The following is a 72,089-nucleotide window of genomic DNA, read 5'->3' as shown; positions in this document are numbered from 1 at the left end:
GGTGATCAGTCTATCGATCAGCTCAGCCGCAAGTCAGATCTCTTTTAGAAGCACTCTGCAGCGTGCTCAAAGTTCTCCGACTTGGGCGGAAGTCACACGAAATTTTAAACGGCTAGCAAGCCAATTACTAGCCGCCACATAGGAATAATTTAGAACTGGCCAATAGCGGGACACAAATTTGCATTCGAATGGCAGGAACTCTCTTGCACCGGGGTTTTTCTGTTGTAACAGAAAACCTTTGGTGTGCAAGAGGCTCTCATGTGGCGGGAAAATTCCATCGTGCCGAGGCACCAAAATCACTGGGTTGTGACATGCCCCCTTGCCGACGGCACAACTGGAATTTTAGACACATGAGCACATCATAAGGCATCTTTGTTTCGGGATTTACTGACCTGGCAAAGCTTTGCAATAGTACCCGTAGCCTCCGCCATGTTGGGAGGTTCCATCTGAGGCCATCCACGCCGGGGCAGAAGTTCCATACAGTGTAGGGACCTTCTCCTCATCTTCTGGGCTTGGATCAGGTGCCGTGTCCTCCAACCTCCAACAATGCCAGTTGTAATGGTGAGTAAGCACTAGCGTATTCCAGGTCTTAGACTCCCCCTGAAAATGTGGGTCGACTCTTTCTGCATCCAGCAAGGGTAACAATGTGGCACCGGGAGCGTGTAACGTCCCATGCCCCCTTGCTAACGGCTCCACCAGTTGTTTGGCTAGGAGGATTTTTCCTACAGCTCCATATCAATGTTGTGCCGCTTGAAGCGTCTTATGGGCTGTGTATACTAGCTCATCGTGAGGGTTATGTACAACAGCCCACACGTGGTTTGTGGTGAACCCAAGGGTCACGGTTAGTGACTCACCTAGATTGATGGCATGGAGCTGTGTATCTTTAACCATGGCTAGCAGGCGAAGCAGGTTCCGCTGGTCTCCTTTCATCCAGGGCGTGGACTTTTGGGATGTGTTACGGATCTGTCGCTGCAATTTGGTGAGGAGTGCCAAATCACTGGGTCCAACATAATGCCGATACCAATTCAAATGACCCAAAAGCTGTTGAAAGTGCCTCTTAGTGACAGGGAGGAATGTTTTTAATGGATTGATGCTAGGATCATCATGCGAGATTCCGTGGCGGATGGAACCGATGTATCGAGTACCAAGGAACGTGATATCATCTACAGGATGTAGACATGACTTTTCCTCGTTGATCGTACATCCCTCACTTTGAAGGTGAGCAACTAGTTGGTTGACTATACTAGCAACTACAGAACTATCGCGACCCATGATGGCAATATCATCGACATAACTCCAAATTCTCAATTCCTCCTCTGGGGGAAGAGAGTATGAGGCTTGAAAATTCTTTAGGGTATTATTCATGGCACTAGTAGCTAGTGACGAAGCGTTGTGATATCCTTGTGAACAAACCGTCCACCTGTACATAATGCCATCAATGCACATGTTTAGTATTCCTTCTGGGTCAGTTATCGGGATGGAAAAGAACATGTTTTTTAGATCCAATGTGACTCTGACCCACTTACTTTGTTGGAACTGTGCCATCTCAAACATACATTGTGGCAGAGTAGAAGGATTAGGTTGTTGAAGTACGTGACATCTTTTATTAACCTCTCTATAGTCTACGACTAGTCGGGCTTCGTTAGGCTTTCCAGGTTTCGCAACTCCCCATCCTGATGACAGGTAGGTGCTGGCAGTTACGGTCTTAATACAGCCTCATCGCTCGAGTCACTGCAGGAGGTCAGTAAGGGACTCTTTTAGAGAACCCTTAGTTGGGATTGGTCGATATCGCCAGGTGGAGGTGTTACGAAGCGTTGGTTGATGCCAATCCTGTTCTGGGATAATAATGGGTAATGCCTGTAGCACTTGTTCTTTAAGGTCAAGCGCTCTTATCCCTGGGATCCCTAAAATGTTGATGCCCCCTAGGACAGCCTCTAGGGGGTATCGGTGGCCCTGGACCCAAAATTTGACCTTTGTTGTGACAGCGATAGTGTTAAGCCCTTGTACCTTGATCGTTTTGGTAGTCTTTTGGTGAGGTATCATTGAGGTAATCATATCGGTTTGAGCTCCAGTATCGAGAAGGAAGAATACTTGTTGTTGGTCATCTGGATCAGTAGGGTTGTAAACAGCGAGTTCGGCGTATGGACAAGGATCAGTGGGGTCAGGTTTGAGTTGGAGAAGGCCGCCGGCAGAGCTGACGGCCATTATTCATTTTTTGGTGGGTCTTCGAATTTGAATCCTAATGTCTCGGCCAGATGACACTGGGCCCTTTCTCCCAAAATTCGCAAATGAGTCTTTGTAAGTCCAGAGCGGGCGAGAAGAAAACCAAACATATTCCTTTCCTTTGTAGTTCTTTCCTTTGGGGTTCTTGGAGGTGACCACCATGGCTCTCGCGGGGGGGGTAAACTCTTGACGTCTGGGTCTCAGTGTTTCGGCTGGGTATGCTGAAGGTCGTTCCCTTATATCATCAGAAGCTTCTTCACCTTGCTTCATGAGTGCCTGTAGTCGTGGGAGATGGCCTAAGAGATTTCCCACTGGTTGACCTGCCATTGGGTTCAAAAAGAGTCAGAGTGTAACGGCATTTGCTCCTCTGTATACCTCCACGCAGGCATCTATAGCTTCCAGGGGCGTTGGAATTGCCCCAGGGTTCGATAGGTGGTGATGAGCCCATCTTTCTTTGCGTTGGACTGCTGTTAGTCCCATTGGATTCGTTCTCAGGCTCCATGACAGGTATGACACCCCGACTATGGCCAGGAGGAGTTGCTCTGCAGTAGCCTTCTGCGGGCAGCCTGCATGCCAGGTGTGAAATTTGTGGGTTCCCTGTCCCACCACGAGCGCCGGGAGTGGGATGGGCCAGTGGGCACTGTCCGTGACCACATTCAAGTCGGTAGCACGCCCTCTGCTCCATGCCGCTTGTCGGGTCAGGGCACTCGCTTCTTCCTTGTCTAAAGTGTCAGATCCAAATTCCACTATTAATCGTCCTAACCACATGGCCAAGGTTTCTTCTGGTTTTATTTTAGATTCTCTACAAAGTTCCTGAATTTCTGGTCGAGTGCGTGTGCGAGAAATAACAGTGGTACGCTTAGTACCTTCTTCATCCGCAATATGCTTCATCACAGCTATCGGGTGAGCTGTGGCAGAGAAAGAGTTAAATTCTTCATCTGGGAGTGCTGGGTACATCCCTCCTCCCATTGCCCCCTCCCCATGGCAAGGAGGCGGGGCTGTTGGGAACGACGTCACCTCAGGGGGCGGAGTCGCTAGGCGGATCCCCGCCGGGTCTTCTGAAACTCCGCCCCTCCTTTCTGGGTTCCCCGGATGGCTCATGCTTCTTATGGCGCCATTTTCTGCTAGCGGCATCATACGGCCGGTACTTTTGATAAGCGTCGCTCCGGAGCTCTTTGCTGTCCGCTCCAGCGACTCCTTACCCGCCCTATGCAGCTGTGCCTCTAAATTTGCGTATTCCCTTAGTAGACCCGCTATTGTACGGAACAGCACATTCATCATCTTTCCCTTCTTCCATTTAGTTAGACCCCATCTCGGCACATGACGGCCCTTAGGTTCCACATCCTCCCGGAGCTGAACAAGGAGCTCATGGCCCCGCGACTCAGGCACCAAATCCGGACAGTTGAACCAGTCCGTGGGGGTGGGTTCCCCTCCTTCCCTTAAGTATCGAGTGCATTGAGCGAACTCCTGAGCGGGGTCAGCTTTTCTGCCTTCCGCGCTTTCACCCCGGCTAAGGATATGGTTGATGTTTCCTCCGGGGGTCGATAATAGACCCGGTTGCTCCGCATTATGCATCCGAACTCCCCAAGGGATAGCTTAGTTCTCCATTCTTTCACAACTGCTTCTTCTCTCTTTACGGAGAAATAGCCATCAATATTTCTTTCATCCCCTTCTACTGCCTGGTGGTAAGCGATATGCGCCCATAGATCATTTGCATTCTCTACGCGGCGGGTCCTGGTGCACCAGGGGCAGCACCTGATTAGGTTCATCTCTATCACCGTGCCCTTAGATCCCATCCTCGTCGCCATGTCTCGGACGGCCAGAGCCAACTCGAGGTGTTTAAGTAATTATTCATTCATTGGGCGGGCTGATGAATAGAGAGGCGGACAAAGCTTAATGGTTCCAAACTTTACTTACGCTGCTTGTAGCTGCGTCGCAGACGGTCCGGTCACTTGAACAACTATGTTAGTTGTTCAAGCTGGCAGGGCTCAGGCCAGCTCATCCGTCCACAAATCAAGCCGGCGGGGAAAGGGTACGTTGGGGATTGCGCTCGGCGACAGGGAGAAGAATCGATAGGTGATCAGTCTATCGATCAGCTCAGCCGCAAGTCAGATCTCTTTTAGAAGCACTCTGCAGCGTGCTCAAAGTTCTCCGACTTGAGTGGAAGTTGCACGAAGTTTTAAACGGCTAGCAAGCCAATTTCTAGCCGCCACATAGGAATAATTTAGAACTGGCCAATAGCGGGACACAAATTTGCATTCGAATGGTGGGAACTCTCTTGCACCGGGGTTTTTCTGTTGCAACAGAAAACCTTTGCTGTGCAAGAGGCTCTCACGTGGCAGGAAAATTCCATCGTGCCGAGGCACCAAAATCACTGGGTTGTGACGGAATGCAGCCTCTAAATTAGGACTGTGTAGGCCTCTAACTGCTGGAACCCAGAAGGTAGGAAGGGCAAGGACCTACCAGTAAGATCTGCAAAATACTCCCCGTTTTAACATGAACTCTGCCACTATGAGTTACAAGACACTGCCTGTAGTCTAGACAGACCTATGATCTGGCCCAGCATGAATGAACTGGTTATGTTTTTTTGCTGCCTAAATCCCATTTTCTTGTGTGCCATAGTGGGAGTTATCAATGAAAGCCTTTAGTGTGGAAGGAGGGTCTCATGGGCCAAAGCCAGACGCAGACTTTCCTGAGTGTCCTGGGTTTGGCAAAACAGGGTCTTAAAACCACTTGACAAGGCAGTCAAACAAGGGCCACAACAGGGTGAGGCAAAACCAAAATTACCATCAATTTTGTCTGCTGCTATTTCAAATAAAGGTAGATCAAAACAGGTCCTAGAGATAGTTGGCATACTGTGAAATTATGACTTTTGCCCAGTTTGTGAATTTCTGTAATCAGGCTGTCATGTTTATGAATTTATTTATCTTCAGCATTGTTTGCTTAGTGTTTGTTTAAGTAAATGTCAGCCTGTGTATTGCTCACATCATTGTTGCTGGGAATGTTCTTTTGAGTATGATATGTTAAGTTTTCTGTTCCCTGATGGCTGTTAAATGTAAACTACTTTTTTTCTGAAATGAATTTTCTTGTCAGATGAAATTAATTTAGTCCAGGGCTTAACATTTCTTTTCTTTGAAAACTGTAACATAAATGCAATATGGTTGTCAAAAACAAATAAAAAGAGTATGAACACCATATCTTTCTAAGATAACTGATTTTTTTAGATGCAGGTAATAGCACAGATTTACTTATCTGGACTAAGTTTAGTGCCAAGTCCCTGCACATGTAGACACCTGCCAAAAATCACTTACTGTGCATTAAACTTAGTCCCACTTAAATGCACATTTAGACATGCCCTTTGAAGAGTAAATTTTTGGAACTGCCTTCCAATAGGAGTAGTGGGAGGAAACATTATAACTAGTTTTGTGATGGAACTTGATACATTTATCAATGTGATTATATTATACACACTACTTCTGTGGCTGCCAGTGTTATCAAATATAAAATATCACTTCCTCTACAGTGAGAAGGGATTCACCTGTACTTTGAGAGTATGAAAAGATTATGGCTGATCCTGAACTCCTGTTGTATGAAGATATTGCCCACCCACCAAGATGTAGGCTTAAGTCAACCAGAAATGGTTATATGCACTCCAACTTCCATTGAACAGTCTGGATACTGAGAACCACTGGCACAATGTCTGGTTTGCAGCAACAATATGCAATACAAATTTGGTCACAGATCTGACCACTGAGCTTCCAGGTTTCCTCCTACAATGTAAATATTTGACTGCAATGAACCATATTTTTCCAAGACATGGAAGGTGTGCCTATTTATTGAACAAATGGGGCATCAAGGAGTTGCCAAATAGTGTACGTGGTGAGGTGCAATCAATGAGCCACATTGCAAACACCTATCCTGAACTTGCATATCATGGAGGGATTGAAGCAACCAACTTAGCTGGTGTGGACATCACCAGCTGGCTATCAAACCTCAACATACAACTTTAATTAACCTGCATCTTCTCTGTTGTTGCTTGCCCTAGCCATGTGAAAACAGTAGTAGTATGATACACTTGCCTGCATTAGCAGGGGACTAGACTAACAATGCTTTCCAGTCCAATTTACTGAGGTGAAATTCTAATTGTAAACTATCAAAATGTTCATTAAAAAAATTCTTAGTGTTTGTCCAGCTCTAATGAGAACTATTTATCAACTCAAATTCTGTCCCAAAATTTGGAGTGAGCTGAGTCAAAAAGATATTTTCTTAGCTTTGCAAAACTATGAGCATACCCTACAAAGTTTTATAAAGCAAAAGGAACCTCTGATGTGAGTCTCTCTCATGCAGCAAGTAAAAATAGATGTGTCAGTAGCTGATTTCAAAGTTGGTTTCTTTTTTCAGGGCTGCCCGACAACAAGATTCTTGTGGATTCTTGTTAACATTGGGCTCATTTACATCAGTACAGAGTATAAGGGAGCCTGTACACATCACAGGGTTTAAAACTCATTAAATTAAATAGGGTTATAAAATTTGAACTTGTTTATTTTAAGCATCGCATCAGTGTTTGCACGCACTAAGTTTTTGAATGAATTAAGCCTGGTCCCCGGACCGCAAGAGAGCAGGACAGTCCCGTGCTGCCACCTCCAGCTGAGGGCCCCCCACCCTGTGCCCTACTGTACAGCTGTGGGAACAGGGAGCTGGCACACGGTATAAGGAAAAAAAAAGTGAAAGCAATTTGAAAGGGGCAACAATTTGAAGGGGTGAACTACAAAAAAGTCACAGCACTATCTGGTGGACAAAGAGGCTCATTACACATCTTTGAGTGCCTTTGTGTTTGCATGCAATGAATCCATGAACATGGTGCTTTAAACATGGTGAGCCAATCTAAACCAGGTTTGAGGAGTTCTAGTGTAATGCACCACAAAGACATTTAAAGCATCTGAAAAACCCGCTCATGCAAACAGTCATGCCATTGCAGTGCAAGAAAGGGCAAAAAATGTGGCATGTACAAACACCCTAACTTTCTTACTGTCTAGGGACACAAATTACACATAAACTGGTATAAGTGATTAGAAACCAGTTCAAATCTGTAACACAATAGAAGTTCAGTGTACATAAACCTCTTTCAAAATGGCTGAAATTCGTTTAAGATAAACCTGGATGGATGTAGTATCAGACTTAACTGATTTAGGTTAAATCAGTTTATTGAGCTTCTGTTTCAGATCCCCGCCAGTTTCAAATTAACTCATAGTCCCCAAGTATCCGAGAATGCTTTGCAAGCTTGGCAGGCTAGCTGTGGCCCAAGCTCTCTACTTAAGCCAAGCAGTGCCCCCTGGCTTCCAGCCTAGGCCACTGCAGGCATTTCCAGAATAAAAAATGAATGTCTGTTTACTTGCTTATTTGTTCAATCTACGCAGCCTATACTAACCTGTGAAGGTTGAATCAAGTTAGCCTTGGACTTTTTGACTCTCTGTACTTAGCCACTAGCACTGAATATAACACTTCCTTCCTCTACAAGGAGATTATGGGCCCATTTCATCTTCAGTATTTAGGACTGAAGGGCTGGTGTACAGAACACACTTTACAGAAGTCTCCTTAACCCTACACAAGAGAATGTGTTTTTGCTAGGAAGCCTCAAAAATTGTTGGGGCCATGTCAATCAGGTTTTCCAGAGTATAATGCACCTTCAGTGTACACTCTTTTCCAACAGTGTCTGAGGTATTGTAACAGTTCATAGGGTGCTCTGTTACTAGCAGGGGCCTGAGTGGTAGCTAGGCAGCCTGCAGCTGCCTGCAATGCCAATTAGGCAGAGTGGCCTGATTGGGAGCAGTGCCCAGCTGTGCTGCATAAGACCTGAGCCCTGGACTACAAAGAGGTGGCAGTTTGCTTCCAGCACCCGGGGAGAGCACCACCTGGCTGGGATGCCACAGAGAGCAACATCTTAGAGATAAGGGCTGGAGGTATGGGGAAGGAGGAGTCCCCGTGGTCCTGGGCATGACATAAAACTGAACCCTGCTAGAGATGGGTGGCCTGGTAGGACTGTCTGTGGTGGAAAAGTCCCCCCAAAATGCCAGGCCAGTTACCACCCCAGTGAAAGGCAAGTATGGGGCACCTCTTAACCCCAGCCCCACATCCCTGGTGGATGAGATCAAGCAGGAGGAACCCAAGCTCACTGAGAGTACTGAGGCAGGGCCCAAGTCACTGAATAGACCTGTGGCAGTGCCCAGACTCTGCAGTGGAGGTCTGAGGCTGCATATAGGAGCCAGCATGAAGCTCCAGGGGGGTGGGGCCCTGAGCCTTGAGATGCTATTAAGGAAGCTCCCAGGGCCAAGGATAAGGGTATAGCCCAGGGAGGGCTTGGGGACAGGGCTCAGAGCCCTGATCCCATGAATGTGGGGTTGGAGCCCTGAGAATGTGAAGCTGATGCCCCAAGAGTGTGTGCATGAGGTTGGAGCCCCGAGACCATGTGTGGGCTTGGAGCTGAGTGTGTTGGGCCTGGGGCCCTGTGTGTTTGTGCGTGCGTGTGTGTGTGTGTGTGTGTGTGTGTGTGTGTGTGTGTGTGTGTGTAAAGAGAAAACCCAGGGGGTGGGCCCTGGGACTGTGAGCTCCGGTGGAGAGTGAGAGTCCCATGTGAGACTCCAGAGCTCAGATCCCAGTGCTAGCTAGCTGGAGGAAACATCTGCAAGGCATGGGATATGATAAGGGAGGCTGGAGTCATATACATAGGACTGTGGCAAGGTAGGGCTCCCTGCCTAGCCACAGTGCTAGATTCCCCACTTGCCTTTGGGCATGCCTCCCACCTGACTTTCCTGCCATGCCTTATTCTTATTAATTGGGATGTTCATTAAGTGGGAGGCTGCCCATTTTTATGCCCCAATGCCAGGGAGCACTATCTGCAACTCCGTACTTCCCCTACACCACAGCCCATGCCTGGCAGATGGCATCCAGATGTTATAGGGCTCGCAGCCTACAGCTGGACCAAGCTTAGGCTGTGCCATCAGGCCTCAGTCACACACACATTCATACTGCCTTCCTCTCACTAGGGCCTCTTACATTCCACCCTCTCTCACAGGGTCTCTTTCATACTTCAACGACTCATCCTGCCTTGCTCCCTCTTGGAGCAGGCCCCTTAGGCCATAGGCTTAGCTAGTCCATCCCTTGGGTGGCAGACGTACCGTCTTTTGGGCCTCTTCCATGACCCTCACTGTGGTAGTGGCCAGCCAATTACCCGACCAGGTCTAAGCTTACCCTGGCCCCTTCTGGGGGCAACTCTATATATACATACATAAACATACTGGGCTCTCTTCTTCCGGTTGACTGATCTCATATGGTGAGCTTTAAACTAGCCTCACTGGGGGAGGGGGCCACAAGAAGATGAGGAGACACCACCCGAGCAAGACAGGTGACACATGCAAGGAGTGCCCAGGTAAGAAACAGGGATCCAGATAGTCTTCCTAATCGGGGGGTGGCAAGCACAGCTATACAAGGCCTTAAATGCCTGTATACCAATGCTCGTAGTATGGGGAACACACAGGAGGAACTCGCCCTTAGAATAGCCAGTTCAAACTCAGACATAGTAGGGCTTACAGAAACATGGTGGGATTCATCCCACAACTGGGCAGTTAGCATTAGGGGCTATAGGCTCTACAGGCGGGATAGAGAAGGAAGGAAGGGAGGAGCTGTGGTGCTCTATGTCAAAGAGCAATACACATCCTCTGCCAGCAAAATGGGGTTGGAGGAGGGGCAAGCTGAAGTGCTCTGGGTTAAGATACAAGGGGGTCATGGGGAGAGAGATTTAACGGTGGGGGTCTACTACAGACCCCCCAACCAAGGGGAGGAGCTGGACCAGGAATTTTCGGGCCAGCTTGCAGAGGCACTTAAAGCAAGGGAAGTAGTTGTCATGGGTGATCTAAATTACCCAGACATCTGCTGGGAGGAGCAGTCAGCCAGGTCGGACCATTCCAGGAGGTTCCTGGCCAAGATACACGACCTCCACTTAACCCAGGAGGTGCACAGTCCCACCAGAGGAAATGCCCTTTTGGACCTGGTCCTGGCCACAGGCAATGATCTGGTAAGGGGGCTTCAGGTCCTTGACCACCTGGGTGATAGTGATCATCGCTTGCTGGAATTCATCATCCAGCGCAGGGTGTCAAGGGCCTGCAGCAAGGCAGTAGCCCTAGACTTCAAGAGGGCCAACCTCAACGAGTTAAGGAGATTGGTGGGAGAGGTGCTGGGGTTCTCGAGGGCAGGGGAACTCAGTGCCCAAGATGAGTGGTTGTTCCTTAAGGAGACGATACTCAGGGCCCAAGGGGTGAGAATCCCAACAAGAAGCAAGGGGGGCAAGAGTGCCCAAAAGCCTTCCTGGCTCACCAAGGACATCCGGGAATGCCTGGTTGCCAAAAAGGCGGAGTATACCCGGTGGAAGGCGGGGGGCTATCTCCAAAGAAGAGTATACCTCCACTGCTTGGGCCTGTAGGGAGGCTGTTAGGAAAGCTAAGGCGAACATAGAGCTAGGACTAGCGTCCAAGATCAAAGATAATAAAAAGTCCTTTTCAAATATATAGGGAGGATGAAGAAGGCACCGGGAAATGTGGGGCCCCTGCAAGATGCTCTGGGCAATCTGGTGGTTGCGCCAGAGGAGAAGGCAGACCTCTTTAACAAATTCTTCACCTCCGTTTTCTTGTGCAGGGACCAGGACTTCCCCACCGTGTTTCAAGACGGACTTGAGGGAAATGCCTCAAGACCTAAGGTTGAGGAGGACCAGGTTAGAGTGTTTCTGGAGAGGCTGGACGTGTTCAAGTCAGCAGGTCTAGATGCTCTCCACCCCAGGGTGTTGAGGGAGCTAGCAGGGGTTATTGCTGGGCCCTTGGCACGGCTTTACGAGCACTCGTGGTGCTCGGGCCAGGTTCCAGATGATTGGAAGATGGCCAATGTGGTCCCCATCTTTAAAAAAGGAAGGAGGGAGGACCTGGGCAACTATAGGCCCATCAGTCTTATCTCAATCCTGGGGAAACTCTTTGAGAAGATCATCAAGGAGCACATCTGTGATGGGCCAGCATCGGGGATGATGCTCAAGGGCAACCAGCACGGTTTCATTAGGGGCAGGTCATGTCAGACCAACCTGATTGCCTTTTATGATCAGGTCACAAAAGCATTGGATGCAAGTGTCGCCGTGGATGTAGTCTTTCTGGACTTCAGCAAGGCCTTTGACACTGTCGACCACCCCATCCTCATTAAAAAACTAGGTGACTGTGGCATCGATGCCTACACAGTCTTATGGATTGCAAATTGGCTGAAGGGTCATACTCAGAGGGTGGTGGTGGATGGGTCATATTCGACCTGGGGGGAAGTGGGCAGCGGAGTCCCCCAGGGCTCGGTCCTTGGGCCCGCACTGTTCAATTTCTTTATCAGCGATTTGGATGACGGGGTGAAAAGCAACCTGTTCAAATTTGCTGATGATACCGAAATTTGGGGTGAGGTGGGCACGCTAGTAAGGAGGGAAAGACTGCAGAAAGACCTGGATAGGTTGCAAGGGTGGGCTAGCAAAAACAGGATGCGTTTCAATACTGACAAGAGCAGGGTGCTGCACTTGGGCAGTAGTAACCAGCAGCACACTTATAAGATGGGAAACTCCCTTCTTGAGAGCACGGAGGCAGAAAGGGATCTTGGAGTCATCATTGACTCCAAGATGAACATGGGCCGACAATGCGAGGTCATGGTCGGCAGGGCTAACCGGACCCTATCGGGCATCCACAGGTGCATCTCAAGTAGGGCCAAAGAGGTGATCCTCCCCCTCTATGTGACACTGGTCAGGCCACAGCTGGAGTAGTGTGTCCAGTTCTGGGCACCCCACTTCAAGAGGGATGTGGACAACATTGAGAGGCTCCAGAGGAGGGCCACCTGCGTGATCCGGGGACAGCAGGGCAGACCCTACAATGAGAGGCTACGGGACCTGAACCTGTTCAGCCTTCACAAGAGAAGGCTGAGGGGGGACCTTGTGACCGTCTATAAACTCACTAGGGGGGACCAGAAGGGGTTGGGGGAAACCTTGTTTCCCCTAGCGCCCCTCGGGATAACAAGGAATAACGGCCACAAGTTGTTGGAGAGTAGGTTTAGATTAGACATCCGTAGGAACTACTTCACAGTCAGTGCGGCTAGGATCTGGAACCAACTTCCAAGGGAAGTGGTGCTGGCTCCTATCCTGGGGATCTTTAAGAAGCGGCTCGATGCCTACCTGGCTGGGGTCACTTGAGCCCACTTTCCCTCCTGCCCAGGCAGGGGGTCGGACTTGAAGATCTACAAGGTCCCTTCCAACCCTACTTCTATGATTCTATGATTCTATGTAAGAAAGAACAAACACCAATCTGACATCAGTTTTAGGAAGATACACAAGCTTGTGGCAGAACACTTAAACTTTCCTGAAAATCCCATTGATGACCTTAGAGTAGATGTTCTTAGACAAGAAAACTTTAAAAATGAACGTGAATAGGAAATTGCAGAAGAAGAAATTACCCACACACTGGATTGTGTTAAGCATGGTGTACAGGGATTATGAATTATCTGAACCAGCTTTTGTGACCTTTTGTAATAGTTTATTCCGCCTTCTGCCATCATTGCAGTCAGTCATCATTTGGGTACACTGTCTCATGAAAAATTTAGTATTGAACCTCTAGAGGAATTGAAAAAAAAATTACATAGCTGCTTGAAATACTTTTAATCCCTTTCAATTGGGATTTCTGGAATCGGTTAGGCTTTTTTCTAACTGTGGGACTTACAATCTAAACCCCTGCCTAGGCTTAATCACCCTATGGGTGCATCTATACATTCATTAATGCACAGTATTTACTGTGTATTTAGTTTAGTACTTGCTTAATGAAGTACTAACAAAATGTGCAGTAACTACAGTTACTGAGCAGTAGGGCTGGATGCCTTAATACCAGAAAGAAGGCAAACAGAAGGAGGTTTACTCTAGAACCCAAGAGCAGGGAGTGCTCCCATGGAAGAAAGTTGACCATCTCTTAGTGCTGCTCATACTTTTTTTCCCCAAGAACTATTTAATACAAAATACATAATCAGTACTGGGGAGGTGCCTGTGCAGAAATCCTAACTACTAGGCTGTTGGACACAATTTGGTACGTTCTCCTCTTCTGTGTGGCATATTCAGAATACACCTAAAATATCAGGATCTCAGGGAGGTCAGGTTCATGGATGACAAGTGTATGAATCCAGAACAACTTCAGGCTGGATTCAGATAATTGCAATAACATCTCATTAAAAAGGGCAGACATACTGAGAATGTTTTCAAATGCCTGAGAGAGAATGATTTTTTATTATAGCTTTTATTGAAGTAAATGTACAGTTGACGAGAGGTTAGGCAAGCTTTCAAGCACTGAGTGCCCTTCCTCAGGTCTCATTTTTCAAATGCCTTGGAGCATTTTTGTCTCAGTTTTTGAACACATAGATGTGTGCTTTAAATATACATAAGTGCTTAGGAAACACTTTATTGAATAACATCTTAGAAGACAGATTCACAAATTGTAGCTAAAGCAACTAGCTCACAGAAATCCCCAGTTTTAATTCAGGCTCAGGTGCCTAAATGGGCACACGAGTGATAAAAAAGAATTCAAAATGTTCTGCTCCAGAGGCAATAAAACTCATTAAGAACCGAAGTTTATTTGGAAGCCATAATTTGCTTAGAAACATCCCTAGACACCTAAATTTAGGCTTTCGGGCATATGCAAAAGCACCTTAATCTGAGCAGTTAGGCACTTAAATTCTATTAAATTCTCAGAGAGGGCTGATCAAGAAGGTATGCTCAGAGGATATCTAACTTACATTGATAGCACTCAATTCAATACTAAGTACAATGCACATAGTCACTGAAACTCAGAGACACTGCCAGAAGAGGAGCTGGTGTCTACCTTTTGCATAATAGGCTAGTGGTCAGAGCACTCATCAAGCAAGTGGGAACCATGGGTTATAGACCTTCTTGTGGAGTGGGCCTATTGGCCAGCCAAGAGTGCAAGAATCAAAGGGCCAGAAGCAAAAGTATCATGGCTCAGCAGCCTTAGTCACATCAGTGGCGGGGGGAGTCCTGGATTCTATTCTTGATGTCACTGTTATTTCTGTGCTTTATTCAATGTCTTGTGTAAAATGCATAAACAACCTTATAGAATCATAGAAAATTAGGGTTGGAAGAGACTTCAGGAGGTCATCTAGTGTAACCCCCTGCTCAAAGCAGGACTATCCCCAACTATATCATCCCAGCCAAGGCTTTGTCTAGCCAGGTCTTAAAAACCTCTAAGGATGGAGATACCACAACCTCTCCAGGTAGCTTTTTCCAGTGCTTTACTACTCTCCTAGGGAGAAAGTTTTGCCTAATGTCTAACCTAAAACTTAAATGCTGCAATTTGAGACCATTGCTCCTTGTTCCGTTATCTGCCACCACTGAAAGCAGTCTAGCTTCATCCTTTTTGTAACAACTCTTCAGGTACTTTAAAGCTGTTACTAAATCTCACGTCAGTCTTCTCTCCTTCATACTCAATAAGCCCAGTTCCCTCATATTCTCCAGCCCTTTAAACATTAGCATTTTTCTTGCCCTCCACTGGACTTTCCCTAATTGGTCTACATCCTTTCTGTAGTGTGGGCCAAAACTCGACATAGTACCCGAGATGTGGCCTCACCCACCAGTGCCAAATAGAGGGAAAGAATCACTTCCCTTGCTCTGCTGGCACCACTCCTACTAAGGCAACCCAGTGTGCTGTTAGCCTTCTTTGCAACAAGAGCATACTGTTGGCTCATATTCAGCTTATTGTTCACTGTAAGCCCCAGGTCCTTTTCTGTAAATCTGCTGCCTTTACTAGTGCATGGGATTGTTCCATCTTAAGTGCAGGACTTTGCACTTGTCCTTACTGAACTTCATAACATGTCTTTTAGTCCGGTCTCCCAATTTGTCTAAGTCTCTCTAAATTCTAGCTCTACCCTCCAGCATATCTGCTACTCCCCCCAGCTTGGTGTCTGGCCACCACAAACTTGCTGATGGTGCAGTCCATTCCATTTTCCAGATCACTGATAAAGATATTGAACAAAGTGGCTGCAGGACCGACCCCTGGGGCACTCCACTTGATAGTGGCTGCCAACTAGATATTGAGCCATTGATTACTACCCTTTGAGCCCAATGATCCAGCCAGTTTTCTATCCACCTTACAGTCCATTCATCCAACGCATACTTCTTTAGCTTGCTTGCAAGACTGTTGTGGGAGACAATATCAAAAGCCTTGTTAAAATCAGGGTATATCACATTCACTCATCTCCCCACATCCACAGAGCCAGTCATCTCATCATAGAAGGCAATCAGTTTGGTCAGGGATGTTTTGGGCTTAATCACTCTGACTGTTCTTAATCACCTTCTTTTCTTTCAAGTGCTTAGAAATGGATTCCTTGAGGATCTGCTCTGCTCCATGATTTTTCCAGGGACTGTGATTAAGTGACTGGTTTGTAGTTTTCTGGATCCTACTTCTTCCCTTTTTTAAAGATGGGCACTATATTTGCCATTTTCCAATCATCCAGAACCTCTTCTGATCATCACAAGTTTGCAAAGATATTGGCCAGCTGCTCTGCAATCATTTTGGCCAACCCCCTCAGCACTCTTGGGTGCATCATATCCAGCCCCATGGACTTGTACATGTCTAGCTTTTCTAAATAGTCCCTAACCTGTTCTTTCACCACTGTCAGTTCTCACCTCCTCCCCAAACTGCACTGCCCAGCGCAGTAGTCTGGAAGCAGACCTTTCCTGTGAACACTGAGGTAAAAAAAGCATTGAATACCTCAGCTTTTTACTCATCATCTGTTACTAGGTTGCCTCCCCCATTTAGTAAGGGACCCCACCCTATCCCTGATCTTCCTCTTGTTGCTGACATACTTGTAGACCTTCCAATTACTCTTAGGGTGACAATATTTGAATCTTGGGGAGCACTGGATTTGCAGCTGAATAAAAGCTTTACTTTGCATCTCAGCAAAGCTGCTGACCACAAGGCAGAATGATATATTAAAAGTAACATTGCAAGGCACTTAGGCAAGCATTTTTCTAACAATGTCATAGTGTTGTAAGGATACATAATTTACTGTGTAAAAAGGAACAAGATGCAGCCCGCCAGCTATTGTTAGGAGATAAAGCAGAGGCAAGACCTTGGAGATGGTGCTGACATCAGCAAGAAACCAAAATTGACTGGGAGGAGCCAAGTTCACCACTGTGAGCATGCACACTTAGAAGGTATATAAATGAATTAAATGCATAGGCAGTTCCATGCTAATGAAGTAAATGTAAACAGAGGCGGAGCTTGAGATAGGAGGGAATATGGGTGGAACAAAGGAGGATCAAAGGTGGAGTAAATGTTAATGAGCATGAACCAAGGTGTATAAATGTTAAAAGAACTAATGTTCACTGCTGCTCCCTAGTTTTTCTTTTTTTGAGAGCTCACCCGAAGCTGTCTCCATTCTGAATAAAGCTGTTGTGAGCAATGTGTGCTGGTGTTTGCTCCCTGCTTGCTCTTTGAGTAACTGGATCCATGGGCAATTGGATCATCCTCTCCCTCGTTGTTGGGCACCGCATGGAGTCGGGGTCTAACAATTACCTTTTACATTCCTTGCTAGCTGCAACTCCGTTGTGCTTTGGTATTCCTGATTTTGTCCCTGCATGCCTGAGCAATACTCTTATACTCATCCCTAGTTGTTTGTCCAAGTTTCCACTTCTTGTAAGCTTCCTTTTTTTTGTTTTAGCTCATTGAAAACTTCCCTGTTAAGCCAAGCTGGTCTTTTGCCATACTTGCTAGTCTTTCTGAACATTGAGATGGTTCACTCCTGTACCCTCAGTAAGGTTTCTTATAAGTACAACCAGCTCTCTGGTACTCTCCCACCCCCCTCAGATTAGCCTCCCAGGCGATCCTGCCCATCATTCCCTGAGTAAGTCAAAGACTGCTTTTCTGAAGTCCAGGGTCCTTACTCTGCTGCTCTCTTTTATTTCTTTTCTCAGGATCCTGAATTCAATAATCTCATTGTCACTGCTGCCCACATTGCCATCCATTTCTATGTCCCCCACCAATTCTTCCCTGTTTGTGACCAGCAGATCAAGAAGAGCACAGCTGTTAGTTGGCCTCTCTAACATTTGCATCAGGAAGTTGTCCCCAACACTCTCCAAAGGCTTCTTGGATTTGCACGGTTCTATTGCCCTTCCAGGAGATGTCAGGGTGATTGAACTCCCCCAGGAAAACCAGGGTCTGTGATTGCAAAGCTTCTGCTAGCTGTTTCAAGAAACCCTCATCCAGCTCATCCTACTGGTCTAGTGGTCTGTAGCAGAAACCCACCACAACATCACATTTGTTGCTTTCCCCTCTGATCCTAACCCTGAGACTTTCCAGTTTCATACTGGACCTCTTAGCAATCATACAGATCTTTGACATAAAAATCAATTCCTCCTCTTCTCCCCTGCTTGTCCCTCCTGAACACTTTGTACCTATCCATGCCAGTGCTCCAGTCATGTGAGCTATCCCACCATGTCTTTGTTATTCTAATCACATCATAGTTCCCTGACTGTGTAAGGACTTCAAATTCTTCATGTTTGTTTCCCAGGCTCTGTGCCTTCATGGATTCATCTGAGGTAACTAGCCAATTGCCATACTTTCTCAGGAAGAATGAGAAAGCCTCCCCTGTTGCCCCATTCTGCTTGTGCATCCTTCAGGTCACCTGCTTCCACACTTACCTCACGGCTTTGATCTCCATCCCCCAACAAACCTATTTTATAGCCCTTCTCACTGGGTTAGCGAGCTCTTTGGGAAGATGCTCTTTGTTCTCTTTGTCAGGTGGATCCTGTCTCTTTCTAGCAATCCAACCAGAGAAAGAGCTGGCAGTGGCTCTGGCATTGCAACAGCCTCCAGCCAACTACTTGGGTCTCTTAAATCTGCTGCCTACCTCTTCCTGCTCCTCTCTCCAAGCAGAACTTCTCAAGCAAACTCCCTGGTAAGCTGACCTGTTCACTGCTCCTTGGTCCTGAAAAGGTTCTCTTTTCCCTGCTAACCTGCTTCCACTCACCGAGTTTATAGTGAAGGTAGATGAGAAAGAATTTCACAGCAAACTCCCTACTCGCTCTTGTCTCTAGTTAAATAAGGGCTTTAAACATTGACCTAACTGCTGAACGCTAAATATTTGTGTTAGTTACTCTAAAAAACATATGATAAAGGCTCCCCATCAAAAAAGGAAGGGGCGGGGGAAGGGTGGCGAACAGACCTATTTGCTTTCTCTGTTTGCTCATTCCCTTGTTGCTTGAGGAGTCCCATTTTATACTCTCCTGGTCTGGGACTGGCCCCTGTTACGGCTTTCATCAGACACAGGCAGCAATCACTCAGCTAGTGGCACTCACCAGCTGCTCAGAGCACATGCCCAAACATACAGCCAAACAAACAAATACTCAGCAAGCCAAACACATAGCCAGCCTTAGCTTACTTTCCTTCCAAGAGTAGGATCTGGTGCCTCTTTCTCCTTCTCCTCTTGCTTTCAGAAAACTGCTTGCAAACTACCCTGTTTCCTGTCCCTATTCATTTGCCCTAAGGACTTCCCTTTTCCTAGGGGATTTATCTCAGTGCTTGTCCACACAATCCTAATCCCTTAACTGTTTTGCATTGTTCCAACAACTCTTGCATTTTGACTGCTTAGCAGATATTGGGCCACTCTTAAAACCACTCTCCTACGTCCTAAAATGGCTGAAATTTTCTCTAATAATCTGATCACGGTATGAAATTGTTGGGAACTACTATCTGAAGGAGTCATTAAACATGGGTACACTGGATACCTTTGGGTTTTTTTGTTATTTCCCACATCCTTAAAAAACAACAAGGGAGATTTAAATCACACAATATTCCTAGGTTTCATTTAAAACTCATAGAATTAAGGCTGTATATTCAGTATTACATTACCACTTTAACTTATCCTATTATATTTGAATATTTATTGTGGCACTCCATCTTTACCTTTTCTGATTGTATCTAGGTCTTCAAAGGATAAATTCCTGTATCCTATTGACTGCAATATCTGGACATGCTGGGGTGATTTCAAATGGTAATGGCAAAAGCTTTCATCTTAAACTTTGAGTTCTCTTTCTTTTGTCAGTGTAAATTCAGGCCCTTAGCTTTTCTTTGTGGTTTAATTTATGTATGAAGTAGAGCAACATAAAATGAATAACTATGTAAAAGTTTAATGCCATTCCTTGATAAGACATTTTATGCTATGCAAGAGGCCCTAGGCTCTCAAACTTCATCAGATCAGTGTGATATTTTGTGTGTTAAGACTAGGAATGAAAGACATCTTTGAAAGCCCTACACTGCCGACAAAAGCAGATAAGCAAGCAAATTGAACAGCTTTTCTGGAAGTTAATGAATTCTCAGAAAGTTGATAGGCAAAATTGTTGCAGGATATTTATTCCCAGCATCTGAGTGCTCTGAATTGTCAACAGAATTCATGCTACTGCCTACATCTATGAATGCTAGTGCATACTGGATATTTTCCTAGCTGACAAATAGTGGAACAGGTTCATCAGAGCAAATAATTCATGAGCCCAGCTTTTATAAACAAATAAGTCAATATGTGAATGGTCTGAATACATTAAAATAACATGAAGTATATAATCAGTTTATATTGACAACTGAAGTTTTGATAGGGGATTGGTAGAAAAGCAATTTTATTAAAATGTATGCACACACGCATATGCTCTAGGAAAAAGTCACTATAAATAATGAACACAAAAATCTGCAAAAAACTTTGTTCTGTTCAATATGACTGCATTTTATAAAATGTTTATTATGGCTACAGACATAATTTGAAATGGTAACAGAGACGTTCTGTGGGAAAACATGTTTTGATTCAGTGTTTCACATTTATTTTTGCCCTTGGAAGTCTGAAAACTTGTTGAGGCTTTTCTTCCTGAAATGACTGGAAACAAAGTCCTGTTCTATCACCATACAGCTCAGAAGATGGATTTTCATGTAACACAAAAGACTAAAGTAAATTGCATGGATCAACAAAGGAAGCTACATAAAAATGGTATTCTCTGCTTTCAAAAAAGACTGGTTGTCTCAGAAACCTTTGTAGATTGTGTGATCGGTTGGTGAATTATATTGAACCAGTTGAACCAGGAGCTTCAGAGTTTATATTTCCTATTTAAAATGATAAAATCAATTAAAGCTTTCCAAAGGAAAAGTTTTCTCAAAAATTCTGACCAACTTATTTAGTTTTATGTAACAGAAATCCCTAATGACCTGATTTTATTACACACAATATAGAAAAAAAATGACTAGCATTTGACTAAAGAAGCCTTTTGTATGTACACCAATGCTTTAGCACCTCAGTTTCCTGATTGTTTATTTATTTCTAGATATCTATTTAATATGCTGCTCTTTCCAACAACAGATCAGGGCAGCTTACAGTAAAAGAACAGAGTAACTTATAAAATAGATAAATGCCAAGAGGACAAAACAACTTACAAAAAAACTCAAGTATCAACATAAAACAGAGCCTCCCTAAAGACTATCTCAACCTAGTTTAGTTTGTGAAATGCCTGCCCAAATACAACCCTTCCAAAAGCTGTCCAACCTCAGGCTGTGGTGGCCTCAAAAGGGAGGGGAGTTCCATGGCTGAGGAGCAACTGCCAAGAATGACTTCCTATGCACTTTTGTCAAGCGCATTTGGCAGAGTGATGGCACTGGCTGACCATAGGGATTGGGATGGGGAGTAAGGGAGATGATAGGGAGTAAGGGAAGTGGTGGTTCCTTATGTATGTAGGGTCCAGACTGTTTAAGGGCTTGTTGATCAAAATGAGAACCTTGACTTGTACCCAAAAAATGTATCGGGAGCAAATTCAGACCTGGAGCACTGGAGTTATGTGCTACTGGCAACCGCCATTAGAAGGCAAGGGTTTCTGCCGGTTCTGTATGGTCTTCAATGGTAATCCTATATAGAGCACATTGCAGTAGTTTAGCCTTAGACTTATCAAGGCATGGATGATGGTAGTTAGATCTTAACCTGAAACAAAGGATTTGGTAAGAGTACTCCTAGGCACTGTTGCCACCTGAAGATCCAGGTGCAGCAGAGGATCCAGGATCACCCCAAAGCTGCAAACCTAAGTGATAAGGGGAAGCTGAGCCCTGTTAATGATATGTGTGTGTGTGTCTGAGTCACATTTTCTGCCCATCACCATCACCTCTGTCTTACCTGGATTCAGTTTCAACTGATACACCCACATCCATCCCCAGCTGTAGCCCAGCACTGGAAAGGACTGATAGTGTGGGTCTAGGGTCAGAAGAAGGAGAGGTAGAGCCAGGTGTCATCATCACTCAGAATCTCCTCACAGTCTTACTCAGAGGCCTCATATACATGGAAGAGTGGCAAGATGGAGCCCTGGGAGACTTCCACAGCAAAAATCCTAAGGAGAGGATGGGCACTCACTCATCATCACTCTCTGGGACCTCCCTGCTAGGAAGGCGCAGAAGCTGTTTCAAGTGGCTCCATGAATACCTACCAAGCCATGAAAATGCTTTATTAGCAGCTCATGGTCAACTATCAGAGGCTACTGAAAGATCTCATGAGATCAGCAGGGCAAAGTTTTGCCCTGTCAATCTCCAGATGAAGATCACTGACCAGAGCCACAAGTACACCAGATTTACAAGTACCAAGGGAACTGATGATATCCAGATGCCCCTTGAGCTGTCAAGGGAACACCCATTCGATGACCTTCCCCAAAAAGAGGAGGTTAGAGACTGGATGGGGATTCAGGAGCAAGCAATAATTCCTTGAGTAAGGGACAGACAATTGCAGACTTAAGACTGTCAGTTCCTGCTCTCCCAAGGGGAAGTGTCGACAACCCCTGCAAGAACTGGCCCCGATCTCCCTGGGCAGGATTTTACTAGCCATGATGGACACCAATTACACCACTTCTCTTCTCTTCTCCCTGAGGTAACTTTGTTGAATGGAATATAGAATATTTATACTTAATATATTTTCCTATCCTATTTCAGTGTTATTTAACACGTGGGTTCTTTTATAACTTTGGACACAATCCTGCCTATGTTGATTGCATCTTGCCAAGTAGTGAATACCTTCAAGTTCAGGTGAGGTCAGTGGAATCATACATGATTAGCATGTCAAAGTACTGGACCCACATCTCTTCTCTTGCCTCCTTTTTTCCGTCTTCCTTTCTCTTCCATTTTAGTCTTCCTTCTTTATTCTTATTTCTGTTTCCTGTTTACTATGACCTTAAACCTAACTGAACTAGTTCAGTAAAATGAAAGATTAGCTGCTTTTATTTGACAAAAAAGAAAAAAAATGTTAACATAAATAAATAAAATTACTTTGGGCAAGTAATTTAATCTCCCTGCCTTTCTGATCCCCATCTTTATGATAAGAATGACAATACTTCTTTTGTGTCTTATCAGTTTAAATTATAAATTCTCCTGATCTACTCCAAACCTGTTTCCTGTGCCCGAAATAAAATCACAATATGTGTCATTGGAGGTATCTTATCATCAGCTCGAGCTCAGCATGGCTAAAATGGAGCTCTTAATCTTCTTCCTTCCACACAGCATCCCTTCTTTGTCTCTGTAGACAACACAACCTTCTTGCTTGTCATTAACTTTGATTTGGGCTACTTTTTATTCTTTCTGAATAATATCTCAAAAGTATACTTTTTTCCTATTCATCTGCACAGATAAAACTTGTGTCCACATGAAAACCTTCTATGCAATTAATTTGCAAATTATGTCTGTGATAGGAAAATCAAAGATAAGGAGCCCTTTCTGCCTGTCTTTCTTCTAGGGAAAAATGGAACGTGCACACATTTCCTCCATGATGACTTCATTTCATGGTAATGCACATAGATATGTTGAATATTGAATGACAGATGTGTTTAAGCTACACACAATTTTAACTGTATGCAGAATTAATACACCTTTACAAGTGACAAACCAGGCAATCCAAAATCATGAGTAAGTTCATGTCCCAATTGTGTTGTTTTTATGTTAGTCATAGCATGATAAAATTAATCTCAAATTGCATGTAGATAGAAGTTGCTAGAAGGATGAATTGCCTTGCCCCAGTCCCCTTTCCTCCCCTACTTCTATCCTTATTATCTGTACCACAGCTTCCTGCTTAAACAAATCCTTCATGTCTCCTTTCATCTGCCCCATGTTTTCTCTCCCTTCTGAATGCCATTCTTTTTCCTTCCACGGTGTCTCTTTTATTCCATATTTCCCTGGCCCCTCCCTTACTCTGCATACATTTCTCTGTCCAATTACTCTCACATCTCTTTGGCACACCTAGAAGCAGGATGATGCCATTTTTGGTGGAAGTGGCTTGACTTACTTTCTTACCACTGCAGGCGAATACATGTGGTGGCTAATTTGAAAAGGCTTGATATTGCTGCAGAAGACTATGAAATCTTTTTAAAATGAACAGAACTGTGAGACATGAATTAATATTAAGAAGATTGATAGTGCTACACTCAGCAATTTCCCAGTGGAAAAGATGTATGAAGATTAAAATGGAAAAAGTATTCTGTGATCTCCTTTATGTTTCACGCAGGAGAATAAGGAATAGTGTAAACCCTGCAAAACTCTATACAAAATCTTAAAATGCTCATTTAAACTAAAAAGACCCCCACACCTCCCAAGAATCTAAGGACTACTATAAGCTTTATCACTTTCTATTCCAATTTTAGTTTTCTCTCACAAAAATATATAGAAAAAAGGTTAAGTTATCAGAACAAGACACTGTATTAGACATGTTCTCCCTCTGGGAGGGCAACATGTGACAGATCTGTGGTCGCATTGCTTAAAGCACTAGTTAAAGTTGCCTAAATATTCATAGGATCACAGAGAAGTAGGGCTGGAAGGGATCTCCAAAAGTTATCTAGTCAAAACCCCTGCCTCAGGCAGGAACATCTCTAGCCAAACCATCCTATACAAACCATAATCTAAACTGTACATAAGATTGCCACCAACCCTGAGAACACAGACCTAGCACCCTAACCGGCCACAGGTAAACCGGGGGAACCACAGCAGCCAATGTCCTGCTTCTATGAAATGTCAATATATGTTCAAGAGATCCTGGGGAAAGGGCCATGCCCCCCACTACTGAGGAAGGCAAGTCTGTACCAATCTGACCATGGGATAAAATTCCTTTTTGACCCCAGATATGGTGAACAGTCTGACACTAAGTGGAGAGGCAAGACCTTCTAGCCAGAACCCTCTGGTCTGGGTCTCAGCAGGAGCATTCACATGCCCCAGTCAAAGTCCCTAGCCATGGGCTGTACCCAATGTCTCTTAGGAATGCTTAAAAACACCTTTACACATGTAGCAGAAAGGGGCAGGTGGTTTCAACCAGCAAAGCTCAAAAGCATAGGAAATATCCATCATACAACATATGCAGAGCTATACCTAGATAGTGCCTGTCCAACCTCTTCTTCAAAGCCTCTAGTGATGGGGAGTTCACAGTTTTCCTAGGAGGTTTATTCCATTGCCTAACTATTCTATCACCAAGGAAGTTTTTTTCCAGATATTCAACTTAAATTTACTTTGCTGCAGCTTCAAGCCATTGGTTCGCATCCTCCTCTCTGCAGCAAGAGAGAAAAGGTGCTTTCTGTCTTCTTTATGGCAGCCCTTCAGGTATCTGAAGACAGCTACAATGTCCTCTTAAGCACCTTTTCCACAAGCTGAGCATGCCAAGCTCCTTCAGCCTCTCCTTATATGACTTCCCTCCCGAACCCTTGATGAACTTTGTTGCCTGCCTCTGGACTCTCTCTTACTTCTCCACATTCTTTTTAAACTGTGGAACCCAGAACCAGACACGATACTCCAGATGAGGCTTAACCAATGCTGAGTAGAGAGGCACTATCACCTTCCATGCCTTGCACCTAGTGCTTCTATCAATGCATCCCAAAACCGCATTCACCTTTTGTGCAGCTACATCACACTGCAGATTCATATTAAGTCTATGACCAACCAAGACTTTCAAGTGTTTTGCCATAGTGCTCCCATTCAGCCAGGTGTCACCCATTTTATATTTGTGTTTTTGATTATTCCTCCCAAGGTGTAGCACCTTGCATTTTTCTGCAATGAGCTTCATTCTGTTAGCTCTAGTAAAGGGGTTGGCAATGTTTTTGGGCAGAGTGCCAAAATCCCCACAATCTCAACTTGTAAGATGGCATGCCAGAGGCAGACAGTGGGGAAGCCATGAGAGGCCTGATACTTGTGGCAGTACAACCCCATCCTCTTTCCCACTGTCTTCCCTAAAGCATGTGTGCCAAGCAAAATGCCTTTGCGTGTCATGGTACCCATGCTGGGAAGTTGTCTACATCTTCTTTAGTACAACTTTCCAATCTGTCAAGATCCTTGTGAATTATACTTGCATCCTCCTGTTATGGTGATGAGCCTGGTTTAAGTGCTTGAATAAATGTTTGAAGCAAAATGCATGGTAAGGGCAGAAATTTTAGTGTTTTCAGTGTCTTTTCATGGCTTCAGATCCCTGCAGTGCAAGCATGGACTGCTGTCTGGTCCTTGTACAGACTGGGTGTGGCAGGACACTGTTGGTGCTTGCCACTTTAAGGGCAGTCAGGCAGCTACCGGGTGCCTGATGGTGACAGGCATTTTGAGAACCTAGCATCAAAGGCTGCAGTTTGCTGCTGCCAGACCAGGCAGAAACATCACTTGGCTGAGCTGCAGTAGGAATGACCAGGAGGCAAGGGCAAGAGCTGATCTTGATGTCTAGGAGGATCTTGGTCCTGGGCATGACCTAAAACTGCACCCTGCCAGGAGTGGGTGGTCTGGTGGGGCTTCTGGTGGTGTGGGAACCCCTAGGAATTACCAGGCAAGTTACCACCCCGGTGAAAGGCAGGTTGGGATACCTTAATAACCCAAGAGCTCACATCCCTGGTGGATGAGATTGAGCAAGGGGCGGTCCAAGCTCAACGTGGAGCAATGAGGCAGGGCCAAGGTTGGTGTAGGGACCTGTGGCAGTGCCCAGACTCTGCGGTGGAGGTCTGAGGCTGCTTATAGGAGCCAGTGTGAAGCTCCAGGGGAGTGGGGCCCTGAGCCTTGGGGAGCTAGTAAGGAAGCTTTTGGGGCCAGGGATAAGGGGATTGCCCAGGGAGGACTTGGGGACAGGGCTTGGAGCCTTGATCCCAGAAAAGGGGTTGGAGCCCCGAGAGTGTGTGTGTGGGGTTGGAGCCCAGTGTGTGGGTACAGGACCTGGTGTATATGTGTGTACTGAGTAAACCCAGTATGAGGGTGCCTGGGCCAGGAGCTCCAGTGGGGAGTGAGAGTCCTGGTAGGACTCCAGAGCTTAGGTCCCAGTGCTAGCTAGCTGGAGAGAACACCTGTGAGGCTTGGGTTGTGGTGTAGAGAAGGAATGGAGCCACAGATAGTTCCCCCTGGCATCGGGGAGGGAAAATGGGCAGCCTCCTGCTTAATTAACACCATAATTATGTATCAACAAGGCATGGCAGGAGAGAGAGGTAGGTGGTTAGCCCAGAAACAGATGGGCGGCCCACTGGTTACACTGGGGGAGAAATACTTTACTTATTGACCATGGATGATCTCTGGTAAAATGGCTGGTCATATGCTGCCGGCATCTACTCATTTCTGATTGCTCTATAGCATTAAACACAACTATAAACATATTAAATATAATCCTGACATTACTTTCCATGTAAACAATTAGTCCCAGATATTTTACACTATCCTAATTGAGAAAGGAGGGGAGACAGGGGCTCATGAATGAGAGAGGGAGAAGTTCATGCCATGCATTCATGCCAAACTCTGGCACAAAAGATAAAGAAGTACAATACAGCTAAGTTAACAATCCATTTGATTATCCATTTGCCTCTTGCTTGGAAAATAGTTTCAATGGACTGAGAACAGTATAAGCCAAAACAAATAAATATAACTGGCAGAGTATGCATTAGATAAGAAATCAGAAAACTAAGGCGGTATAAATGAAAAATGGGTAGTGATAAGATGAAAATAGAAAACAGGAATAGAAAAGTCACTAAGATGCTCAGAAATGGCCACACACGGGCTCACTGGAGGACTAATGACTTTGATAAAAATATAGACTAGCAAAATGTGTGTGCTTTTCAAGAAGGGTATTCTTTTTTTGCCTCTCATCCTTAATCTACCTATTTGTGGGTTTAAAATGTATGTTAACATGAAAAATCATTACAGTGATCCTGGCAAGAAAAAAATCAGTATTCTGCAGCATAATGAAAACAATAAAAGGCAGAACTTAAAAAGGGCGAAGTGACTTTACTTATATGAGTGAATACACAAATCAGGAGGGTGAATGAACTGGCAACAAGAAGATTATATATTAGTGCCCTATCTAGTGATAGTCATGCATGGAAAGAACACTAGTTTCACATTAAAGTCATTGTTGCTGTCATCATTATTATTATTGTAAGCATCTAGGAGAGCCCCAATTACAGTCCAGACCCTTCTCAGCTAAGGACAAAAGGTGGTCCCAGAAAAGCTTACAGTATAATACAAAAGACAACGGATAAATTAGAATGAGCATCTGATGTACACATACAACAGAGATTAAGATGGAATTAAGTATTTCAGGTCACTGCTAGGAGATGATCAAAGTCTACCTATGTTCCTGACCTGTTAGCTGTCCATAGAGCACACCTAACTGATGGAACAGTTCATCTTGAACATGATTGTGTCCTCAGTTTCCCAGTGGTTTAGGGGTTAAAGCACTCACACAAGAAATAGGAGTCCTGGGTCATAGAGCCAATGCTGCCTGAAGCGATTTGAACCCACCTCTACCATTTTGTAAGATGGCTAGTTGCCAGGGTGCCAGCACTCTGTTGAAAAGTATTCACTTTTGTGGCCACTCTAGATTGTGTAAGATCCCAGGTTTAGGCACCCAGGGATCTTTTCAGAACAAAATGAAGATACCTTATTGTAAATGCATCTGGGACAGGAATGCTGTGACACAGGGGCTCAAAAGTAGTCTCCTCCAAATCCGTCTTACACAGCTGCATGAGATCCAGGATTTCTGTCTGTAAATGACTGGACAGTCCGTAAAAAAAAAAAAAAAAAGTAAAAAAAATGGCTAAAAGTGTTTGTTCGTAAACACTTCCACTCCTGCTTCCCACTGGGATCTTCTGGTGTTTCTGGAAATGCTTCGGGTCCCGTGTGTGTGTGAGGGAGGAAACTGCCTTGGTTTCTCTTGAAGGAGTGGGGGAGCAGGTGAGGGTGTCATGAGCATTGGGGTGGGGCTTGGATTATCCCCATCCTGTGCTCCAAGTTCCCCTCTCTTGTGGTACATGAGTTCCCCACTTTCCACTGCCCCTCCCTTTTCACTCCCACTCAAGCCTTCTGCATGGAGAGATTTGCAGCAGCAATGGGGAGGGGAAGATCAGGCTCTTTGCTGCTCAAATCAGCATTAATTTAATTATATTTCAATTTTTTTAAAGTCTCTGGCTTCCAGTGACATAGGGAAAGGGATTAAAGTACCTTGTGCATATAAACTATACAAATAACTTGTGTATGTTCATACTTTTCAGTCCCTTGATAATATGTAAAAATGTCAGTAGAAAGGTTTTGTTGTCTATAAAAAAAATCTGCAGATTATCAGTAAAAAAAAAAATTATTGGATTGGCCACCCTATGAGAGCTTCTCATTATAACAGTCTAAGCACCCCTTGTACTCTAGAAAACATAAACATTATTCAGTCTTGTGCCCAGGAGGACGATACTGCTGTGAATGCTGGAATGAGGAAGGGTTGGTGCAATGTAGAAAGTGATTTGTTTCATTAATAGGTGGGACAGACTGCTTGAACTATGACTGACAAGCTCTGGAACAGACTGGCCACATCCACATGAGATGTTGACTGCACAGTCTTTATAAACAAGTACTAAATGACTGAGCAGTAACCGGAATTACTGCACAGTAGCGTCACCGAATGGCTTTTTCTTGACACTGAGTGTGCAGTAGTGTCACGTCATGCTTACTGCCATGTGATGCTACTGTGCAGTAGTCATGGGCTACTGAGCAGTCAGAGACTTGTGTTGACGTGGCCACTGTGTCCCAAGGTCTTCCTAGTACTCCCTTCTGGGATCTGTACTTCCCTACACACATGGCTTCTCTACAGAATATACACATCCCTGCAATATTATTCATATGCACTCATATCTGACATATATGCATAATTTTTACTGTACTTCCAAAATAATGAAATTGGAATATCAAATAAGCAAGCTGCAGAATTCATTTTGCTGGCTATTGTGCAGTCAATTAGATGCAAAACACAACAAAACCGCTCACTGCAAAAGCTAGGTACTATATATATTTTTTTCTGTTTAATCCTTGGTTTCAGTATCTACACTGAAACCAAATATAAAGATATGTTAAATTAAAAAAAAAAAGGTAAAGAACAAGCCAGTTGCAATCTTTGTCACACCAGTTTTGTCCTTAGCAGGTATCCATTCTAATAAATTAATCCAAACTTGTGCAGCACACAGAAGGCTTGATGTGGGAAGCTGAAGTTCTGTAGAATAGTGTACAAAGTATAACAGCAGCAGTGAATTCCTAATGCTGTGAGGAAGACACCTGGATTTCTTAAAGTGATAGTAAAGTGATAGCCATGAAAAGAAAAAGGGGGACTGAAATATACACAATTTCTAAAAGGGAACAGTCTCCAAAATCTGGCTCATGGGTCATGGGATCATTGATGAAGCACTTGTTTAGGGTAAGAAAAGACCTGATTCTCCAGCTGGTGCTGACTCATTTTCTTTGTTTCCAACTGCAAAACTGCATTAAAAGAAGACAAAAATACAGAAAACATTTTCCTAACATTACTATTACTTTACTAGAGGAGCTATTAAGATGTGGTCCACACCATCAAAAAATTTTGAATTTATGTAAGAAAAGGGGAGGGACTTGGAAGAGCCATGATCATTTTGTTGGGTAGAAAAAACATTTTCATAATAAGGTCAATTGGTTAGTGCTTTGACTGATACTGCATAATTGACAATTTGCTTGTTAGTCTAATCAGAATGTGACTGGATGGTGCTGAAAAACATGAAAGATGGGGTTCTGAACTCTGGTTGAAGCATGTAATTGTTGATGCAAGCATGTATAATTAATTATATTGTAATATTATTATTCGTTGGAAGAGCCATAAAAACTGGCTAAAATAACCTTGAGGGGAAAAAAATACTTTTTAAAAGCAAGCACAAGATATTTTATCATGAGCGTATCTACATGAGTTGCCTAATGCGCAGCACACTAATTATATTGTGCATTAGCACATCATGGCAAAAACTGTGCTAACATGCTAATGAGCAGTAGAATTAGCCTATTGCACATTAAGCATCATGAAAAGACCATGCACTGGCACTGTGCAGTAGTGCTGGCTACTGCACAATTAGTTAGTAACTGACATTAGTGATACTAAACTTAATGTGCAGTAGCAATGGTGCATTAATGCATGTGTAGATGTGCCCCATGAGAAGCTAGGGAGATGCCATAGAGACTATAGCTAACAGATGAAAGTTTTTGCCAGGCAAGTCATTCAACCATTAATATACTAGAGGACAAAGAAACTAAGAGTAATGTAAGAGTATATTTCCATTTCAGTATTCTATCTCCAATGCTAGCCAATACAAGATGTTTCAAAAGGACATGAAAGAAATGCCAAAATAGATATCTATGGAATAGTCTGGACATATAAGAAATCCTTCTCCTAAGCCTGAAGCTTATTCAAACTAAGCTGTATTCTTCAGACTGCAGTGAGAGTAAGGCAATTTCACAGGAAATTCTTGCAAAAAATGTCGGGTGTTTTCTTCTTCCAGTTGGTTGGGTTGCAAATGCAGCTGGAACAACCTGTCTCAATATATATTGGCACTTTTATTTCCAGAGAGAACCTGATGGAGAAAAGAAAAAAAAGATAACCCCTTGCAAGTGTGATTTTGTGCAAAATGTATTCGATTTAGTTTTGGATCTGTTTCAGATTTTCTTTCATTTGTGCCAGTATTCTGGTCCTTATAGATTTAGAATAATAATACATCTGCCATTTTAATATTGTGGCTTTTCAAAATACGTATTTTCTGGAAATCTCAACAAAGTTTTACACACTCTGAAAGTACTTTCTATGGATTCATATGTTTGACTATCTAGAATAGTAAAGCTTCCTCACTAATTGTGCTGCATTGCACAATTTACCATTCATACTTAAAAAATCTGGTCCCATGTCCTCTTAAGCTTCTTTTGGCCTAAGTAGATTGAAGCACTGTTTTGACCCTTGACTTCTGTGGCATATTTTCTGGCCAGGGACTCTCTCTCTAGAAATTTGACCCCACTGCCCTCACTCCCAGGAACTGTATGGATCCAGCATTCCATTAATTTAAGCATATCTTTTTTCAAAACCCCAAACTTGTAGGTGTTTTGAGTTTACAGTTTAACTCTAAAGGGACATGAGATTTTTTGTGGCATATATCACACACACAGACTAAATACAAGACTCTAAAATCCTTTTTCTCTTCACCTAGTACAAGAAATGCACTAATTAAAACATGAATGATGTGTGCCCCAGAGGCTGGGGGGACAAGGTGACCGCCCACAGGTGGCGGCGGTGTTGGGGGTGTGGCTGCGGCAAGTGGGGAGTTCCCGCAGATGGCTGCAGTGGTGTTGGCGGCAGGGGGGTGGGGTGGGAAGTTCCAACCGGCAGTTGGTGACCACCCACAGACGCCACCAGAAGCATCAGCAGTAGCCAGCAGTGATCAGTGACTGCCCGCAGATGCTACTGGTGGTGTTGGTGGTGGGGGGAAGGTCCGCAACCGTCCACAAGTGCCGCCAGCAGTGTCGCTGGCCCTTGACTCAGGGGTGCATTGCCAATCTCAGGGGGTGCACATGCACTTGTGTGCACCCCCCTACGCATCACCAGTTAATCAAAACAAAATAATAAACTTTGTATGCATTTTTTCACTTTAGTTTCCTAGACAATCTGAACCAGTTAGGGTTGTTGGGAGCTGGATATCCTGATATGACTAGAGCCCCAGCCTACAGCTCATAGCTTGCCTTCTGAATCGTGGTCAGATTGCTTGAAACTTCTTCAAAACCTCACAGAGGTTTTGCTGCCAAATTTAGGTTTGAAATCTTTTTTGGAAGTGATTTGCTATGTACTCACTGTCTAGAAATACATAGTCATTCTCATACTGTTTGTTATTTTGGCTTTCAACTGAGCTTGAAATCAAGAAGTGAAAAAGGTTAAATTAACTCTCTTGAATCTTATTGATGATCTAGTTTAAATTCTAGGTAAAGATTCAACTCATTATTTCCTTTATGCAAAATTATTCAGCCACTACTCATATGTTTTTATTGCCCCTTCTGGGAGGAATTCTTCTTAGACAATAAAATCCCTCTTATAAATTATATGTTTTGCATAACTGAAACTTTTGCAATACCTTAGTCAATAACACCATAAAGACCCCATCACAATGATGTATTTAGAGCACATTTGTAATTATCAGAATATATTATGTTGTCAATATATATTAGGCTTGATTTACCTCTTAAATGACCATCTATTTCTGCCCTTGGTCTCTTCACCACATGTGCTTTGGAAATGCAGATTCTGGTGTGTGAGAAAGGGTTCCAACAGGGCTTTGATAATCTTGGCAAGGTCCCACATACAGTAAAGAAATGCATTGGTGTCATTTTAAGTTAATTTAACCTATTTTTTATCTAGTTCCACCAAATTAAAACAAAATACTGAAGTCTCTTGCCGTATTCTCTTCATACAGCTGAATGACCTTTAAACAATACTGACAGGGAAAGTCTAGTTCTCCTTGCCTGATGTTTTCATAAAAGAACACCTTTTTTTTTCAGCAATCCAAAAGGGACCAGGGAATGGAACCAGAAAAGGACTTTAGTACTTAAAGTAGAAGTTAGGTAAGATTCGGATACTTAAATGCAAGACTTAGATTCTTTAACCCTCCTCTAAGCTACCACCTAATCCTGTAAGTGCCTCAACTCCACATTTTTGAATGAAAAGTTTCCCAAGCACACAGAGTTGGACTTCTGTGCATTCACACAGAATGCAAAGAACTGCTTTATTCTCCACAGTTCTGAGAAATTTAGCATTTACGTTATACATAAGCCTCAATGGGATTCACAAGCTAAGCCTGTTCCTCCACTATCTTGCCTGAGGGGCTCAGTTTGATACGCATTCCCAGAGCAAACCTACTGGATTGGGATCTGTATATAATATAGCAGTAGCTGTTGTTTCCTTCAAAATACAGTTCAAAATGGAACCAGCAGATTCCACCTTCAATATTTTATCTAATATTACAATGATGATTAGAGCACTGGTTCTCAATTTTTTTTTGTACCGGGACCCATTTGTAAAGATCGATGGCCAGTCCTGACCCACAGCCCCCTGGCCCTGCTGGTGCCCAAACTCCTGACCAACAGTCTCCTGACCCCCCCCAGGCCATGCTGGTACCCCTCAATTCCAGCCTGCAGCCCCCAGCCCCCCCAACCTTGCCAGAGGGGGCCCCCAGCTGCCTCTGTCCTGCTTGGGCTGGAACGTGGTTGCTGCAGTGGCTCTGGCTTATACAGGTGGCCCTGTAGTGAGTCTGGCCTCCCTGGAGGGAGGAGGAGGGGAGGCCTGTGGCATTCCCCTGCTCTGGGCTGGGGCTGCCCTGCTGCACCAGCCAGCTTGGTCATGGCCCCTTTCCACCGCCCCCCCCCCCACAGTGAGCAGTATCTCCTGGCCATTCCACCCCTGCGAGTATGGGCACTGACCCTAGCGCTGCTGACCCAGCTCCCTCGCACCTCCTCTTGCACTGAAGGGGCAGATGCCTTCCCCCCTACTCAGCCCTGCCCTGATGCAACCTCAGTGTCCAGTCACCTTCCCCTAGCACTGGCAGGCATCTGCCCCACCCCCTTCACCCCCCCATCCCCTCCACACACACACCCAGACCCCCAGCCCTGGACCTCCAGCCCCAACATCTCATAAACTTACCTGCATCCAGCTACTGGGGTTGCTCCCATGACTCTGCCTGGCTGCATGCCAGTCACATGCATGTGCACGCACAGATGCACGTGCGCCTGCTGCTTCCAAATGCCCCAAGCAGCTTCTTGTAGGCTGGAATGCTGCCAGCCTGCAAGGGGAAATTCATGCTTTCCCACATTTTTCTTGGACTTGCTTGCAACCCTTTCAAATATTCTTGCAACCCACTTTTGTGTTGTGACCTACGGGTTCAGAAACATTGGATTAGACCACACATCCAGGATAGAGGGGACCTGGGTTCATTGTTTTCATTCAACCCAAAGCCTATAAGAGTTCCCTAGCCACTTAGGCTACAGGCTAGAGTGGGAGAGAGGACAGTATTCTCACTCCCTCCTGTTGAAGGAGTTCTATTTTGCATGGTTTAATTAAATATTTGTTGAGCCAAAGAGACAGACTGCTCAAGAACATGACTTTTTACTTTAGTGATTAGGGCAGTCACCAGGAATGAATATCTCCTCCCATATGTATTATCTAATTAGAAAAAGCTAGAAAGTCATGATTACCTTTATGCTCTTTCTTTGTCCAGTGAGTAATTAAGTATTCAGTGGAACAGCCTCAACAAGAGAGAGTAAGAATGTCTTTCCCATCATCTCCGCCACCACTAGACAGTGTCTGGTGGTTGGAGTACTGGTGATTAGGGAGATATGGTTGGAATGATCTTAAATAAAGGGAGGAATTAGTCCCAGATTTGCTCTGTGGAAAGTGAATGCCACAGAGAGGGTTGGGTGGGAGTAGATACTTGTCTGAAATTGTTTTGAATGAAAATGGAAGGAATTAGTTCTTTATGTGTGGAGCCCTCTTGGGTAGTCATGTTCTGAGAATGCTTTCTAGATTGGGTCCTCAGTTGAAATTAATGGAAGAATGTCTAGTTTGTGAATTCCTGTGTAGTTTAGACATGAAGTAGGCTCTGATCTGCACAATGATTTAAAAACTAATGCCCATCTGGGCTTACCCAGAAGCAGAACTTCAGGCCACTGAGGAACTTTACCAATGAAAATATCAGCATATATTAACTGCATGCACCTCAGCTCAGTATGGACAGTGAATGGACTTAGGTGCCTAAGTTCAACCTATGGCCCACTTCCAGCATTTACGTTCTTGTATATCCTTCTGTGCCTAAGCATCTCAACTGGTAGGAAGGCCAACATCTTCCTCTATACCAATGCTACATTCCAAGTGCAGAAACATTGCTGGGGTTTCACCCTCAAGCCCTAGCAGCAACTTTGACTCTGTCACAGTGGTGCATTGGCCAGGAAATATTGACCAGATGGCCATGCATGGGCGCAAGCAGTGGGTTGCATGTGGGGTACGTAGACCCCGAGCCCCATTTAAGGGGGGAGGAGTGTGGCAGTGCACTGTGTGTGCCTGCCACTTGCAACCAGAGGGTTGCGTGTGGGGTGCATAGACCCCGAGCCCCATTAAGGGGGGAGGTGTGTGGCAGTGCACTGTGTGTGCCTGCCACTTGCAACCAGTGGGTTGCGTAGCCCTGGTGTGAGGGTGTGGTAGAGTGAGAGGCCCCAGTGTGAAGGGGGCCAGTGACGAGGAGCCCGAGAGAGGCCGTACATCGAGCCCGGTAGAAGGCCAGCACAACAATAGGCCTCGAGGGGGCAGGGTCCTGTGGTGGTCAGCCCGAAGGGGAGAGTACCCTCGACTGGCCCAAGCTGGGGCCAGGACCATGAGGGTCAAAAGGGCCAGGGGCCCACTGCGAGGGACACCCAAGAGCCCGGGGCCTGGGGTCCCAACTGGCCTTGAGGTGGGCCAGGGCAAGAGGCCAAAGGTTCCGGGGGAACCGCACCCGAGAGGGGAAAATAGCTTCGGGAGAAGGAACAGCAGGACGGTGAGCCCAGTTGAGAGGATACCAGTGCGTGGGGCCTAAAAGACCGGAGGCTCGAGAACATGGGGAGCCCCAGTGTGAGGGGGCAGTGATGAGAGGCCCCAGCGAGGGGGCGGTTATGGTTTAAGGAGGGGAGGTGTGTGGCAGAGCACAGGGTGTCTCTGCCACTTTAAGGGCCTGGAGCTGGCAGCCTCCAGGTGCCTGATTAGGGCAGCCATTTTGAGGCCTATATGAACAAGGCAGTTTGGTTGCAGGAGGCCAGGCAGCAACATTGCCTGGCTGTAGGGCTGCTGTGAACAACCTGGAGGTAAGGGGGAGCTGCAAGGGGTTGGCAGGAGACTCCTGGTCCTGGTCCTGGGCATGACCTGAAACTGCACCCTGTCGGGAGTGGGTGGTCTGGTGGGGCTCTCAGTGGCACGGGAGCCCCCAGAAAATACTAGGCCAGTGATCACCCCGGTGAAAGGCAGGTCAGGGCGCCTTAACCCCTAGCTCCCACCACCACGGGGTGGGTTACCCATGTATTTGTTGGGGGGCCCAGATAGGTCACTGTTGTGAGGGGCCCAGAGAGGGCGGACCCCGAGAGTGGCAGTGATGTGGGCGTGGTGCTGCAGTTGCCCCCTAGAGGACGGGGAGTAGTGGCACGGTGAGGCCCGGAGATAGAGTGAGCGGCTAGAGAGACCCAGCCCGAAGGGGAGAGTACCCTCGACTGGCCCATGCTGGGGCCAGGACCAGAGAGGGTCAAAAGGGCCGGGGGCCCACCGCGAGGGACACCGAAGAGCCGGGGGCCTGGGGTCCCGACTGGCCTGGAGGTGGGCCAGGGCAAGAGGCCGAAGGTTCCGGGGGAACCACACCCGAGAGGGGAACATGGCTTTGGGGGGGCTAGGTAGCCCGGATGATGGCGGAGTGGCCGCCTGAGAGGAAGGATCAGAGAGGGGTCCTGTTAGGACGATTCTGGGGCCCAGTATGGGGCCGGTGATTAGGAACACCATGATGCCATCTGCGAGGCTTGGGCTGCGGTATTAGGGGAGCTCGGAGCTGCAGAGCGCCCCTTGGCATCGGGGTATTACAATGGGCAGCCTCCCGCTTAATTGACATCGATATATGAATCAATTATCATCAAAGGCATGGCGGGCGAGATGAGTGGGCGGTTGCCCAGAGACAGGTGGGCGGGCCACGAAGAGCTCGGCCCTGAGTAGGCCTGCTGTCACGGTGACAGGCGGGCGGGCCACAGAGTTCGGCCCCGGGAGGCCCCCTGTCACAGACTCCATAGAATCTCTTCCAACTGCATCAATTGGCCAGATGAGTCATGAATGGGACAAACATCATGGAACCTACATTCTGTCATAGGCATTTACATTGTGTAAATGCAGTGTGTATATTACATATACACTGCATTCTTTCTTGACAAAGATAAGGTATGAGCCAAATCCATAACGAGAACAGCTTCATCAACTTTGGTGGGTTTGTAACAAGAATTGTTTAAACTTTTTTTTTTTTTTCTAGGAAAAGCCTATGCTCTGTGACCATTACATTTGTAACAGGCCCATTTTTATTTTTATACCTGCACTCATTTAGATTCAATTTTGATATTCTAGTAAAAGTTTTTGTCTATTTTCCATTATATTCAAATTTCCTTCATGTTCTCTGCTAGATATTTTCCTATACTATTACAGTGACATTTTTGTCTTTGCTCCAACTGGTATAATTCTGTTCTCTGATATTATCATCATTTCTACTATACCTTTGAGCTGTCCTCTTAAAACAGTGATTCTGCAACTGTCATCTGATCTGAAACTCTGTACTACATAAATCACACTCCATTTTCATTTTTCTGCTTAACTGTATTAGATCTTGTACCTTTTTTTCTATCTATTGTGCCTTGTCTATGTAATGATAAGTTTATAGGTCGTAACCAAAATCTTCCTATGCTTTTATGCAAATTTCAATAGCTAAAAATGTTTAAGTTGAGAGACCTTTTCCTGATGAATTCCTTCATTCTGTTATGCACATTAATTGACTTTTATGCAATGTCTAAATTCACACAATCACACTTCAATAGCATCTCAGTTGGCACTCCTCTTCATAGTTTTAGGAAAGACTGAATATTAGTAGGTTAGTTGACTGTCATCCTTAGAAGCAATGCCTCTAGGAGTAGCTGGAGAGATGGAGGTAAGAAGATTCAGTACTGTTACATATGCAGCGCCTGTTCTGTGAATAAGAAAAGGTGTCACGATGACCTCTTCTACCGGCAGAAAATTACATTTACCACCTCACTTACATGCACAAACAGATTTGATAGATTGTATAATCCTTCCTGCCAAAGCATCCTGAGATCAGCAGCTGTAGAAAACCAGCAATTCATTAATAAACAAGTCTTTACAAACCTTTTAAATCTTCACTTTAGGGATAGTGATAGAAAGCTGGTGGTGGTAGAAAAAGTGAAACAAGACCATGTCTCTTGTAATATTTTATTATCATTTTCTATTATTCTTTAGAAAGCCAACAAGGTAAAGACCTTAAAGATTTATATAGACAAAAGTCTTAACTCCCTAATCCTTTTAATTTAATGCAGCTATTTATACCGGTGGAAAGTTGATATACAAAAATGGCATTATTTTCATTTAACTGTGCTGTCTCCCCACTATGTATTGGTTTTGCATAGATATAAGTGCCTAACCTGGGGGCATAACAGAGAATTGAGCCTAACTAAGGAAACTCGCTATCTAAAAATAGACATCATGCAGACAAACGGGAAAAAATGTTATGAAAAGCAGCATGACTGAACAAAGGTCGTTGTCAGCCTCCCTGTCCTGAAGCAACCATCTCTAGGGCAGATAGAATAGTGAATCTGCAATCTACAATCTAAATGAATAAATAGTAAATGTTAATGAATAATAATATTTAATAATAATGCTTGACATCTCTGTTGAGGTTACCAACGAGAGGCAATTAGCTGAGCAATAAGGATAATATTTTGAGTAATTATGTTGCCCAGAAATATCATGAAAACTGATAGCTTGTGGAGATTGTTGATGATATTCAGCTGGTCTTGAACAGTACTATAAGCAGTTAAAGTTAGCTTCTAATGCTCATCAAGCAATTTTACTCATAAACTTATTCTAGTGTCTGAAAACACTTAGAAAACCTGAGAGCACATAAGAAATGATAAGAGCCATGTGGTACCGACTGCAAGGATGTCTGTGATAGCAGGGAAGCAGAAATGAACAAAAGGAAAAGCTACAATTTGAGCTGAGAGTTAGAATACAAAGAAATTTAGTGAATGCTATCACTTTTCAAAGGTTGGAAAGTCATGTATTCAACTTCAGCTCCAGAATTCAGATATACAGTCTATCCTGAGAAAACTGGATATATTAATTGATCCCAGCTGGGGTTGAATGGAGAGCCAAAGAAAGCATAGAAGTAGGACTTTCTTCAACAGCATTGAAATCTGTTCATCTTTCATTTTGGTACACAGATCATTTTCTCAACCAAACCTGTTTTTTTTTTTTCTGAAATATAACTCCTTTTAAAAATAGTAAAAAACTGTCAGCAAACTGTGACCAGTATATGAATATTCAGTAAACATCCCGATGAAGTTCAATATTGCAGCATTAACACTGGGCCTGAGTCGCATAGATTTATTCCTCACTCCTGCCTGGATGACCTAACCCCTTTCAGAAGCAAATGAACACAGTGCATGGCTGTTTCTTAGCCTCAAGTCTTGTGGAAGCAAATTGTAAGGGAGGAGGGGAGCTTGAAATGGTGCTGGATATGGATTTGGGCCTTGTAGCATGTTACACCTAATATATACTAAATGCGCTTAAAAATGAGCGTTGGTGCATTCAAGCAGTAAAATGCGTGCTAAATGTGATTGTATAGTAGCGAAGTTAGGACTTTTAAGGGGAGGAGTCTCTCTAAATTGTATTAAATAAATACACATGTTGATTTCTATTCAGCAAAACACTGATAAATGTGACCAGGATCCTGCAAATGCTTACCTCCATTTTTTATTTTAACAAACTATCATTTGTATTCAGCAAAACACTTTAAGCATGTGCTTTGTGAGACTTGAGCTTACACTTAGGGGATTTACTGGGTCAGGATGATAATGCAAAATGTTAAGAATGGGCATATGTCTAAAGTAAATGATAAAATGCCCATTCTACTGCACACTTCTGTTCTGAGAAAATTAGAAACCGAGGTTACATACAAATGTTCTCTGGACTTAGTCTAGGTTTTGGTGGCTAGTTTTGGTTACTTTAAGCTGCTTAAACCTAGACTGGGAGCAGTGTGTACAGACATTTGCTGTTGCAGGGAGTGGAATGGGAAGCCTTAGGTAAGTAACTTGAGGTGGGGAAAGGGGCTGGTGGAATCAGGGGTTGCTGGCAGGTCTGCAGGGGTTGCTGGTGAGCCTAAAGGGTAGTTTGATGGGTCTGGGAGGGGGCAGGGAAATGGTCTGGCAAGTGGGGGCAGGGGACTAAAAATAGCTCAGTCAGAGTTGGGGGTAGGAACAGTACAGCTCCTGGGATGAGGCAAGTGGCTGGGCTTTCCCAGACTTGGGGCTGTGCTGCGAATGTGTGTAGGCATGTGCTAGATCAGGTGAGTCCCTTTGTAGCTCATAGGATCATAGGAAGGTAGGGCTAGAAGGGGCCTCACAAGGTCATCTAGTCCAGCCCCCTGCTCAAGGCAGGACCATCCCAGGCAAGTGTCTTTCCAACCTGCTCTTGAAAATCTCCAGGGATGGAGAGTCCACAGCTTCTGCAGACAGTCTGTTCCAATGCCTGACCACTGTCATAGTCATAAAGTTCCTTCTAACCTCCAGCCTAAATTTCCCATGCTGCAGCCTGAGTCTATTGCTCCTAGTCCTGTCTCTTACAGCCAGGACCCTTTCAGGACCCTTTCCAAACTGTGCACTTCTTTCTTGAAGCATGAGGCTCAAAACTGGACACAGTACTCCAAGTTATGCCTCTGCAGAGCAGGAAAGGGAGGAAGGATCACTTCCCTTGATTTGTAAGTGCCACTCTCATTAATACAACCCATTATGCTGTTGACTTTTTTTTTTTTTTTTTTTTTTTTTTTTTTTGGAACAAGAGGACACTGGTGGCTCACATTCAATTTATAGAACCCTAGTTCCTTTTCTACAGTACTGCAACCAAGCCAGTCATTCCACAGTTTGTACTGGTGCCTATGGTTATTCTATTCCAAAGGCAGGACTTTGCACTTGTCCTTAAATCTCATCTGGTTGACTGGACCATTTCTCCAATTTCTCCAGGTCATTTTGGATCATAGCCCTGCCCTCTGGAATGTCCACAGTTGCACCCAATTTGGTGTCATCTGATCAGCTTATCCTTTTCTTGATTTAAATTCATACAGCAGTTTCCAGTCTGTGGTATGCGTACTACCAGTAATACGCAGATAACCTGTCAGTGGTACGTGTTAACAAATGTATTATAATTACTTTATATAACACAAATTTGCTGGTGGTACTTAAGGTTGTATTGTTTTAAATTGGTGATGAACAATTTGTCAGAGTTTGGGGACCACTACATTAGCACATTTCTACAGCTGAACTAACTTAAGTTAGAAGCACCATTTTTGGCCAATTTAAACCCTGTGAATGCCTGCACAAGTGGGCATTTAGATTGGCCTAAACCTAGTTAGGGTGATCTAAATGTAATGCTCGTATGAACCCAGAGGTGGTAATATAAAACAAAAGGATTTTGGCAGTTGTAGTCTATATTCTCTTCTTGGAAAAAGGGAAAAAGAAAAACATAAAAAATGGCAGAGAAAAAGTGTTTCATTTTTGATATAAAAAGAGTATGAAACAATATTTTTCCACTCTTTTCCCATTAACTATCTGACAGAACAGCTGGAGTTTCAATAAACATACTCCAAAGCATGTTCATGTATTGTCAGTCAGTGCAGTTGTAAATAAAATGGGTTTAAAAATCGGGAGCACCGCAGAGCTATGAGTGATGCTATGAATTGATTTTTATAGGCATTCTTTAGCTTTTTGAGGTTTTGTTATTTTCTTTCTGGCTTCAGAATTGCCTGGAAAGGGGTTATGTCTTTGAACAGCTGTCTAGACTCCTGCTTACAGACAGAAAGAAAAGAAATATGGACTAGAAGAAACAAAGAGAATGAGAATAATGGATCATGCAACATATCATTCTCCATCATGTTTTAATTACACCAGTATGTTTGAGGAGCATGTCTGTGAAAGCCGCTGGAATAAATTCTGTTCTCACATTAGCAGAAAACCAGAGTGATTCTGTTGAAAACAATCCAGACTTACACCACAATGAGTGATAGCAGGCACAATAATTCAACTATTGTAAGGTTAATCAAGTAAGTGTCTCAACATCTTTCTAAATGCATCAACAGTGGCATAACAGATGGTTCAGATAAAATCTGCATAATAGAAAAAAAGCTTTCCTTTGAACCTGTTTGAACCCATGCTGAGGAGGCTTGAAAAAAAAAAAGTCTATTTCATTTTTTTTTTCTTAATTATTCTTAATTTGCTTAGCACATCATTGGTTTATACCACACTAGAAAGACACACCAGAAATCTCAAAGGAAGGGGTGTTCTATTCATACCTTTTCTATTTGTTCTTGCATACCCAAGAAGTTTGGATAAATATCTGAATATATAGTACAGCAGAATCCAAATTTGTTAGCAGTGGGGTTATACTGCAATATTCATCTGTTTTTTCTCTGCTGTTCCTTTGTTCTGAGTTGTGGGATAGAGGACAGCTAGATGGCCAGGTAGATAGTCCACTGTTAACTTTAGAGTACATAAATCAATACTTAATTTCATGTACAAATAAATTTTGAAAAATGGAGGCTTCGTAATTTGGCGAAAAACAATGTGGGTATTTGAGAACTAATATTATCCATAGTGGTTTTGATTGATATTGAAAGATTTTGGGTTAGAGCACTGAATATGTCAGTGATGTGCTTAGGGGAAGTATCACCTCCTTAGACTTGTTCATGATGCACCTGTTAATGTATGATAGAGTGTGGTCAGCTTTATTGATCACGTTGTCACATTGTCAACTCATGTTCATCTTGGAGTCAGCTATGACTCCGAGATCCCTTTCTGCTGCTGTGCTACTTAGAAAATCATTTCCCAATCTCTGTGTGTTGGTGATTCCTTCTCCCCAGGTGCAGGACTCTGCACTTATCCTTGTTAAGCTGCACCCTATTCTGTTCTGCCCACTTTTCCAGCCTGTCCAAATCCACCTGAATCCATTCCCTGCCCTCCAGTGTCTCTTCTTTGCCCCATAATTTGGTGTTATCCATGAATATGGACAGTGTACTCACCATGGCCTTGTCCAAATCACTGATCAAGATATTGAACAGCACTGGCCGGAGGACTGAGCCTTGGGGGATCACAGCTGCTCTCATCTTTTCAGGTTGAGACCAACCCATCCACCACCACTCTCTGGGTGCATCCCATTAGCCAATTTGCCACCCACTTGACCGTGTAATCATCAAAGTCACAGATGCGTAGTGTTTTATTTTTTTTTTTTATCAGAATGTGATGTGACATCATGTCAAAGGCTTTTTTAAAATCTAAGTATATGACATCCACCTTGATTCCTGCATGTAAACAGTTTGTGACCTGGTTGTAAAAAGAAACAAGGTTAGTCAGGCAGGATCTACCTGCAATGAATCCATGCTAGTTGCCCTTCAGCATGATTTTTCCTACTGGACTCCCAATAATGTAGTTCTTAATACTTTTTTTTTTTTTTGAAGGTTTTCCCAAGGATAGAGGTGAGACTTACCAGTCTATAACTACCCAGATCCTCCTTCCTCCCCTTTTTGAAAATAGGGACCACATTGGTTCTTTCCCAGGCTTCTGGGACCTGCCTGAGTGCCATGAGTGCTCAAACAGTTTTGCCAGGGGCTCTGCTATAACACTGGCTAATTCTCTTAGCACCCTGGGATGAAGATCATCTGGGCCTGCTGACTTCAAAACATCAAGCCCCTCCAAGTGCCCCTTCACTAGGTCGGCACTAACCTTTGGTTGGCTGGTGTCCCTCTTGTGCCTTTCTGTAGTCCAATTTAGTCTTTGTCTGTGTTTAGGAATACTGATGCAAAAAACTTATTGAAGACCTCAGCTTTTTCCCTCCTATCTGTTACTAATTGCCCTAGTTTGTCCTGTAGGGATCCTATGTTACCATGTGTCTTCTTTTTGCTCCCTATATACCTGAAAAAGGACTTTTTGTTGTCCTTAATTCTTGTTGCTAGCCTAAGTTCCATTTCTTCCTTGGCTCTTCCAACTGATTCCCTGCAAGTGTGAGCCAAGTAGGTATATTCCTTCTTGGTGGTTACCTTCTGCTTCCACAGGCTGTATGCCTCTTTTTTTCATCCCTAGACTTTCCTGGATTTCCCTGTTCAGCCAAGAAGGTTTCTTGGCCCCTTTGCCCCTTTTATGTTCAATGGGATTGTCTCCTTCTGTGCCTGAAGGATCATTCCCTTGAGGAATGACCACCCTTCCTGGGCTCTCATCTCACCAAGGCTCTTGTCCTTGAGTGCCTCACTTACTAACCTCCTGAGCTCATTGAAGTTAGCCTTTTTGAAGTCTAGCACTTTCCACCTTAAGATGAATAGTGAATTCCAACAATTACTGGTCACTGTCTCTTAGATTACCCTGTATCTACAGATCCCCCACCAGGTGATCCCCTGTAGCAAACACCAAATCCAATAAGGTATTTCCCCTAGTGGGACCAGATACTTCCTGCATTAGGTGAAGGTCCTGTATGCAGGTTAAGAACCTATGTGAATGGTTGGATCTAGCTGACTGCTCCTCCCAGCAGATGTCAGGGTAGTTAAAGTCACCCATGACAACCATATCCCTTGAGCGTACTGGCTCTGAGAGCTGCCTTGAGAATTCCAGGTGTAATTCATCCTCCTGGTGTGGCGGTCTGTAATAGACTTCCACTACCAAGTCCCTTTCACCCTGACCCCCTTGTATTAAGTGTCCTCAGCTCACCGTGAATTCAGCTCCTGGGCAAGTCTTTTGAGGGCCTTATTTTCCAAATATTTGTTAGCAGATATATAACTTACTGGTCACATCTACATGTGCATATTAATGTGCAACAATAAACTCCAGCGTATATCGTGCCAGAATTTATTGCTCCCGGGTGTTGTGTTTACATGTCTACCTGGGACCACAGCACATTGAGCTGGGTCAGAGCAGTCCTCGTTGGCAGGGAGACCAAGGGTTCAACCTGCCAGCCCAAGCCTGCTCTGACCCAGTTCAACGTGCTACGGAGGGGCTGGCTGGGGCACTAGGCTGCTTCAGTGCAGGGGTAGCTGGAGGCAGCCCCTGCAATGAAGCACCCTCATGTCCCTGTCATTTGGGTCAGCATCTACAAATGCATTGCTGTGCACAAAATAACTCTGCAGCATGATAGTACCTGTATTTACAAGTACTAACTTGCTGAGGAGTTTATTAGTTTCCTGCAGCCTAATAGGGCCTCATGTGTGGACACCGAAATATTTACTGAGGAACTAATTAAGCTACTCTGCAGTAAACATCTCATGTAGATGCACCCACTCTTATCATGATTCCCATATGAATCTCAGTAAGAGTATACATGTAAATAAGGCTATGCACAAGGTACTGATCCGAAATACTTCAGTCTTTCTAGACATATTGGTTACCTTTAGGTACCCTCTTAAAACTTATGGCAGGGGAAAAAAGGAATCTCTCACAAGATTCTCCACTAAATTTATTGAGTGGTCAAGCACTGGAACAGGCTACCTAGAGAAACTGTGGAATCTGCACCCTTGGAAGTTTTCAGGAACAAGCTAGACAGACACTTGGGAGGAATGATTTAGCTAGTGGTGAATCTGTCTTGATCAAGGGGCTGGACTAGATGACCTTGTGACGTCCCTTCCAAACTTACTTTCCTATGATCCTATGATTAAATACTAACAACAAACAACAGTAAGAATAAACTTGAGTGATCATTTCTGAAACCTCTGATTTCAATCATCCATATATAAATTAAGTTATATTACATTGTTATAAAGAGTACTACAAGAGTGCCACATCCAGAGAGTCAAACGTACCAGATGTTCAAAGCTCCACTCAAAAGCGGACTGGAGAACGTGCTTAAGTTCTTGAAAAGATTTAATATGCTTGATAATATGTTTAGAAATATATACATAAGCATGCTGCAATAAATTAAGTCTTCCTTTCCTGGAAGTATTTGCAAATTATACCTAATTTGACCTTTTTGTCCAAGTATCTGGGTATATTTTGAAATATTATTTTATAAGCTGAAGAATAATATGTTTATAATGGAAAGACTCATTTTCTTACATTGGACCTTTGACAAAGAAGTATTCTTCAGGATAAGTACACTCAGATTTCTAGAGAATATAAACCTCAGGAAAGGCCAAGGAAAAAGTCCACCAGCTGCAGGGGAATTTGTGATGGGAGAGAACAATCCCGGCTTCCTTTAAAACTAGGGACCCTGAGGCAGCTGTGCAGCTTAGAAACTGTATTTGGCAGCTCTACTCCCCTGGCACAAAGGAGTTATCTATAGTAAGAGCAAGGTTCTTCTGTGCAGAAGACAGAGCTTTCTCTGGGATCATTTTAATATTAGAACAAATTCCCACATTAAGACTCATCAAACTTTCAGTGCCTTTTAGTGCCAAGTGGCAGATGCCTTGCCTTTGCCAAAAAAATACCCCAGTGCAGATACAAATCACTTAATTTCTTTAAAATTTCCCTTTTGGGAAAGGAATAGAGAACGAGCTACACTTGACAGACATTAAGTCATGCCTGTTTAATATACTTTTGGAAGTTGATCAAATATTATGGTGATGTTTGCCTGGGTGGCAGGCCTCCCCCCTCCTCCTGTTGAAGCTGGGCCACTGTGCAGAAAGCAAAGCAAAATCCACAGAGGCAGAAAGACAGGGCACAAGAGGCAGCTTGACTAATGGTCTGTCTACACTGTGTACGCACTACCCCACCTACCTGCTCCTTCTCCACGTGCATCAAACCCAATGGTGCTGTCCACTGAATGAACTTTTTAATAATTTGGTGCTCCACTGGGGACAGTCACACCCAGAATTGTAGAACTTTAAAGTCAAAGAGGGAGGTGCCCAGAGAGGTTAAACACCTTTGGCACATACAAGTGGGAACATACACTCTCTGGGGACAACTAGCAGCAGCACATATTGTGGCACTGCTAGTTGCCCCCGGGGAATGCCCCTGCACGTGTGCAGCAAGTTGCCCCGGGTGGAGTAGGGAAGGCTGAGGCCAGCACTTGGGCTGGACCCAGTAGCCTTGCCTGGGGTTCTGGGGGATTCCCAGGGCACCGGCAGCAGCAATCTGGGTTTGTAGAGCTTGGCCAGCAGCCGGAGTGTGGCTCTGGCTGACCAGGGTCCAGTTTCAGGTGGTACACACTGCCACCATGTGCACTGTACCGCTTTTTTCTGCCACAGGGTTTTTTTGACCCCGGGATCTGCAAACCACATGTGCACACTCATGGGGATAAACTTAGAGGGGTGTAGATGAAACCTGGGGAAAAGTAAGTTATATTCCAGTGCCTAAAATGAACCTAAGTCTTTTATAGATGCCAACATCCTTATTTGAATCAAGCCCTAAATCCTTCATCTGGGAAGAACTTGGATCGTAAAGGAACAGAAAGTTTCTGTAATTGACACTATTATAAAATTGCATTCTAAGCAACCAGACTAGCATTTTGCCTAGTTGATTACCCTTACTAACCTCTGCCAAACTGAACAGAGAGAACAGCTTTCTTTTTCAGACAAAGGTTAAATGGTTTTTGCTTTTTATTGGTGGTACAAATGATTTAATAGATCTTTTACACTGTTCTTTGTTTATCCTGATGTTTTACAATGTGTTATTAAGACCACAGAGAATTTCTCCCCCTTTTGATTATGATATATGAATCTCCTCAATAGACTCATGTGTGTAGGGATTGGCTGTCTCCCAGAGCACTGAAGAAGAAAATGTTGGGATCACACTGGTTTTGTTTTGATTTGCCAATGAAGAGGGAAAAGAAATCTGCCAGCAGGGAATCAATATAGCTCATGAAATCCTTATCCACAATGATAGAAGAAATGAGATGTTAGGATGTAATGGGAGGGTCAGAAAAAAAGAGATGTCAGGAGCATGAAAAAATACTGCAGAATTTACACATTGTGATTCATTGGGTAATAACCCTGGTAAGAACAAGCAATACAATTCTGTCGAGTGTGTTATGCAATGAAAGAGTCAGATGTAATCACTAAGTTAAGAAGTTTGAGCATTCATTTGTTATCAGTATTTCTTAGTCCATGCCCAGGCCTCCTTCTCTCCATCATACAGAAAGTTAGGGCTGGGATTTCACCTTGTTCTGCCTTTAAGAACTGACAAGAGGCTGACACTGTTAAAACTGTTTCCTCACCTACTATATCACCTGGTTTAAACCTGTCAGGAGCATTCATTCTCCAAGGACATTACTCAGTCTTTCTTTGTCAGATACAAGAGAACAGTGTTATTGAGCATCTTATTTTTCACCCAATGTAGGAAAAATATAGATGAAACATCCAATTCAATGTGCTGATATAATGATGAACTGGGTATTATATATGTACAGCACTGTCTGCTCATCAATAGAATCAGCATTCCTGATTCTTGCCCAGTAATAGTAGTTCAAGCGAAAGGGGCTTGTGATTAAGGAGTAGCTAGATCTGAGAATGTCCTCTAATCTTGCCATGCATCTTTAAGCAGTCATGAGTTGAGTTGCAGCATATTGATAACTATCAAGTCATGGTTGGCCCTAAGTCTGTTGCATATCAATACATACATCATAAAGCATTGGGCTGAAAAGGAGGAAAAGGACAAACCAAAAGGAAAAAAATGGTCCACACCATGAACCTGTGCAACATACCGTTGACCTGCACTTCTTTGTTGAAATGGGTTCAGTTTATACACATTGCCATTTAATTCATTATGCTACAGTGAGAGCTGATATAGGGTAAAGTTGCACATTATGCTTAGGTTGTGTTATGTGCACTTAAAACGTGAGTGTCTGCACATTCAAGCAGTAAAACAAGTCCTAAGTGCGATCATTTCACAGCAACGTTATGACTTGTTCTGGGAGGAATTCCTCCAGCTCATATCAAGCAATGTGTTCAATTATCATCAGACTGCTCCACAGACATAATACAAGTTCAAGTTTCTGGTGCAGTGTGGGAAGGGCTGGTGTGGATCCAGTGACAGAAGTGACATCATCTCCCAGGCTCAACTTCCTGTGCCTCCCTCCACCCACTGCTAGAGGTAGAGACCTGGTTCACCCTGGCATGCTAGGGGCACGCTCTTGTGGACTGAGCAGTGCTGGGGACATAGTGAGAAGGCTTTAAGTGTGGGTTTGGAAAGGTGAACATGGAAGCTGCAGAGCACAACAGTGTTGGTATTGGGAAGGGGTGAGAGGAACAGCTAGCTCCAGCCCTGTCTGGAGTGGGCCGAGATTGTAAGCATTACTGTGCGACTACTCAGAACATATCCTAACTTTTTATCTGGCATGGTAATGCTTATCACAATCTAAATAGAACGTGTGCTAAGTGTTTTAGACCCATAGTTTTCCGTTTTCTGGTTATGGATATTGAACTGGCCAGCAGTTGTTAAAACAGTAGCAAATCACATAATTACCTGTGTAATGCGTTGCATCAGTTTATTATAGAATCATAGAAAATTAGGGTTGGAAGGGACCTCAGGAGGTCATCTAGTCCAACCCCCTGCTCAAAGCAGGACACCAACTAGATCAGTGGTTCTCAAACTTTCTTTTTTTGCGGACAACTTGAAAATTGCTGAGAGTCTCACTTAAACTTTTTTTTTGTTCTGATCTCTGTCATCAGAAAAAATAAATCAAGTGCAGGGCCAAGTACAGATATTCTCAATTGTTTTGCAACCTTTCTGAATGGAGCTCGCAGACTAGGGGTGGTCCGTGGACCAAAGTTTCAGAACCTGTGAACTAGGTCATTTCAGCCAGGGCTTTGTTGAGCCGGGCCTTAAAAACCTCCAAGGATGGAGATTCTACCACCTATCTAGGTAACCCATTCCAGTGCTTCAGCACCCTCCTAGTGAGAGAATTTTTTTCCTAATATCCAACCTAAACCTCCCTTGCTGCAACTTGAGACCATTGCTCCTTGTTCTGTCATCTGTCACCACTGAGAACTGTCTAGCTCCATCCTCTTTGGAACCACCCTTCAGGTAGTTGAAGGCTCCTATCAAAGTTTATCTGTAATGTGCTATATCAGTTCATCAATGTTTATCCCAAATGTTGCATGAATGGAATACATGACTCTGAAATATGAGCCATTGAAAAATAACATCTTTCCTTATACTGTGGCTGTTTCCTCTTTGAATTGAAGAAGTCTAGAATCTTGCAGGGTGTTTCTTCCAGCTTAGACTTAAATTTATTAGCATCTCTTTGTTTTTGTGTGCTCTCATCTGGAGCAGTGATAAATTGTCAGTGAATCTGTGTTTCATTATATAATTTTGATGGGTTCACCTCTTGTTTTAAATTTTGCTTTTCTGTGATTTTGCACACATGATGCCTTCATATTCATTTATATTAAAATACAAGCATTTTTCTTTATGTGCACATAACTATGAATATACACAATAGAATTTCTTTTCTCCTTTTTAAGTATTTATTTTTTGTCCTGCTTGCCAATTCTTTCCTCTGCCGACAAACTTTTGGGAACTGTTAATAAAACTTCTCGGCTCATTTCTTCCTTCTCCAGTTCATAAAATCTTTCAGTTTATACCAAACGTTGTCAGGATTCATATGTAGAAAAAAAAAGAAAGATTTGCAAACATGATTGCTAAAAAAGCTATTTCAAAACAGTGTTCAGTACAAATGGGATTTTTGGTAATTTAAATATATACAAGAAATGCTTATTATGCTGGACAGGGATGACTTCAATAGTCATTTGTCTTTATGAGGCAGTACAGTCTCCTATAGTCTTCATAGCTTATCCTAAAACTGCTTTGACTAATTCAATGCATCTGATTCTTATCTTACATATCCTAGCATAATAGAAGAGTAACTTCACTGAAGGAGAAGGAGCTACTGTGACACAAATCCAGAATAACCAAAAGCACAACCAGGAAAAATGATTAAACAGAATTGCTGCTTGAATAATATTTATTGAAAACAAAGGTCAGTAAATTTGGGTTCTGGAGTTTTGTCTCCATGAATTATACATGATATCATGTTTTTGTGACTGTAGGAGGAATTGGGAAATATTCTATACTTACCACAAGTGACGAATTGTTGTTCTGTGGGCAAGTGGCAGTGTATCTCTTACTCACATTCTGTATTCAAGCTTACAAGTTGGCCATCTTTTACATTGTTTAGGTCCTGGTCTCTGATTAACTGACATTTGTCATGGAGGTATAGGTCATAATGCCTTCCCAATACAATTCTGTGTGTTGGTTTCAGAATTTATGTATATGTCTTGACCGCTTGGTGATCAATCAAATATTTATGAACAACAAATAGGAATAGAAAATAAAAATCTGAATTGGGCATTTGAGAATCTGTTTTATCCTATTTGAACCACTCTGTGGAATACAGGCCAATGATACCAGTGTATTTTATTAAAACATGTAAATGAGATTTCCCTGGCTACAGGATTTTAACAAAGTCTCACTTAACATACTCTGAACAGAGTAAGATGGCACAACAGTCAAAATGTCAGTAGGTTCTTCTTGCCCCTCTACTTCTACCCCTGCTCCCCATACACTCACATTCTGCTTATTCTTGCTGTTAGTGTTGAGTTGGCCATAGTAAAAGCAAAAATATGCAATCACTGAATGCCCAACTTGATCTGACTAGTGTGGTAGATGGCCCAGAGGGAAGATACTGGAAATGCATGCTCTTCTCTTTCAAGTGTTTTCTACCTCCCACTTGCAAACATAAAGATGGGAACTAATTAGTTCCTTACATTTCCTCATTTTCATCAATTAAAACCTTGATGAAACCTTTGGGTCTTTGGTAGCCATTTTCCTTTCTGTAGCTGTGGTAAAGGAACTGTTTCAGGACAGGGTAACTCTGATTGACCACTTCTTTTGAGGATCAAGGGCTTCTTTCTTTTTATTACGGACGAAATTACCAGAAGCCCAGTGGAATCCTTCAGCTTTCCTTGAAGCATCATGGAAGCACAATTAGATTATATAAGAACAGGACTGAGAGATTACTGTTAACATTTTGTACTACTATTCCCAGTTTCCACAGGTTAATTAGCCCCGGGTCAATATAGTGGACCTTATAGCTGTAGATTGGGGTAGGCAACCCATGGCACATGTACCAGAATGTGGCACAGAAAGGCATTGTGCTTGGCATTCACATCTTGGGGAAGGGGCCGGGGCTGCACTGCCACAACAAGGATCTGCCCCCTTGTAGCTCCCCTGCTGTCCACTCCTGGCACACCAAAATCTTATAAGTTGAGGTTGCAGATGTTTTTGGCATGCTGCCCAAAAACATCATTGACCCCTGCTGTAGATGAAGAGGAGACATAAAATCTTCATAGACTGAGATCCCCCATTTCTTATGCTCAATTCTTCCTTTTTTGGGAGGAAGGTGGAATAATTCAAAAGAGTAAGTGGAATCTGTGGGGTAGACTGGGGAGAATCCTGAATTATGGGCTACATGGTAGGAGCCTTGAAACCCAGGCACTGAACCTGCTCAAAGTACCTGGTATATTAAATTAATAAAACCGTGGCCTGCCATTTGAGTCATTCCCATATGTCTTCATTTACCTGCATATTCTGATTATATGTGGCATACAAAACTGCAGGGGAGACATCCACATTGTGAACCAATCTAGTGCAAAAACAGAGAAATGAGAACATGCACTAAGTTGGTCCTTATCCCTTGGGTTCAAAGCACCCGAATGCTGATGCAAAGGACAGGGAATCTAGCCCCACTAGAAATGAGTCAGGGCAAAATGGAAAAGGCTGAGAATTATTTCTCCTATTGAGCAGCGAAGAGAGAGTACACACATCACCTATTTGATGTGGTACAACAGAGTTCACTATTATGGCTAAAGAAACTGGGCACACCGCTCAGCACTCTATGAACTGAAATCCCTTCATAACTGCTGCTTTGGCAGTGCACCTCTGCAGATAGCTATGTATGAAAACATTGCGGTAAAGTGTAAAGAGAAATTATATATATATTAGGTTATTTGCCTCTTGGATTATAGAAAGGAGTATTTTTCCCCATTAATAAAGAAATCTGTGAGGAGGTAAACACACTTAAAACCCCTTTAAACACCTTGGCTTTCTTATCGCAAGTACATTTTCTTTTTAAATGAAAATTTCCTGTTCATGCCAAGTCTACAAAGATAGGAAGGATTCTTATCTGTCCTTTAATTTATAGGCTATATCTTTTGGGAGCCAATCAGCTTCTCCACTGAAGCCGAGTGTAGAAGAGGAAAGGAAATGAAACAGCTAAAGAATGAAAGTGAATTGTACTGGAGAAATGAGAGGTAGGGGAGAGGACATGGAAGAAGAAAAGAAGAAAAATTACACATTTGTAGTAATAAACACATTTTATTTAGTAATAATCGACCATTAATTCTAAGAAAATCTACAATAGTAAGATAGAACTATGGTTATTTTTCTCAGAAGGAAATCCGAAGTACCCAGCATCTTGATAAGGATGGGACTATTCAAAATGATCAACGGCTGGTGCATGCCACTGATGGAGCAGGACTCATTCATGCATAACTAGGATTCTTGGTGAATTTGCAGGACAAATTACAACCATGCAATATATGTAGCAATCGCTTGGCAAAGTGACAAAGCTTCAGTACACAGAACTATCACACAAAGAGGTTCTATCATTAGCAGCAAGTTTACTTTAAAAATAAGACCTAATCTCTTACAGAGCTACAAGATAAGGGGCAGACTGGCAGATGCATGTGCCTGGGCAAATCTATTCGAGGGACCCAGCATCAAAAGTATTTTAGGATCTAGTTTAATAAACCTGAGAGTCCAATTTAACTCTATTGGGACTTCTGGTGTAAGCTCAGTGGAATGACATTTGGGATATTGACTTCATGTATGTTTGACTTCATGTATTTTTTATTATTATTTTTCTTTGGATATGGCATGGTTATTCTGAATCCTTACATGCAAAATCGAACTCAACCTTTGCTTTGTATTTTTAGTCTTTCAGCAATATTCACACATACTGCCTGTGTATCTCTTGCTTCATTGACCTTTCCTAGCAACTCGTACCTAAAATGTCACAACAAACAAAGCTCACAGGTTCCTTGCTGTATGTTTCAGAAGCTAGTCCTGGTCTCTGGAGGGAAAGCTGCCATTTCCTCTTTCCTGTTTTTTCCACCTTCAGTGACAGAGATGCTGCTTTCTCTTTCCCTTGGGTTATGCACCATACCATGGTTTTCATCCTCCTGACAAGTTATTTCCTGCTGCCCTTCAAGATCCTTGACGTCATTTCTGAAACCATTTTATATCATTCTTGTATTAAACAGCCCCAACATGGTGTATACAGCCTTTTGCTCCTCTTTGAATGATGTCAAAAAGAATCAATAGAGTTTTTTAAAGAGCTACCCAGTAATCGTATTGTATCTGCAGATAAACACAACTCAACCTGTCAGCCTTTTTCTTCAAACCTCTTGGTGAAATTGAGGTATTTTATGAGTGGGGAAACATGAAAGATAAATGCACAATGCCACCAACTGCTAATAGCGACGCAAATGTTCTCTTCACACCGTTGATCCCTCTTAGTCCTTTGAGCATACCTCTCCTAAGAACAGGGGAGGTCAAGCTCTGCTTCCCTTACATTTGGGTACGATCCCATTCCCTGTAGCAGAGAAAAGAACACAGATGTTTTCCTGTAATTTTTGCTGGCTGTATTACGTGAATTATTCTAGGCTTTACCAAATGATTTGGGTTTTTTCTCACCATAGAAATGCAGACACATCATTCCCATTGAAGTCTGCTGGTGGCATATTTTCATTCAAAGAAAATAAAGGCTAGATTCACTACTGGTGAAAACTGGCACAAATCCATTAATTTTACTGGAACAAAACCATTTTTCACTAATTATGAATAGTGCTCAACTTTAGCATTAAACTTGAGAGAGGTTCCCCAACCCTCCGATAAGAGAATTTAACATGCATCCAAAATCCTAATTCTGGTGCACTGAGCTTCAGCTGGGGGCAGGATGTTACAGGATGGCTCTGCAGCTGCATATAGATTAACATTAATAGATCAAGTGGCAGCAAATGTAAAATAGATACTGTTGGGTTTTGTAGAACCAACTTTTCCATTACAGATGACTTTCTTCAACAGTGCTTTACATCAGCTATTAGTATAGGGGCATGTCTGTTCAAAAGTCATGGCAGGTTCGAGCCTGTATATTTCCTATTCTCCACTGTCCTTATACTGGGTAATTACAGTAGCATCTGAGCACCTAGCAGAAGTTTACTAAATTAGCATTGTATGGAATTGGCAAAATTCTCTTTTCCTCCTATATACCAGTGTATCTCTCACGCTCATAAAAAAAAAAATAAAAAAAAATCCTGTTTTCAAATGTACCTTTCTCTTCTTTCAGGTAAAATGGCCTTGTCAGCTGGTAGTGAAAAACCAGAGAAGTTGGGAACAAGGAAAGTCAACATGGTTGAAAAGCTGTTCTTTAATATAGATAGGAATTTAGGGCCCAAACAAGAACAAATATTAAGAAAACCACAATTAGACTAGAGGCACCTGTGTACAGCTAGCATGGCAAATAAGCAAAAATACTCTATTTCTATAAGGAGCCAAGTACAAGTAATGTAGCAACTGCATGACCTCATTGAAAGTAGCTTCACTTCTAATAGCAGAGAGAGAAAAAAAAAGTCAAAGCAGCTGGAAAATAGTTGTCAAGAAAACTCTAGTGCCAATCAGTGGGAGGAAAACAACACTTTTCCTCCATCTACTTATTGTGCATTTGGTTTCTGTGATTGATTGAGATGCTTTCCATAACTAATTTTCAGCTTTGTAGGTATCTTTTTGTCTGTAGTTGTAGAAAACCTTTCTCCTCTGTTTGAATCATTTACTTTCAGCTGCTGCTGGAATTACTTGCTTTGGATTAAACTGATGAAAAGAACCCCAGGCCTTTTTAAAAGAGACTTAGGCCCTCAAAAACCTCAGACTCACTCTGAATTAGTGGGACTATGGTTCTTACATGCTTAAATCACTTTTGAAAATGAGACTTAAGCATGAACATCAAGTAGCAGTAGCTATTTTTATAAACTCTACATTGTGTGAGTGCACGTACATAAGTATGAGGAGGAAAACCAAGGAGCCAGAACTAGCAAGCTAGCTTCTGGTCTCACCACATAGTATGTGCAGTCATAGTTTAGTGTATATTTTGGATATTGGGGTGGTTAGTTATTTTTTGTTCTTTTTTATGGGAATAAAATCTATAAAATGCAGATGGAAAATGGGGGATGAGGAAACAGTATGGTTAAGAACATGAAGTTATACAACATAGATACAGGACAAGAATATAAAGAATATTTTCACTGAGAAATTAGGCTGGAAGGTACCTATAGTGCTGGGGCAACATCCTGGCTTCATAGAAGGCAATGACAAAACTTCCAGTCACTTTTGACAATTGGGAGTGGTTTTTAACCCATAGCTTTGGAAATTTTGCATGTCTTTCCAAATGAGTGTCATGTGTGTGTGTTGTTTTTTTTGTTTGTTTGTTTGTTTTTTTCTCTCCGGAAACTCAAGTGTATTTCTAAAGGATTCCCCTGGCAAGATAGGCCATCTTCTGCCAAAGAAGTAAAACTTTACACTTTGGGGACTCTTGACTTATTCATGTTGGACAGCAGAAGTATGAACTGCAATCTTTTTAATATTTCAGGTTTTATGAACTATTTATCGCTATTAGACCTAGGGAAAATACACAGACGAAACAGGTCTGACTTCAGGATTTTTAACTAGGATAGTGCTTTGCACACAAATAGCCCACAGCCATCTTGCCAGGACTACATGTGAGTGACTCCAGTAAATTGAACTGACATTAGGAACCACAGCCTTGTTTCAGGAAGTCATTTTAAGAAGATATCTGAAATTAAGCAAGTGCTTAATCTGAAATTAAGCATTAAGGGTTTTGCTGTATCAGGGCTGTGGCCCCTAATGTCAGGAATAAATAGGAGCACATTTCGTAACAGTAGCCAAAACTGAATTACTTTTAACAATGAAATGGCAAATTACTTCCGAGAGTAAAATGTTAAATCATAAAAAAGATTTCAATGACATGTTAATTTAGCATAATATCTTGACTGTGGAAGTAATGTTTCTGTTATATTTCAGTTGGCCACACTGCTCCTTCTTTAGATGTCAGTACCACTTTTGTACTGCTGTGCAAGACATTTTACCGCAGTAGATAATGCTGTTTTCTTCAGACACCTCTGTTTTGACATCACACTGAATAATTCTTAATGTGATTTGCCAGGCATACAACTTTTAACAGAATTGCATTGTCAAATATCTTTGTATACAATCAGAAAAAAAAAATAAATGGAATTTATTCTTCATGAGGAGAAAAAAAAATATTGATACACTTGAGACTGGGAAATGTGAGGCAGAATGGTTGCATTTATAGGCAGTGCTGAAGGGTAGAACAGCTACCTCCCATTCAGATTAAATGATGGAAACAGTTAGATATTACTTTTAGTAATAGCTTCAACAACACTTCTGAAGTCACAGATGATTGTGACAAGGCTATAGTAGGAGTTGATTGGTATGCTTTTCTCTGGGGTCTAAGGGTGAGGTTACACATTTTCACCTACACCAGGCTTAAAATGTGAACATCCACAAGTTAAAGCTCATTGACTCATGAGTGTTTCAAAGTTATGCCCCCTCAGACAAGGGTTAACTCTGGGCTGTGCTTCATCGTTTGCGTTACAGTAAGGTTAGTTGCTCCACAGAGGTGAAATGAGCAATTTGCAACCTTCCAGTATCCCAGGATATACTATTCCCAGCCCTCTCCCCCTCCCTTCAAACAGGAATAGAGCCCAGGGCTGCATCCACATAAGCAGGGGCATGCACTTGCAGCAACACAAATAGTAGTGGCACAAATTTGTGCCATTATTTTATGCCACAGTGCATGCCCCTACCTGTGTGCAGCAGGCAACCCCCATGCCGAGGCCTTGCGCTGCCTGTTCCCCCGTCTCCATGTTTGTCCTGGTACATGCCACTTCGGTATGCTTTGCACTGCTTTTCATCCAGGGTTTTTTGTTTTTTGTTTGTTTTTTTTTTTTGGGGGGGGGGGGGGGGGTTGCTACTGGGAAATCCTGGTAGCAATTTTTGCTCTGGCGCTGTAAGTTAGCAGCACCATGCATGAGTTAACGTACAATATATGCAGTTTGTGGCACCACAAAGAGATTTGCAGTGCCACAAACCACATGTGCCTTCATACTTGGATCCAGCCCAGGTGTCCTTGCTCCTAGCTCTATCCAAGTCAGAGCTGTGCAGGCAAGAAATATTAACCCTTAATATGTGGCCGCTCACAGTACATTTTAGCTTTAATACTGCTTAACATTCCTCAGATTTAATATGTTGTAAATGTAACTAGTAACTTCACCTTAAATGCAAGTGTTGGCATTGTTTGGTGAAGGTATATTTCAGAAGCATTCAGTGAAGGCATCAGGAATGCCAAGGAAATAACACATGAGTATGAATGTGGAAAAGCCAAGAGGAAGAGCTTTTTGGACAGAGTACTGTCTGAAAAGAGGCCTAGAAATGAAAGTAAAAAAATGCCTCTTGTTCTTTGATTTCTCATATGTTCAAGGAAACTGCACATAATTTTCTTTTCACTAATAAAAACAACCCAAAATAAGCTTGATAAAAGAAAGACTGTTTCAGGAGGGACAACATCACTTGCTTTTTTTTTTGTTTTGGCTTTAAAGTTGAATAAGAAAGTTACACTTTAAACCTTGAAACGATGCCAAATTATTTGCCCAAGCTTAAAAACACTGACATTCATCTGGGACTAGATTGTGATTCGTTTTACTCTTATAACCAAGTTGAGGGATGGGGGTGGAATCTCAGTGAGACTGATGTGCAAGTAAAGACCAACCCTCCTTGTATTGTCCATATGAAGACCAAGCTGAACAGCAGCCCCTGGGCTTGGAGGAAATGTATGGGCAACTGAGTTGCTCTGTGAACAGTTTGGAAAACACGGGAAAGGGAGCAACATGGTTCTCCCTCTACATTTGCTAGCAGAGCATATTGTCTGTGGTGGGAAGTGTGTTGCAACCCATAAGTTGGAACTATAAATTGCTTTCCTTCTGCAAATGTGTGGCTCTGGGAGACACTTTTTTTAGACAGAAAGCATTGATTTAGGCCCCCCTGAGGCAGTGCAATTCCGTTTTGTCTCTTACAACAGGCTAAGCCTAGGGGCACAATTTTGTCATATCATCTTGTCAGAGCAATGAATGGGAGGATGTAAGATTAAAGCACTACAGTGCTTGTTAACGCAAAACTCAAAGTGCGAAAGGAAATATTTTTCTTTTAAGATTCATTTACCATAGTTATAAAACCATTCAAGATGCCTGAAAGATAGATCAGCTAAATATTTTTACTATGTCAGGAAAAGAGGGTTGTGTGACAAAGTGACACCTCCATTACTGGACGTTAGAGACCTATACAGGGATGTGCTGGCAATATTTTTGAAAGGAACTCCCAATTTATGTTCTGTATTAGCCTGCGATAAATTCTAGCTTGCTAAACACCCATGTATGGTTCACAGTGTTGTGGAGAGACTAGAAAAAAAACATGTTTTTTAGCCTTTAAACAGAAGTATTTTCCCACAGCCAAAGCAAAAGACAAGAGAGTTTAATGAAGTTTCTGTGAAAAAAAAAATACTTTGCTACTGAAAACACAACAAAACAAAACATACCAAGCACTTGGTAGCACAGCATTCAGCTGGTGTAATTACAAAAGCAGAACAGAAGTAAAGTGTCTTGTAGGTGGTTCCAAGTATACCATAACCCAGGAGCCTAAATCCCTGCCATTTGGCTTAATCTGGTTTGTTCCAAAGAGAAAAGGGGGAAATCAAAAGACTTCTTTAGTACTTTTATGAACCCTAGGGATCAGTCCTCTCAGATAGAAATAATTGTAATAACAAACAGACATGGGTGAATTCCTCCAGAAATGAGGGAAATCACCCAATCCTCATTTCAGTTAAGTCATAGAATTTTATACAAAGGGCTCCTGGCCCACCTGCAAGGCCCCTTTTCAGCACCTCATTTTATTTGCATGGCAGCAGGGCCACTCAGTTACTGTGGGATATTTTTATTCTTTACAGAGATTTACCTTTCCAGGTTTTTAAACCTTTTTAAAATTAAAAAAAAAAAAACCACCTTGAGGGCTGTTTTCTTTTTTTTTTCCCCAACAATTGCTCTGTAGTTATGAATGAGGAAATAAGCTAAACCTGCTGTGTCAATTAGTTTAATTGATGGAGTCTGGGGTGTGTAGATTTTCTCAAGTATGTCTAAAGAAAGAAGGTGAATGGAGAAAGAAGTCTCACAATGAAGAATGTAGGTTGAGTCAAGAGAGTAGGACTCTGTTCTCCACTCTTCTGCAGTATGACATTGACTGAATCATTTTGTCTCTTGGAGTCTAAAGTTTCTCATTTTTAGCATAGTGTTAGTGACAGTTAGCATCCCTGTAAACTGCTCTCAGATCTATCAATGGTGTATAAAAGCTAGGTAGCATTGTTAGTAGTATGTCTTTTAATAAACTGGAGCTCCACTCAATTTCTCTTGGAATTTTTTTTTAAAGAATCAAAGATATGGGAAAACTCAAGTTGTTATATATTTAATATCTTCATGAAATCTTGTATTATTGAATTTTTTAGGCCTGAACTTTTTATTGACTTCAGTGGAGATTTGGGATTTATTTTTAACAGTAGTTGTACAACATAGTCTAAATGTAACTAAGCAAATATTCCACACATGAGAGTATATACACTAAAACCAATTCAAAGTATCTTTAAAAATATTTGACATCATTTCAGCATCTCCACTCTAAATTAAACTGAACATTACTCTGAGTTGTCTGTATGCGTTGGTATGCATATGTACACTGCCCAGGAAAGGAACTGCCTACACGTCGCTGTTTGGTGACCTTGCTACAGCGCTGTGCTTTAATAATTCCTTGTGGAAGTACTAAAGCATGGCGCAGTAACTGTCTGTACTGCACCCTGTGCATGGCACGGTTAGACTTTGCTGCTATGGTGCCATAGCAGCACGCTATAATGGGGGATCACACCACTATGGAAACATAGCTGTCCATCACACACAGACACACGTGACTGTTAAGTCACCATAGCACACCATATGGCAACATGTAGATGTGCCGTGTTTACAAGATGTTTCTGCTGAGTCATAATTTCTCCAGGATTCCCTTTTCCTGCCCAGCAGAGAGAATTCTGTATCCATCTTTTCCAAGATGTTGCATTCAGTTCCTCATGTCCAGGCAATTCAGAAGGAGGTATTTGGAGCAGGCAGACAATACTCTGCCTTTTCCTCAGATTTCTCTATCCCTTCCTCTCATTCTTCTTACTCGCTCCCTTGCTCAGTGGTCTGGATAAAGCTTCTAGGAAGCTGTAACAGATCGTTTTCTGTCAACAACTTTGTCTGGACTCAATATCGGAGAAAGCAGTCCACAGCTTTATGGAAGAACTTTATTCCCCTGTTTAAAATCAAAGCTAAATATTGTCTCTGAGGATAGGACTGCGGGCTACTTCAAGCTAAATTTGCCACTTGTGCCCTATTTGATGAGGCTGAATATGAGTGGGATGGAAATTTCCTGCTCCACCCTCCCCTCCCCCTCTTCCTCCACCCCCCTGAAATCACAAACTGTTTCAAAACTATTGAAAAAGCCATTTCTTCCCCCCCCCAACAAAAAAATATAATAGATCCAACAAATGATTTAACAATGTATACTTTAACACATGCACAGACACACATACAAGCAGTAACTTCAAAATAACTCTTTATGATTCTAGCTTCTGGCGCTTTCTGATAAAAAAAAAATTCAGTCCATTCCATTATTAAATGGCTACGGTTCCACCTCCCTTTCTACTTATTGGTTGAACTTTTTAAAATTCCCATATTTAAAGTAATTACAAAATACCCCAGATGCTTTACTTTTCACAATTAAGTATGATCTACAGAATTAGGTTAGGGACACAGACCAAAATACCAGTTTATAATTTCTTTCAAGAGCCCTACCAGCCAATCTTCTCTTACGTTATTGTAGTACCTTAGTAATGGAACAGGACTGTGCTATGCTAGATATATATAAAGAGAAAGGAAATAAAGACATCTTTGGGGCACACCTACACATCTCCCTATGGCAATGTAGCAATCACATCGGTCTACACATGATTACCGTAGCAGCATACTCCCCAAAGGAAGTACTATTTCACAGTGCCATAGCAATGGTGCCATACGGCAATGTGTAAATGTGCCCCTTGCTATAAAAAAGCTTATAATCTAAGTATAAAAGTAAGAGGTAAGAGACAGACAGAATAGGGAGATCAAGGAAACAATGACAACATATTGGTCAGCAGGATAGACTGTAGTTTAAGTGCAAAAATGAATTAAGTATTGTCAAAATGTTTTTAGGCTCCATAGCAATGGAGAATTGGAAGAGGTAGCATTGTAGTTGTTTATGTGGAGCTCCTTACAAGTGCGAGGGATAGCATGTGATGACATGCTTCCTCAGTAATGTAACAAATGTGCAACTGAAGCTGTCATTTCAATAATGAGAGATGATAGGTGCGGCAGGGAGATCCTGTCAAGTGCCTTGAAAGCGCAAGTGAAGAGCTTGCATGAGAGCTGATAGAAAGTAAGTTGCCAGTGGAGAAATGCTAAGGAGGAATGACATGATCCATGTGGTTGGCTAGTATAACAATTTTTGCATCAGTGTGGATATGAGAGGGAAAAGACTGCCTTGATCAAGGCCAGGATATTGGAGAAACCACAGCATGAGATGATTAAAGCCTGGATAAGCATATTACGGTGAACTCTGGCAATTTTTGAGAGTTAGCAAGTCTTGTAAAGAAATCAATCATCTTACTTTGCACACTCTGAATAGAACAATGAAAGAAATGGGATTAGTCATAGTGATAAAGCACTTGCATTTTGCCTTTGTGCAATCCAAATAAGGGATTGATAAGAGAGTTAGGGTTCCATTCTCTAAAGGGATTCAGTCTGTCAGGTTCATTACTATTGCTTATTCATTGCCACAACTTTGTTTGCAACATTTTGCACGTTTGGGCAGAGGCATAACAAGTCATTTGACACCTGAGTCAGCAACAGCTTCTGGGTGCTGGTGCCCATGGTGCAGGCAGCCAGCAGTAATGCCAGCTGTTATTTTTTTCATGCCCCCACTAAATCAGCGCTAGGACTGCTGCCCCAGTTGCCCCACCTTCGTTGCACTATGACTTTTCAGCAAAAAGAGCTAACAGAATATTGTAGAGAAAAATCTTTTCCTGTTGCTTCATGGGGAGAAGGACAAGATGAAAAGGGTTGCTAAAGGACAAAATAAATGAAGGTAGAAGATAAGTCTTTGAGTCTGTGTGAGATCTCAAAGTTAAACTACTGGTTGAAGGGGAGAGGCTGAAAGAGAAAACTAATAAGAGAGTGTTTCACAGAGTGATTTTAGGAGGCTTAACAGGAAGGATAACCAGTGCTGAGGAGAGGGACATCACTCATACAAATAAGCTAGATGGTAGCTTGAGGACAGAGGTAAAACCTTTATGAAATCTAATGATGTGTAAATACCACCTGCATTAATTATGCTGCACTATTGAATGTTTAAAATCTAAAGCCTCCAGCTAGAATAATTAATCTGTCCTTGTGATTGCCTTAGATGGGTGGGAGAGATGGTATTACTGAAAGTACAGATTGGAATTTTGAAGAGAGACAGTGCAGGTTTACTGTAATGGAAGCCTTGAACTAGAGTGAAGATGATTCTCCAGGGAAAATGTACATTATGTGATCACAGAACAGCAGGGAGAGAGCATGCCAACGTAATGCAAAAGAGCTGTATTTTATAAGCTTTATGTCTTTAAGTTAAAACAAGATCGTTCATTGCTGATAGTGATTTGACAATCTGAGTACCAGGCATTAAAACAAACAAGCAACCAAACAAAAATAATCTTAACATTCTTAAATGGATCCAAGAGAAGCATTACTATTAAATATATTTAGAGATGATGGTGAATCATACATGATAATTCATGCTTTAATGCCAATATACAATACATGCTGCTTTTTAAATAAGAGCCTGATCTCCCCAAACATACTATTTGTGGGAAAAAATATTTAAGCTATTTGTGGGAAAATCCTCATTCGTCTACTTGTTTACAGTCTATTTTCCTGTCCTGCATTTTTAGAAAATCAAGGCTAGTTGCCTTAGAGACAGATAAGCTATTAGAAGGAATTAATAATGCCACAGGGAAGCTAAGGAAAAATGCACTCCAGTATTCAGAACTGCATATAAATACTTTATAATGAGAGATGTTATGGTTGCCATAGTCATAACTGATTGATTAGCCCTGCCAAAAGGTGTCATTTCTTCAAATCAATGACATTTTCTCTTTGGGTTTTAAACATGATGATAAAAGATGACTTTGCTTTAAAAGGAAAAATATACATTAGGCCTAACTGATCACTCATTGATTCATTGCACACAGTTTTTTGTTTACAGAACTAGGTTCATAGGGAACGTATACATAGAAATACCGTGAAATAGAAGCACATAGAAATATTTAATTTTCCCCGGATTTATACATTTCAGATGTATTATAGATGAAAACATGAAAAATAAAGCTATCCCCCCCTTCCTCTGATCTTGTGTAACTATTGTAGATGGAGATCTTTGTTGCTGTTTAGACTTTGTAGCATGCCTTGAAGGTCAACAAATACTGGTTCCTTTCAACCAATGAGGAAAAGAAGTGGCAGAATAAAGGACCCCCTCTGTGAAACTGTCTTAGTACAACAGCTTCTGCTTAAGCAACCTGTATACGTTGTAATATAGTGTTCTTTGCATAATATCATTTTATGGAAGAAGACATACATTATGTTTCTTTCATTCACAGGTGAAATAGCTCAGGTTAAGCACTTCTCACATAAAACAGATTTCTTTGCAGCCTTTCTGAAAAGAAGAGCACATAACTTGTATTTGTTTTTTAACATTGAAATGTGAATTGAATGAATTAAAAATTAAATATCGATCCACTGCAAGAATAGATAGTGATGAACAATGAAAGCTTGCTACAGGTAACACACTGCCAGAGAAACTTTTAAACAGGTTAAAGCAACTCATTTCATGACAGGGCAAGAATGTAGGAAATCAGGCCTATCTGATTATGTGCAGAAAAATGGACACGAAGGTCAGACCAACAGGCATTAATTTATTAAAAAGTTGTGTTATCTACATTTAGGGATACTGTATAGCAATAGCTGGGCACTTAGGTCTGTCAAGGGAAAGCATCTCGTTCATCATCTTGTTGGGAAAACAAATAAATAAAAAATACATTTTTATTTCAATTAATGGTAAACTTGTATGAGGGCCTGACTGTATTAATACTGTATGAATCTGTTGTATGCTAATTCTACCCCACGCCACCTAATACATAGTTATTTGAAAGCTACTATCAAGTATAGCAGATTTTCATCAGTTCTACAGCATAGAAGTGGATACAATGCCAATCCAAAACCTGCTAAGTCTGTGGAAGGGTTTAGAATCTGTTTCACTGGGCTTCAGATTTGGGAATAATGAAGGGAGGTGGTAAACCAGAGACAGTTTTAAAATATATTATACACATGCACACGTCCTTCATCGCTGTCCTTCAGCCTCTAATGCCATCCTTAGCATATTATAACACAGCTATATTTAGCACACAGAACTCCCAAAGGGACTCTATATAGAACTGCTACAGAATTGCCTTCATGCTGGCATTTCACCCGGCTATCCACAGAAATATTACATTATTCTCTGAAGGCACAAATTTATGACAGAAATGAAACACTAAATAATTTGGAAAACTCCAATAATGCATACTCTTCAATAGCAGTAAAATATGTTTTGATGCTGCAATGACTACAAACCACTCTTTACATTTGGGGACTGCATTTCCTAGAGGTGTGGAATAGAACTCCGAGGTATTGCACACACCGGAGGAAGGGAAATTCTGAACTCATGCAAGTCTGTAATTGCTAACGTGGTGCCAAATACAATACATTGTTTAAAGCTGATATGATAGGGATTTAAGCTTAAAATACAGTATTTATGGCACCAGCCTGAGGAACAAGTCAAAGTATATAAGCTTTTGTTTATGCAGGAAATTCTTCCAAAACAATATCCAGAGCCATATTTGCATGAAAGAACTTCAATTCAAACAACTAGCTAGTTTTATAAGCTAGTCTGAAAAAAGAGCTGGGATGATAATTTTTTTACCTGAATTATTTACTTGCTGAAAAATATGGTTTGGGTTGACCTGAAACTATTTGTAAATTTGCAGAATGGTTTCCTCTGAATCTCTTTTTTGCTGGTGTGTCTGGATTCACAAGACCCAGAAGGGTTAGAAAGAACCACCTCCTCTTGTACACAGTGGCCGTATCCAGACGAGCACAGCTGTGCAGTATATGGCCCTGCAGACACATCTGTGGCACCACATACCTCACATTCAGCTGTTTTCCATGCTGCAGTGGAGCAGGGGGGTTGACTCCTACAGATCCAGGCATGAAACCCCCCCCCCGCAAAACAAATAAAAATAATAATAAATGGGGGCAGCATGCGCTGCTCAAAACCAGAGTCTGTCTGGCTGGAACCCACACTCTGGCTACTGGCCAGGCTCCGAGTGGTAGGATCACTGCTACTGCAGCCCTAGAAGGTCCCCAGAACCCTGGGCAGGGCTGCTGGGGCCAGCCCAGTGCTGTCCCCAGCCTCCCCTACCCCACCCGGGGTAACCTGCTGCATGCCAGAGGGCACGTGGCACAGGTGTTCCCCGAGGACAACTAGCAAATAGTTAGCACAAAGTATTCCACTGCTAGTTGTCCCTGGGGAACCAAATGTCCATGGTCATATAGACAAGGCCACTCTGCTCAATGGTAGGACACACATAAATAAGGAGTTCTCTTTCTGCTTCAAGGGATTTGACTCTATATATCTCGCTATGGCCACTGATAGACATTAAATTAAAGGTGTGATAGGACCTGATGAATGTTCCCAACAACTGTGCTTCCTGCCATGCCACACGTGCATGGCAGGTGTTGTGATTGTGGAATCGAGCATTAGATCCCCTTACACCATGTTGCCAGTGCAGTGGGTTTATTTCTGAATCAACTTTGTAACTTTGTCCTCATTTTATTGTGCCATTAATTGAATGAACACATGGCTAAGTCACTATTTAAAATGTGTTAATCTTAAACAGTTAATCTTGTTTCAGGTGTAATGTTTGTCAGGGCCCTAAGGATAGGGAGGGGGCAGAGATAGCCATTAGGCTGTAATTATCCAGCAGGATAGATGAAGGAGCACCGTTTCTGGATATCATTTGTCCCTGATGATTTGGACACTTTCCTAACAAGTGACGGCACCTTGGTTCTGATTCCTACTCATTACCCTGCATGGTGGGTTGCCCAAAGCTAAATGCAAAGTAAATTAAACTAGCTGTCATTACAGGTAGGAATGCAGACATTTTAGTTTTTATATCCTGTTATTGCTGAGTGAACTTTAGCCACTTACTCAGATAAGCTATTTCTATCAGCTGCAAACTGGATTTTGGAATGACAGGAATGATATTGATTGTCCCCTTTACTTCTGTGGATGAAAGGGAGTAAAACCTAGCTCTCATCTTTAAAACTCGGGAGCTGTTTTTACTCCTCCTATTCTCCATCCATGACCATTCTTTTTTCTTTGGGGGGGGGGGAGGGGGAGGGAGGAGGGGAGGAAATCCTCAGAATACCAAACACTTTACTAAATTCCAATTTTACCTTTTTTTTCCTACAGCTGCCTCTGTACCGTAAGCCAAGTAAAATGGATAGAGAAAATTCTTCCTTGTTATGTATTCTGTGCCTACAATATCCTCCCTGGTCATGTGTAGCATGCCAGTAGGCTTCTTCAAGAATAGCACAGAGCAATGTTGCACCCAAATTGTCAAAATATCATTCATGTTTTTCAAAAATTCATTCCAGCTGTTGCAGTTTCAGACAAAAAAAAATTGGCTATAATGTTAGCAAAACTACATGTTTTAAATTAATATTTCAAAAATAACTTAAAGCAGTTTTGAATGCATGTTACCCGCTGAGAACACAGGAGGGTTTTTTTGCTGTGCTTTGTTTTGTTTTGTTTTAGTAATAAATAGAGGGAATGTAGAATTGTTTGCACTCTTTAAACCAAAGAACCTAATTATCTGACATCTTTATCTGGACACCAGGCTCCCTACCTGTAGCAAGATTCAGGTTCCATAGCACCCCCTTGGTGACCATGCTACCCTTGCCCCAGCTCAAGCTCTAGGGTGCCCTCCTCTTTTCACTTTCCTGCCACACCTTGATGTATTCGTTTAATGAAACAGAGGCTGCCTAAGGGGTCCTAGAGCAAGCCCCAGTTCTTTTAGCCACCAGCAGGTCCCTCCTATACCTTACTGGTCCCAGTTCTGCTCTTAAGCTGAGTGGGCACTCTTGGCCCGTTCACAGCACAGGGCACTTGTAGCCTTAAGGGCTATTAATGTGGCTCTGACTCCCCTTACAACATTCCCATGCCATGCAGATGTTACTGTACAATAGTTCCCTTGTTGGGGCCTCAGCCTTCTGGGCCTCTGCTTCTTTTCTTTTGCTGGGCCCTCTAGCTCCAGTCCAGTATGCCAGACTGAATTTCTGGGTAACATCTCATCTCTCTTTTTTAGACTCTGAGCCCCCTGGCCCTGATATCAGTCCTTCTTGGACTCCCTTGGTCCTGTCCTTGCCCTGCTCTAGGTGCTGAGCCTGCTCTGGCTTTCTCTGCCTGGGCCCTTGGCTCCTGCTCTGGGCGCTGAGCATCTTTTGGCTCTCTTGGCTGCTGCTTGCTTTTGGGCCAAATCTCACACTGTGTCCTGGGCCACTAGCCCTTGCGAGGATCAGGACACCCACTTGCCCTTAGGCATTACTGGGATGTCCTTCTACCTGTGATAGTCCTAAACCCAAATCACCAGATTAAACTGTAACAAAAGAATAAGCACACTGGCTATATAAACCCATGCTGGGTCTAACAACATTAGCTTACTGTCAGATCAGCCATGCTTCCCTTGATTATATTCCCCTAATAGGAAGCCTTCAGTACTTGAGTTGCATCCTCAGGGGATTTTAGAGTCAGCCAAACCCTTTCCTACCATCTGTGGCCAGGAGTTTCTTACTCTGCAGCTTCCTGGGCCATCCTTCCTGATCTGGCCCAGGCCCTACGCTTATATGCAGCCTAAGCCCTGCCCCTTCTGGTTAGGTGGTACTACAGCTGAGCGGGGTGGGAGTTGTTAGGGCCTGAAGGCTGATTGCCATATCTGCTGATAACTGATGTTCTAGCAGCCTCCCAGTTGCATGAGCTAGGCTCTGCCCTATTTCATTAGCTGCCTATTCCCTTGCAACCAAAATCCCCCCAGGCTGAGGTTTTTTAATTGGCTGTAAGCACACCCCTTCCCCCTAATGAGTAAGCTCCCTGCCTAGGCAGTCATATTTCTTTGCTACCTTTTTTCTTGTGGCTAGCCCCTGTTCAGCTGTCTGGGCTCTGTCTGCTGCCTTTTCTCTCATTAAAGTAACAGGAGCCCAAGGCTCCCTCTTAAACTACCATCTTCCCTCCTTTGACTGAAGACTCTAGAAAATATGTACTATAGGTAGGAATCCCTGGAATTTGTGCTAAAAGTGCAAAACATGGTGACTTCTTTAATCCTGGAGTTTTCCCCCATGCGTCTTACCACCACTGACTGGTGGAGGGGCCCCATTGCTCGCTACCTGCCACCTGTGCTCACTGCCTGCACCTGAAACTGCAGCTGCAGTTTTCACCTCCCAGCCCTTAGACACAGGTGGTGAGCAGTGACTGGTAGGGACCCTCTGCCAGTCAGCAGAAGAGGGGTACATGGGAGAAACTCCAAGATTAATGAAGCTGCTGCATTGCACTTCTGGAGCAAATCAGGAGATCCCTAACTCCCAATCACTTATTTTAATGTATCTGTCTAAACCTTTATGTGCCTCTTTGTTACCACATTAATCTTTGTTCCACTGATATTAGAGTAGTAATACCATGAGCTGGGCATGGAAGTTTGTGGAAGTATATTAGCTTTCTATTTAATGGTAGTAGGGCAATTAAATGCTGAGTACATTTAAGGGTTGAGGCAGCAATGATTTTAGGTGCTGCAAAGCATGACATTGCAAAGCAGAACTTTTAGATGATGCAATACCAGAGAAGAATCCAGGATCCTGACTTCTCTGGGACTCTGCCTATGTTTTTTATAAAATGCATGGATGCCTTAATTTGGGATTAAAAGAAACCCCAGTGTGTTATGGGAGCCCCCTATAACAAGCCAACAGAGAATACTGGGGATGTGCTGTGTAACTTAAATTCTGTTCCTCTCTGGATCTTAGACACCTTGCTCAATGCTTCTGCTGTCTTCCACTTTGGATTCATAGCCCCAAACCCCCTTTTGAAGGGCTTTAAAGAAAAGCCTAAACCCTTTCTTTAAAAATCAGTTAGAGGCGATTCCTTTCTTTACAAATCAGTTAGAGGCGATTCCTTTCTTTACAAAAAGGCAATCAGAGCTATTATGCTCACTGGCTTGCTAGGAGACTTCCTAACTATCAGACTCTAGGGTTAGGAGTACAGGCAGGCATGCTCAACTTTTCTGGTGAAGCTATTCCCTTTTGAAAAGAAAATTTCAATATTAATTGACCCAGAAAACAAGAGAGAAAGAGAGAGAGACAGAGAGAGAGACCAATTCTCTAGCCTAGTAGAGGCTGCATTTTGGTTCCTAATCTCCTGAGGATTGTTTATGTATTTTATCTAAAGACTGAAAACTGTGTGATATGAATGCATAAACAGACCCTTGAGCAGGGAACAGACCTTTGCCTTCCTCACCCTCCGCTCCCATCTCAGGTGAGCAGGGGCATATACAGGATTTCCCAAAGGTGGGTGCAGGGGAAGCAACCCATACTTCAGGGTTGGCTGCACTCCCCTGCTCCCAGTCTCCTTCCCCCCAACTGGTGATGGCCACAGTGGAGTCTCTGGGTACTTTTTAATGTTCCTAAAGCAGGTGAAAATCCTCCCTTCCTTCTCCTTGGTGCTCAGAGGCACATCCCCTCCTCCTCAGTCTGCCCCTTCCCAACCTGCTGCCACTGCTGCTTTCCCCACTGTCCCAGGGGGCCAGTGAACCTCCAGTCTTTTCTGCTTGCTCCAGCCAGGTTGTGTGGGGGCTGGACTCAGCTGGAGATGGACACCAGACAACAACAGTAGAGATGGGCAGGGGTTCTCCCTCCCCATGCCTGCTTCACGGGACTGGGTTGGTAGGTTGAAATTTCTACTTCACTGCCATTGCTGTTGTCCCCATTTCCAATTAAGCCTAGGCCCTGTGCAGCCTGGCTGGGTGACCAAAGCAGCTATGGAGCTCCCTCCCCTGCCAGCAGGGAGAGCAAGAATAACAAGCAGGAGAGGGGTGGAGGGGAGGGGACATGTCTGTGAGCATCTAGAAGAAGGGATTGGGGGGGGAGGTCATCTGATTTAGAGACTTTAAAAAGTCCTTGGAGACTCCTGCTGTGCATTCCAATCTAAAAAAGGGGGGTGGGGGGCAGCAGCTGTACCACTGCACCCTCTCTGGAT

The 72,089-nt window shown here is 43.1% G+C and overlaps 1 long non-coding RNA gene across 1 annotated transcript; it reads left to right on the top strand.

Annotated features, from left to right (window-relative positions):
* Window positions 1–36,313: 36,313 nt before the first annotated feature.
* On the top strand, window positions 36,314–55,755 carry LOC132252094 (uncharacterized). Its single transcript, XR_009463836.1, has 3 exons — window positions 36,314–36,479; window positions 51,241–51,369; window positions 53,593–55,755. It is a non-coding gene; the product is annotated as an uncharacterized LOC132252094 (long non-coding RNA).
* The last annotated feature ends 16,334 nt before the right edge of the window (window positions 55,756–72,089 follow it).

This window comes from Alligator mississippiensis, chromosome 1 (genome assembly GCF_030867095.1).
Source record: "Alligator mississippiensis isolate rAllMis1 chromosome 1, rAllMis1, whole genome shotgun sequence".
Taxonomy (NCBI): Eukaryota; Metazoa; Chordata; order Crocodylia; family Alligatoridae; genus Alligator; species Alligator mississippiensis.
The sequence above is the reverse complement of the archived record's forward strand: the minus strand, read 5'-3'. Positions and strand labels throughout refer to the sequence as shown.